Source organism: Oryza sativa, chromosome 1 (genome assembly GCF_034140825.1).
Source record: "Oryza sativa Japonica Group chromosome 1, ASM3414082v1".
Taxonomy (NCBI): domain Eukaryota; kingdom Viridiplantae; phylum Streptophyta; class Magnoliopsida; order Poales; family Poaceae; genus Oryza; species Oryza sativa.
In genome coordinates, this window is record NC_089035.1 from 11,894,449 (window position 1) to 11,966,079 (window position 71,631).

The following is a 71,631-nucleotide window of genomic DNA, read 5'->3' on the forward strand; positions in this document are numbered from 1 at the left end:
AGGCCGCCACCCACCCCTCAGCATCCCCTTGGGACCACCACTATTATTATTTTTATGTCATCAAAACTAGCCATCTATACTGCTGGGATGTAATTTAACCCGGTTTTGTAAGATGGGGTGGTGAAGATTTCTGATATTGCGGTTTAGGGATGTCAATTAAACTTGATGAAAAGATACGGGACGGCACGTGAACTTATTCCTCCGGCATATATTGGGCTCATCCTGTGTGGGCCTCAGCCCACGAGCCTCACACGTGCCATCGACGAGCCCCTGTGCCGTCTAACCGCCGCCGCCGGCCCAGCGCGCCGCCCTCCCCCTCCGGCCGGCCGCCCCACCGTCGGCGCAGCCGCGCTTTGCTCCGACGGCGCCCACCGCTTCCGTCGGAGCTGGCCGGTTCATGTGCAGAGCGACCGGCAGCAGTGGCCCCATCGGCTAAAGCGGTGGCGACTCCATCTGCGGCGACGAGCCCATCGACTAAGGCGGCGGCGGCGGTGCAACCATCAGCAGATCAGCTACGGAGGCGGTGGACTCCTTGGCCGTTGGGGGAAGCGGAAAGCTCGGCGGAGGTCCTTGGTCGTAGGCCGAGCCTCTGCCACAGGAAGGTCTGGTTACACATGAAGCATGGGAGTTCATCAATGGCAAGCTTGGCCTTCAATATCACTCCAGTCCAATCGCCAGAACAATCCGTGTGCTCACTATTGCTCCATTTCTTTAGTCTTGTTCTCTTATTTGCTCAGCCTGATTATTCCGTTATATTTTCTAATATGAATTTCTTATCGATAAGACGATAGTGCTCTATCTGAATTTCATTTGTTAATTTCTCTAGCTTCAGTTTCTGATTGATGGTCCGATCTGAAATTCAGAAGCAAGAAATGCGATACCCATGCTAAAATTCAGTGAACTTTTTATCTAATCCCAAACAGTTCTTTTAGGCTGTTTATGATTCACTGGTATTTTAGGTTGGCCAATAGGTATGTATGGCTGTATCATTATATCAAAAAAAAGATAAAATAGGTATGGCTGTATTTCCTTTACAAGTGAGAAAATCTGTTAGCTTCTTGGTAGGTTTCCTTATTGGCTATACTTGAATTTAGGCCAACTTACCTCAGTTCATCCACGGACCACGGTTCAGTTTCAAACTTGCTGTTATCTCTAGGGTGGTAAGATGGAGGAACTTCGAAAAGCTCTTATTACTCAGTGATCCATATGCATTGTCTATATTTGCACCATCAAATAGTACCTAAACATCGCGTTGAGTATAGCAACACTATCAATTTCAGGAATTAAGCCGGAGCTCCTCTGCATCAGTTATACGCGCACTAGCTAGATTTTGAAGTTAAAACCCACTGGAGCAGCCGTGGCCCATGGGTGCAGGTGCAAAGACACCCAATAAATTATGTTTTACATGAAAAGGATAGATTTGGAACCAATTGTTGCACCATTGTTTTAGCCAAAACCAACAACACGCTTGCTTTACCAAATTCAACTGACCTATTCAAGTAGCACACCAACCAAAGTGCACACTAGCGTGCAGCAATAATCAATTTTGGAATCTACCATATTTTATTTATTTAATTAATTTTTACACTAATTAGAGTTCTCCCATGATTACCCCACCTTAATTTAGGAAGCATTTTTTGGCTTTGTGAAGTTCCCCCAAAGTGCTACATTTTGGTTAAGAGACACTAAATGCTATTTCAAGTAGCCAAAACAAAGCATATGGATCAGCTAATGTCTTTAAACTATGGAAACATGATGCTAGTTTGTGAATAACAAGGTCTGCTATAACAATTGGGAATTAACAAAGCACAACTTGCTATAGTTCAACTGAACAAAATAATTTTCATAAAATGAGATCAACTTGGTGAAGGATGTGTAATTCTCCTGGAACTTGTCAAAATACTGTGAATATATATACTATTTTAGATGAATTTAGGAATGAGCGGATTTTGGTCAATAACCAGCTCCAGGAAGTTTTCGACTATAGAAAGCATTATTCACAAATTTCTAGGTTCTTTGCAATTATATTTGCAAAGAAAACAGGGATCAACAATTTTTGTATTGTGTGTCAAAAATCACAAGGTTTGAATTTTCAAATACATGTTTTCCTTATAAAAATCAACGGGAGAAATACTTGTCGTATATTGTGCTTAAAGTTTGTATTTTAAGGATTCAGGCTTGTAGTTTGACTTCAATTTTTAATTTTCACACTATAATTCAGTGACTTCTAAACATAAAACTTTGACTAATTCAAATTCATGTTAACTTGGAATTAGTATATTATCCTTTGTACCAATTCCATTTATGGGGATCCAATGGGGCCATGGATTAATCAGCTGGACAGCTGGTTGGCATAACTTCTCATTCTGTCCACGGGAAGATTAAGTTAAAAGTCATTGTGCCCACTGGAACATAAGTAGAACTCAAGAAATAGTACATAGTACATGATATTTTTGACCAGGAACCGAGTACATGATGTACATCCAATATTATTCGTCTACAATGTACACGATTTTTAAGGTGCCATGCATCGATAAAACAGAGACCGGCAAGAGTTGTGTATAAAAGGTAAATGAGCATGGCTCTTGTAATGATCTTCATCTATTTATATTCAGTAATTTCTTGCTCAATTGTTCTCTGTCCTCATAGACAAATTGCATATTGATTTCACTAATCCCATCCTCGCTCTAGGTGATTAGGTGTCAATTACCAACTGAGGCCATCGTGGTGAGTACTTCGGTGGGAGTGATGAACTCACTGCTTGTGAAGCTCACCTCCCTGCTGGGAGAGGAGTACAAACTGCTCAAAGGTGAGAAGGATGACATCAAATATCTCTGAGACGAGATGAGCAGCATGAATGCTCTGCTTGTGACGCTGACAAACATGGATGGGCTCAGCGATCAACAAAAGGAGTGGAGGAACAAGGTTCGCAAGCTCTCCTGCGACATGGAGGATTGTGTGGACCGTTTCATGCACAAAATCAGTGAGCACAATGGATTGGCTGGTGACATCGATATCTGACTTTATGGCTCGTGTCCAGGATGCAATTGAGCATCGTGACAGGTATAAGCTCAGTGAGTCTGTCCCCACGGCTACACCGACTCATGTTGTTGCCATTGATCCTCAGCATCTAGCACTGAATGAAGAGGAAGATGGACTTGTAGGCATTGAAGGTCCGAAGCAGAAAATCATAAGAATGTTAATGGATGAAGAGGAGGGATCACGGAAACTCAAGGTGATTTCCATCGTGGGCTCTGCTGGTATTGGCAAGACTACCCTTGCCAAGCAAGTGTACCTGGAAATCAAAGGCAGATTTGATTGTTCGGCTTTTGTGTCCTTGTCTCAAAATCCAAGCATGAATAAGATCTTCACACATATACTTTCACAGGTGGGGTTCAAAACCCGAAGACCTTTGCACCGTGAGTATGATCTCATCGATGAACTTAAACAATATCTCAGGGGAATGAGGTACGCTCATTTGTGCGTGCAAATGTTTTATTTTTCTTTTTCTATGAAAGGATTTCTTCCTGGACTATAGTTGTTGGGCTAAATGAAGGGATCAAACTAAGTGATACAGATTACAGAGTAACATTTCTGGTAAATTATAAAAAAAGATATATGATAAAATGGCAAAGTCACCTTTTTAATGACTACATCAGCATCAAATTACTGAGGTCAGGATGAATGGATGGTGGCCTTGTGATCCCATAGAAAATGCCTCTTTTGCGCCTTGTTTACAATAACTATAGGTCAAGACCGACAGAAACAAATACATGAAACAAAAAATTGCAGTAGCTAGAGCTTTTGTAATACTGTATGCTACTATGCTGCGTAGCACTGTAAATTTCAGCTAAGGGTTTTTTTTTGTTTTAGATTATTCAGATATATAGAATTTTATAAATAACAAAAAAATGAAAAAAATCACTATTTTATTTCTAAAGAAGAATGTTCAGAATTAAATAGTTCTCCTTCAGGATTATTTTTTTTTTTCAAAATATGTTCAACTTATGCTCTGTTTTTTTCCAACCAAAGTATACATTCTATACCATTTAGAACTCATATTTGTCGATGGTAATTTGTAGAATCAATCACTTGTCAGTGACAAAACATAGAATTTCTTAAGAAATAACCATCTTTATAAATTCTCTTGATAGGTACCTCATTGTGATCAATAATATTTGGAGTGAATCGGTATGGGATACGATCTGCTTGGCTTTTGCACTTCGTAAATGTGGTAGTAGGGTTATAATAACTACATGTATTGAGGATCTAGGGAGTGTATGCCGCCCAAACTTTTATGGGCACATCTACAAGGTTGAACCACTTAATGATTTTGACTCGAGAATGTTATTCTTCAGAAGAGTTTTTAGTAATGAGGATGCTTGTCCTGATCATTTAAGAAAAGTATCAGAGGAAATTTTAAGGATGTGTGGAGGTGTACCATTAGCAATAACTAGTGTTGCTAGCATATTGGCTGGTCAAGGTGACATGATGATCGAGAAATGGGAGAGGATACTAAGCTCTCGTGGTTATGAGTTGGAAACAGATCCTACTATAGGATGGATGAGACATGTTCTGAGCTTTAGCTACAGCAATCTTTGTCCTGAACTTAGGACTTGTCTATTATATCTTTCTACATTTCCAGAATATTGTTCGATTCGCAAGGATGATCTGATCAGACAATGGATAGCTGAGGGTCTAGTTAAGGAGAAATTTGGATGCGATCAGTATGAAATTGCAGAAATTTACTTCAATAATCTGATTAAAAGAAGTATAATCAACCCTGTTGATATCGATGATTGTGGAATGGTGATGTCTTGTCGAGTGCATGATCTGATGATTGATCTTATCATATCAAAGGCCATTGAAGAAAACTTTATTGCTATATTAGATGATCAGCATACTATGAGAGGATCTCATGAAGCACGTCGATTTACCCTTCACTTCAACCGAGACCTGGAAAATACAGAGCAGAACTTGGTGCTGACAAGATCAGTTCACCACCAAACTCGATCAATTAGCTTTTTGGGTCCTATTCAATGCATGCTTGTTATATCAGAGTTCAAGTACTTGCGACTCCTACAGATTGAAGTTTATTACTCAAACATTGACAGCTATGATTTAACTCATATGTGTGAATTTTTCCAATTAAGATACTTCAGAATCAGAGGTATCCTCTGCAAACTTCCAGAAAAGATTGGAGGACTCAAATATCTGGAGACATTCGATATAGATGATAACGTGAAAAATATTCCATCAGATGTTTGTAAGTTGTCATCAATGGCACATCTGACTTTACCAAAGCATGCAAAGATTCCCAGCGGCATTGATAAATTGGTAGCCCTCAGAACTCTGAAGGTCTCAACTAGCTATGATACATCAATAGAATTCTATGAGGGCTTTGGCTCTCTGAGAAAGCTAAGAGAGCTTGAGCTTGGTGCGACTAATTACATGTCAAGAGACAAGGTTGTTTCACTGGCTGCATCTCTCATGAAACTTGGAAGCTGCAGTCTTCGGTCCCTGATTCTTCGCAACGGTGACTTATCACTTGAGGCCGGTGACCGCCTGAATTTTTGGTCCCCTCCTCCGCTCCATCTTCGCAGGCTTCATGTTTTCGAGGTCGTCTTCTCATATGTTCCAGATTGGATCGCAAAACTTGATAAGCTCACAAGCATGGTTATTCGTATTCGCGAGATCTCGAAGGATGGGTTTGGTGTTCTTGCAAGGTTGCCTTGCCTCCTTTTCCTTAGATTGAGTGTTCATCGTGTCAAGGAAGAAGACGCCACCATTGTTGTCTGCAGTAGGACATTCCAACATCTGAAGGAATTTTGGTTCAGATATAAGGTGCCATGCCTGGTGTTTGAGCCATTGGCGATGCCCAGACTGCAGATCCTGAATATACAATTCGACGAAGAATGCCTGTATGGAAGGGATGATGGTGTACCATGTGAACCGGCTGGCATCGAGCACCTGACTAACCTTATGCAAATCTCTGCACATATTCATCTAGCTCACCATTGGATGTGGCAAACTCCGGCCTTGCCGCGAAGAAAGGTTAAGCATTTTAGTGAAAGACATGATGAGGATGGCCATGGCCAGGTTGAAGAAGAAGCTCCAGTGTACAAAAAGGCAGCGGAGGCCATGTTGACAAGAGCAACCAGCAAGCATCCTGGGATTCACTATGTTAATATTCAGTTTATACAGATGTAAATGATCATCCTTTTTTACAGAAGATTTGCTGCTAATGTGTATATGATGCTAGTGATTGCACATATTTCAGAATTGTACTTCCCACTGTTTATACCATATTGCACCAACTAGTTGATAACCTGTAGCTGACAAGTATTATTGTTTTTAGTTTTCCATGATGAAATAACTTCAGAGTCCAAGCTTTACTTAGGGGGTACTTGCACAAGGTATAACACTGAGTTCAGAATAGGATCAAAGAACATTCAAGAAAAGTCACCCATTTCATGTATAAGTATTACTAACATCTTTAGTGTAGGGCATCTATAAAAACATCTCTAGTGTAGTGAAATTCAATAGTACACCCAATAAGATGACTGCGCATGTGCAGACACATCCTAATTAGCAATAGAAGTGTTTGCTTTTGTATGACATGGATGAAAATGGAGGCTTGGAGAAATTGGGTTGATTAGACCCAAAGGGTTCGTATCTTCTGCCTTCGGTCTCAAACGCAAACTTTACCGTTGCTTCATCCTTTCGGCGATCAATAGCCGTATGCATTGGCCCGATTAAAGTGCTAATTGTCAAAGTACTTAATTAGCAGCTGCTCGTCTGTTTTCTTTTTCCAGGAAAAAAAATCCGGAGACACATCGTTCAGGAATAAAATGCCTAAGCGCTTAAAAACCACCTCATAACCCAAATGCCTAAAATTAGTGAATTTATTTTCCAAAAGCTTCAAGAAATTTATGTGAAATCAAAGATAGCCTTGATGTACTACTACTATGTGGAATCAAAGTGACAAGCACAGTAAGGTAAGAGATCAAACAAAGAGATGGAAGTTGCTTGCATCTCTAAACCAACTAAAATTGAGTATTATCAAAATTTTGTTAGGCAACAAAGTAAATACACTCTTACCTGGTATCCTACTAAAAGATATAAGAGAAGTTTTACTCTTATAAAAACATTACTGTATTAAAATTTAATATGGTTGAAAATCAAACTATGTAACAAACAAGTATTGAGCTAGAGCAGGGTTCAATATTTCGTTTTCGGTATTTGTATCGAGGTACCGATATAACGAAATTTTCGAAACGAAATTGTATGAATTTTTGAACAAAATTTGATCAAATTTGAACAAAACATTACCAAATTAAAAAAAATTAAAAATTTCGATCGAAATAATATCATATCGAGGGGGTCCGATAGAACCGAAATATCGTTCCGAAATTTAGAACCTGAGCTGGACTACAAATTTCAGAGCACTCCAAACAAAGGGGAAAGAGAAATGAGCAAACGTTCCTCGCAAGGAAAAAAAAAAGAAAGAAAGAAAGGAAAGGAAATTAAGAGAAAGAAAACGAAATGAGCACACGCGTATTTAATTTTCTCTGCAGACCCATTCCGGCGTCGGGCGCGTGTTCTCTCGGCTGTGCACTGCTACTGCTAGTGGTAGTGGACGAAGACTCGTCGTCGTCGACTATGGGTTGACTAGGAAGACGGACATGAGTTTCTCCACGTGATGTGTGGAGCCAATTTTCCAAAAGTACTAAATAGAAACAGGCCAGCACAGTTGTAAGCAATCTTGATTTTTGCTCTTACAGGTTATACGAGGTTATTTGGCAACCTAATAACGACTCTAGGTCTCTAGCGTATAAATGCATGAAAAAGTTCACTGAAAAGCTCAGTAGCTCACGACTCAAAATTGTGTTCTTGGAATAATTAGTTTTTAAATATATGACGCTGCTGAAATATGACCACTTTTCTAAAAATTTGAAGTAAATATAAAAAGTATAGGTAAAACACCTTTAATCACAAAATAATAAGTTACAATAAAATAAATAATATTTACAATTATTCCAAATTAGGGGATTCCTCGGTAGCCTTGCAGATTAGAAACTCTTGTTTATGTCAAGTCTTCGTTTATTTGTTCGGGAATTGGATTTTAACTAGCTCCATATATGGAATTCTTTCTATGCACTGTTCGGTATACACACCATATGCTATGAAAAAAACTAGAAAAATGTATATGTATATATGTAATTATAATTGTATTCCACCTTTAGATATGTAAAGTCTCATTTTAAAATGTATTATACAGAGAAAAAATAATGAAATTCTAATATATTTACTCTTAAAACTGTAGTTTTTCCTTTTTTTTTGTTACGGCTAAAAATATAATGGATTTAAAGTTGGGACTTTACCCATATGTGTGTATAACACTACTGAAAGTCACTACTAAAAAAATGACTTTCCTCAAACAATCAACACCAATTTTCACAAATGGCTGAGTGGCCCGGCTCCACCGAGATATCTGTAAAAATTGACATACAGGTGGCACACCCACGCACAACAAATCATTTTTCGTAGGCAATCGGTTATGTCGCCCATGAAAAGAAAAATCATGAAAAACCTAAAAATCCCAAAAATTGAAGCCCTAACCCTAGCTCCTATTGGTGGGCGTCGTTGTTGTCGTCGCTGAGGCCCAACAGCTCCTGATGCCGCCGCCAGCGACGCATCCACTCCTCCTAAGGTCGGCGCCATCATAGTCCGCCATGCATCGTTGTTTATCATTGTAACCATTGTTGGATCCGCCGTCCTTAGGCCACCATCGTCGTTGTAGCCCTAGTCACCGTCACCCCCTCCCAACTCCTCCACCGCCTACACACCCTTGCCATCAGGGCCTCCGCTGCTGATCCTCCCCCATCCCGATGCCAGTGATGGCAGATCCACCCTTTGCAGGGGCAGCGGCGGCAGATCCGTTCGTCACGGCGCCACCCGGTGGTGGCTCCCGTCACGACACTGCTTGCCTTACTAGTCCCTTTGCTGGAGGATCTCTCTCCAGAGGAGGAGTAGAGGAGACGAAGGGGGAAAAGTAGAGAAGCTAAGGGATAGAAGGGAACATGGAGGAGTTAAGAAGAAAAAGGAAAAGGTATAGATGGCCAAAAGGCCCGCCCGGCATGGCCCGGCCTAGGCACGGTGAGGCACGGCCCACCAGCTATCGGGCCGGCACGGCCCGATCGGCACTTCGTGCTGGGCCGTGTCGGCCCATGGGCTGCACCTTCTGCCTAGGCACGACCCACCAGCTGTCGGGCCATGCCGTGCCGGCCCGAAGGCACGGGCGGCCCATCGGGCCTTTTTTAGAATAAGTCTATTTTTCGTCCCTCCTCTTTGCGCGGTTACATGTGTATAGCTAAAATAAGTCTATTTTCCATCCCTCTTCTTTGGGCTGACATATGTATAGCTAAAATAAGTCTATTTTCCATACCTCCTCTTTGGGCTGACATATGTATAGATAAAATAAGTCTAATTTATATCCCTATCCTTTCGGTACATGGCATATAATATGTCTATTTTTACTCCCTAATTTATTTTTTGTGTATCGGGCCTGACTGCCGGCCCATCGTGCCGTGCCGGCCCGGTCGTGCTGGGCCGGCCCAACGTGCCGGTGGAGGGGCCCAGGAACGGCCCGGTGGTCGGGCCGTTCCGTGCTTGGGCCGGGCTAAAATGTCGTGCCATGGGCCGGGCCGTCAGGCCTCGGGCCTTTTGGCCATCTATAGGAAAAGGTGGTGGCCTGCAAAAGTTATTTTTACATGTGGACCTCTTGCCCGTCTAAAAAGTAAAGACGGACCACTTATGAGGTCCACTTGCCAAAGTGGATTTTTTAAACAAGTCTTAACTCGGGAATGCTCATTGCCGGGCGTCCGGCGCGGGGGGAGCCGGATCGGACGCTCCCCCCGCGCGCCCTCCCCCACGTGCGTACGGCCCACCCACTTCTCTCTCTTATTTTTTCAACAAAAGATGTTTCACCTAGTGTATTTACAATGTTTCACTATTTATAGATCCAATGTTGCAGTGAATTAAAATACTCTTTTGTAACAAAAAAACCCACATATTTTAGAAACTCTCTATCAAGGGAATTTAGTTTATTTTTTGTTCTACAAAAAATTTTTCACCTAGTGTACTCACAATGTTTCACTATGTATAAATCTAATGTTGCAGTGAACGAAACATTCCATTGCAACAAAAAAAATCCATATATTTTGGAAACCCCCTATTAAGGGAATTTGGTTTATTTTTTGTTCCACCGAAAAATGTTTCATCTAGTGTACTCACAATGTTTCACTATGTATAGATCTAATGTTGTAGTGAACTGAAACATTCTTTCGCTATTTGCTGAAACATTGTTTTTATATAAGGTGAAACAACACCTGATTTAAACGAGTGAAACATTTTCGATCTGCTTAGTGAAGCAATTCCGATATACCTGGTGGAACATCGTGCAACATTTAAAAATAATTCAATAATAAGCTAATTTTTTTCGTCGGAATATATCCATGTGTGGTCTTGTTTTGAAGATTTAATTGTAACGAATTTAATAGTGTAATCGGATCATGATTTGGATAAGTAATTTAAGAGAAAAATCAGTTTAAAGTAGTTTTGTACGTAAATCGGGCGCTGACGTCGTGCTGACGTCAGAGCCCGATTTTAACCTGTTTGCATGGGGCGCCCGAGCGGAAGGCGTTCCCATCTTAACTGGGTAGATTCTAAAAGAAGCGGTAGAATTTTTAAGTGCCATATATATATATATATATATATATATTAGTTGGACTATGCACCTGAATCTTGCATGCATAGAATACGTTCCCCCATATATAATAACATAGATGAGGAATTTGCCTTCTTATTGAAGTTGAACACCATTTCATGCCAATATATATATGTCCTCTGAAACTTTATGAGTTCTGCAGTATGAATGAAATACGCACGCATTATATATAGGCTCATGTTCTTATAATCCTCTATTAGTATTATTATCAATCTTCATACCATCTGAACAAAGGTAGCTCATTTCATATTAGAGAACACCGAGAAGACGAACCCAAAGAAGCAGTCGTCCTCAACGAAGCAACTCAAATTAGGCCTCACAAGCTCTCAAAAGGAGGCCAGCGACAGCGATCAACTAGGTAGCGCGCATCTCAAAGCAGAGTACATAGCTAGCCTCGACCGACCGATACGTCGACGATCTGTCTCAGTTGGCAGCCATCCTCTTGGAGTTGGAGAGCAGCTTGGCGCGCAGCTCCGCCGCGTCCACCTCCTTTGCGCCGCCGGCCGGCCGGTAGTACCCGGTCACCGGGTCCGGCACCCACGCCGTCTTCTCCTCGGCGGCCTTCGCCATCGTGCGCTTGGCCACCGCCGCCGCCACCTTCTTCTCGTCCGCCCTCCGGCCGGCTCCCTTCGCCACGGCCGCCGCCACCGAGTAACCCCTCCTGCAAATCATCATCACACATCACCCACGGATTAATTAATTGGCCATCAATACACAAAACAACACACTAACACAGCACTTGTAAAGAAAACAAACGATTTCATGGACAACTTGAATGCATGGAGAGCTAACCTTTGTGCCAGAAGGCTGAGACAGCTCGATGCAACCCTCTCCATGGATGATCAACTTTCTTTCTCTCTCTAAGTTTGAACTATATGTAAAAATGAGCTGGTAAATCAGGAATCTTGTTTGAGTTGTGAGGAAGGAGAGAGCAGCCGGTGGCTTGTTATATAGACATCGAGAGGAGCTGGAGGAAGAAGAAGAGAAGAGGAGGAGGCCAACGTACGAAGACGACGACGACCAAAAGGAAGGCTCTTGGAAGACGTCCAAGAGGCAAGGGGCATATGCATGACACAAAAGCCGAAAGGCTGTTTCGCCACGTGTGGAGCCAGTGAGCCGGAGCCGCACGGCTCGACGTGGCTGGCACGCGGGGCCGACCAGCTCTCGCTGAAAGACGCTGAATTTTAGGCTGTGCTCGGTCTACGTTAAAATTATAATTTTGGTTAAAATTAGAACGATGTGACGAAAAAATTAAAAGTTTACGTGAGTAGAAAAGTTTGATGTGATGGAAAAAGTTAGAAGTTTGAATAAAAAATTAGGATCTAAACACGGTGTTAGTTCGATTTGATATTGATTCCCCTCCCCTGAATTCGTGGTTGCGTTTAGCCGTCTTCTCGATTCGCTTCGGCCGCATGCGGTTTGAGTGGACTGCAATACAAAGGAGGCTTCTTTTCCCCGCGGCCGTAAGATATGATATGGATCCTCCCAGCTGGACCACGCTGTGTGGCCTGGTTTTTTCTTGCTTGGGGAAACCAAAGATAAAAAGACAACAAAAAAAATGCCAAATGAGAGGTGTTGTGTGGAGCTAAGCCCAAATGATTAGGACATGTCGTTGATACATGATCATGATGTGTGTTTCGCAGCCAAACATTTTATAATGATCACCTATATTAATTTATTCGAGATCGACGCGCGGCGACGATATATAGCTTGAGACTTAATTTGGTGAGCATTTGTTTATTCCATTATTACAGGAAAAGATGAGCAAAATATATGGATCGGACGACAAAATTACCAACCATGCCAAGTCATACATACTTGGAAGAAGGCAACAAATTAAAGAAACGTTACATGTAACTTTTTGTTTTCCTTTTACGTGTGAACTTCAGGCTAGCTTCAGTTATACACACAACACAAACTAGCTAGCGCATACAAAACCAAATTAGCAAACCACACAATATGATCCCTTGTAATTAAAGCAAATGGAGATGACATGGAATCCGTGGCCCCTTTTTTCCACAAAAGAAAGAGGAGAATCCGTGGCCGTCAAGTCGGCTAGCTAAGCTCGCCCCTGCAAGCTGGAGTCCATGCATTTTTGCATATGCGTTGTGTTGACTAGTTCCCTTCTTGGCACACAACACGTGGATGAGTAAAGCTTCTCCATGAATTAACTCTTCTTTTTCTCCACTAATTTAACTTCTTCCTCGCTTTGTACTCTCAATCGAACGACCTAATTTTTTTTTCACATGTGGCCAACGTTTCTCTCTGCGTACGCCAGCACGGATCGCATGAACACAACGCCGCTCGCGAAAGGGGGGAGCATGAGCCTGCAGGGTCCATTCGATCGCATATACGGCTCGAAAGGTTTGGCGAAAAAAAGATAAGGCAAAGATGTTTGTATATTTTGTTCATGGACATAATGATGAGGTCGAGTAGGATGAACGGGCTGCTTTAATTGAGAAAATATGTAGTGTAAATCACATACTCCCTCCGTACTCGTAAAGAAAGTTGTTTAGGACAGTGACACGGTCTCCAAAACACAACTTTGACTTCTTATTTCTATAAAAATATTTATTGAAAAGTGATATATATAGGGAAATTTTACGGTACAATATACTGCAAGTATATATGATCTAACGGTATAGATTGATTTCATTTTTTAGTTAATTAACTTGCAGTATAAAATTTGAAAGGGTAATTTTGTCTTTTCTTCGTTATTCTATTATCAAATCGTGCTATCTTCATGTGCTTTGTCATCGGATGGCGCTCAGGATGCTCCTCCCCTAGTGCACGATAAGATCCAGGACCGGGTACGTACTCCCAATTAGATTCAATCTGAACTAAAAATTACTAAAGTGTTATTTTATTTTCTATCGAATTCCTAATATACTCTTCTATATACTGTCAGTATATACTCGTAGTATATTGTACCGTAAAATTTCTCTGTATATATGCATACTTTTATGAAAGTATTTTTCAAGACAAATCTATTCATATAATTTTTACATTTTTAAACTCAACAACTTGAGAGTTATTCATGATTTATATTCCCAAGGTTTGACTTAAACATTGTCCTAAACGACTTTTTTTACGAGTACGGAGGGAGCATGTCATTAAAATTTAATAATTACCATTGAATCGATAAATAAACGTTTGATATTCGTACATGTCAATTTTTACCCATGAGTAAATATATGAGTAAAATTTTTTACTCATAATGACGTTGACGAATTACGTAGTGACGTTGACGAATTACGTATGTCCATTTTTCAATACAATGGTAGTTTTCATGTTTCTACCACGTATTTTCCTCAGTTTTGTTTCGTAAACATCATGATGACCATGATATATCGAATTTGTTACTGCAAATGGAAGGCTTGCGTGGCTAGCTCTTTCCCCTGCAGAAAGGTGAGTGCTACTGCTTATAATTACTACCCTAGTCACAAATAAATGTTATTTTCGACAACGACATAATAAAAACTTGAATCCAAAAATATATTCAAAATAAAGATATATTGACAGTCATAATTTAAACGTATTAATTGCATGTATTACAAGCATCACTTATTTTTATATTCTGATCAAGGGAGTAGAGTACTACTTAGCTACCCTGATCGAATCATAGGGGTTCGGATGTTCGATCGATCATTTGAGTTTTGGAAGAGATATATGCCAGCCTCTTGGTGTAAAAAAAAAATGTCTACTCCACATACATCTGACTCCCATATATATCAACAATAGGAGCAACGATGACACACTGTGAGTTTGCGGGAAGCACAAGTGGTATATGCTGGTGGAGTTATGGGTGCATTACTCCACCTACTATGATTCAAATCCTACTATCCACAAATACTACATATAGACATGAGCTTTCAACGTAAATTTAGTGAGATCATGGATGTGTCTCTAATTTTCGCCCCTTAAAGCATATGTTAGGGGTATATTCACGGGGTAAGTGTGATGTTGCGTATATAGTGATGTGTGCGCATGTAGGGATGGCAATTTCCCCCGCAAGGTCGGGTCCCCTGCGGGTACCCGCCCCTACGGGGCCGGGGTCGGGTGTACTTTCTACCCCGCGGGGAGTCGGGGCCGGGGCCCCGCAATTAGACGGGTGAGGGTACGGGGGAGGTATTCCACCCGCGGGTTACCCGAGGGGCCCCGGAGGAAGTATATTAGACTTATAAATATAGTGCCAATTCTAAATATAGCCCATTAGGCCCAATCCAACTTGATAAAAACCCTAACCCTACTACACCCCACCCCCACTCCCCCATGCACAAACTAACCCTCCTCACTCCTCAGCCGCCGCCGTCGGCACGCTAGTGCGCCCCTCCCCAGCGCCGGCGGCGCGCCCCTCCATCTCGCATTCTTCTCCGTCCCTCCAGTCCTCCCATCTCCCTCTCGCCTGTCTCCCAAGTCCCAACCCCTCCTGTCTTCACGCGGTGGTGGACGGGCGGTGGCCGAGCGGCATGGCGAGCAGCGCGTGAGCGGCGGACTGTCAGCGCGACGGGCGGCACGAGGACGGCACACGGGCACGGCGAGCCAGCGACTGGGCAGCACACGCAAGCCTCCTGCCACGCGCCCCTCTTCCTCCTTTCTCCACGCGGCGGCGAGCAGGGCAGCGATGCGCGGGCGTGGCGAGCCGGCGACCAGGCGGCGCACGTCCTCCTGCTACGCACCCCTCTCCCTCCTTTCTCCACGCGACGGCGAGCAGGGCAGCGGTGCGCGGGCGCAGCGAGCTAGCGGCGCACACCCTCCTGCCACGCGCTCCTCCCTCCCTTTCTCCACACAACGGCGAGCAGGGCAGCGGTGCACGGGTGTGGCGAGCTAGTGGCGCACGCGAGACTCTGCCTTCGCCGCGTCCGATTGCGGGGCCCCGGATGGGCCGGGGCTGGGGGTTGATTTGGCCCCGCAACTCCACTCGGGGCCGGGGCCGGGTGGAGAAGTCGGGGGTCGGGGACGGGGCCGTTCCAGCCCAACCTGTCCCCGACCCGCCCCGTTGCTATCCCTATGCGCATGTGTCTGCCGTATAATTAAAAAAATATATTTGTAAGTTTGCATGGATTGTATATATATGTGAATTTACAGCCTAAAAAAAAGATACGTGGATGGAGATATGTATGGATTTGATTGATTTACGCATTATCGATATATATCAATTATATATTCTGCGACATTATGCCACGTACAAGATCGAGATCCCTATATATCCTTAGATTTTTCATATAAAGTTGACAAATATGTCTGGATATTAACGGAGATGCTGTCGCATCCACAAACAAATTATGTACCACGCTAGCGCGCTGCTCTGTGAAGTTTTTTCAGGCAAATGTTCAATGAAAGTGACAGACTAACATAAGTGCAATGTCGTCTGCATGCACACTGGGGTCGAAATTATTTCACATTTGGCACGTCTTTTTTTTTTATCTATCCAAGCTATTTCTCCATCCCTAAAAACGTACTCCAGTTTTAACTAGTCAAAGCGAGATAAAGCAAGATATTAAAAGATAACTATGTCATTTAATTATTAAGACGGAGAGAAAACGAGAAGAGCCGAGTACTACTAGTTTTAAAACAAGAAAAAAAAATAAAGATGGAGTAGTTTTAATAAGTCTATTGAACCCCACTTTAAAAAATATATTCTTTGTGGTACAAATTTAAGTTAAAACTAAATTTTGTTGGAAACGGAGGAAGTAGTCAACTTGAATTAAAGTGTGCAATTTAACTCCAGAGAAAATTGAAGAGGGAAAAGAGAAAACAAAAATTAAATATTGTTGATGACACTATCGCTCATTTCTTCTCTTTTTGAACCATCCAAGTCACTCTGAATTAAAGCATGCTCTGAAGTCTAGAGAAAAATAAACGGGTTTACACACTAGAAGAATTCAAACATGCACGAAAGGTGACAAAAGAAACAGGGACGAAATTAAATGCGCTGAAACGATTTTAACGACTTCAAACTTTCAGCCGTTTACTATACGACTTAGTTTGTAGCGCCCGTTCCGTCGTGGCGCATAGCGGGAAAATTATCTCTTAAAAACCCTAATTGTGAAATTTGTTTCTTTGCTTATTGTCTAGTGTCCGTGCCATCTCAAGATCTCAATCCCCGATCTATCGTCGAGTTCATTTCCGAATCCAATTCCTTCCAAATCAAATTCCTCCGCAAAAGTCTATTTTGCCTCCCCCGAGGTCGATGGGCCGAATCTCTCTCGGCCCATCTTCCCCTCTTCCCCGGCCCATCTCTCCCTCTCCCCCCGGGCGCTCTCCCTCTCTCTCTCTCTCTCTCTCTCTCTTCCCCGCCCGCACGCTGCTCGCGCGTGCGAGAGCCGCCCCGAGCGCCTCTCTCCCCGCTCCCCCCTCCGCCCCGCCCGCGCACCGCGCGCGCGTGCGCGGGAGTCGCCCGCGCCGAGCGCCCCTCCCCTCGCGCGAGCTCCCCGCTCGCAAAGACGCTTCCCGCGCGCCGTGTTCGCGTGCGCGCGCCCGCGCGGACGCCGCCCGTTGTTTCCCGCGCGCGCGCGCCGAGTGGCCGACCGCCCGGTCGCCGCCGTCGTCAGCGTCTGCCGCGCCTGTCGCCAGTGTCGCCGCTCCGCTCCAAACCGCCCGCCGTCATCGCCGTCGTCACCGCCCGGCCCCCGCCACTCCGCGCGCAAGCCGCCAAGGGAAGGAGGCCGCGCCCCTCCTCTCTCTGACGCGTCGCCCCCACTCCCCTCCCCCTTTTTCCCGAATCGGCAAAGGGGCAAGCCCCCTTTCTCCCCCTCCTTTTCCCCTTTTTCCTCCTCGCCGGCGTCATCCTCCCTGTCGCCGCTTTGGCCGCGACCGCCGAGCGCCAGCTCGCGCCCTTGACCGCCCTAAGTCGGTTCCCAAACCGACATTGCCATCCTATAAACCCAAGCCTCCCCCTTTCCCTTCCTCTCCCATTCGCCTCCTCACCGTTGCCGCTGCCCCCGTGCTCTGTCTCGCCTCCGCCGTCCTTCGCCAAGCGCCGGGAGAGCCGGTGCGTTCGAGGACGCGGAAGGGGACTTCGGCCGCGCCCTCTCCTTCCTCTTCCCCGGCCCGAGGCCGGAGAGATTACTCCCGCGCCGCCGGCCTCTCGTCACAGCGCCCCTCCTCATCACGGTAGTGCCTCCCTCCGTTCTTCCTCCTCGCTCCATCTCCTCCCCCTAGCTTTCGGTAGTAGCTTGAGTAGACTCCCCGTAGTTAGCCGGCGCCGCCCCGACCGTTGCCGTCGCTCGCCGTGTGCTCGCCGCCGTCGCCGCCCGACCTCCGTAGCACCCGCTCGTCGCCGGCCTCGCTTGGCGTAGTTCCGCCCAATCCGACGCTAGCGTCGAGTTCCCGAAGCCGCGTAGATGCTCTCACCGCCGGGAATCGACCCCTCCTGGCCTCGCCGCCGTTTCCCTCTTCCCTCCCCGCCGGTTGTCGCCGCCACGATTCGCCGCCGTCAAGCTCCCTCCGGCGAATCCGAGCCGTTGGCTCGTCTTCCCTCATCACGTGCAACCACCCGGTGTGCTCGCTTTTGCCCGTATCGCCGTGGTTCGCTCCGCCGCTCGCCGCCGCCGCCCGTCGTCCATTCGTGGCCGGGTCGTCGTCTACCTCCCGCCAGCCCACGTGGCCGCCACGTAGGCGCCACGTCGGCGCCAGCTCAGCCTAGACCGGGTCGAGCCGACCCCGGTCAGTCCCTCCCCGTGCGCGCGTTCCACCGCGAGCCGTGAGGCTGCGCGTGGGCCCGCCGCATCCGCGTCCACCGCGAGCCGCGCGCGTGCACCGCGTCCCTCCCCCGCCCGCGCGCATAAGCCACGTACTCCCTCCGCACGGTGAGCCGAGCCGCTGACAAGCGGGTCCTACCCGGGACCGCGCGTGGTGAGCCCGGTCCACCGGCTCTCTCTCTCCTCCCTTCCGCGCGCGCGCGAGTTTGGGCCGCCTTGGGCCGGCCGGCCCATTTAGCTAGGCCGGACCGCTCCATTTCTCTTGGGCCGCGCCTTAGCCGTCCGAGAAAAGTCTATATTCCCTCCCTCCCTTCTTTTCTTTTTCTTTTCCAAAAAGGATTTAATTAAATCCTTTTCCTTTAGATCAAAAATTCAATAATCGTAGAAATTCAATATCTTCCCAACCGTAAATCCGTTTGACTCCGTTCAACTTCCAAAATTCCCCAAATCTCGAGATCTATCTAATGGCACGCTTAGAGGTCATTAATAGGGCTTTATTTTCGTCGTTTGTTGAGTTGTTCCGTTTCGCGTATAGTTTCAGAGCCCGAAGACCCGCAGTGCGAGGATTTCGAGGATCAAGCTCCAGATCTCGAGCAAGGCAAGCCACCTTTGAACATCTTGAGCCTATATTTGAAATTTAATTATATTGCTTGCAAAATATTATGCATTGATAGGATCGCACTTAATCTTTTGTCCCATCTGTAAGGCAGATTGGCGGACCTACCTGACTTGTTGCATTTGATCCTTCCATTGTTAATTGCTATACCATGTCCCCTTGTAACCACCCAGTTGCGCCTCGATATTCGTGCACTCTGTGCGAGTATCGACGGTCGCCTTCAAACTTAAAATCTGAGTAACCACTTGGGTAAAACTGGTGTTTTACAAAAGACTTGGAAAACCCGACACCTGGGTCGGTGCTTGCGAACTAAATGAATTTCCAAAAACGCGGACCGGGGAACGTACCGGGTGTACAGTTTTCCCCGCTCTTGTACTTAAGGACCGTTTCCTTGGAATTTCATCCGATCATAAGACAAGTACGACCACATGGGTGGAATGGGACACCCCTGGCTGAGTAACTAGCTTATCAGGGGAGCCTTGATGCCGAGAGACATGTGGATTCACCGGGGTGGTGTCGGGGAGGACCCCTGGGCTTCCTGGCACAGTAAGGTCTGGGACCTAACCTGTTGTTGGTCTAGGACCCCTCTCGTCGGCATATGGTAAACCTGTGTCGGCTTTCGAAATGCCTTGTCATGAAAGCTTGGAGGTCTCCCGACGTGGCTGATCCCCACGGGCTGGGTGATCCGGGTTAGTAATGTCGTGTGGGTAAAGTGTACCCCCTCTGCAGAGGTTAACAAACTGTTCGAACAGCCGTGCCCACGGTCATGGGTGGATGTGAGGTGATTCCTAGCGTAGTTTTGTTTGACTACTGCTTGTGAAATTGCTGTTGTGAAAATGGGTTCGATGTTTGAAAAATCAGCAGCTGACGGGATCAGCTAGGCCCGAGTGGCCGTTTGAAAAGTTGTTGGCCCGGGTGGCCGTTTGAAAAGCTGTTGGCCGGGTGCCAACCTTGTTTCAATTCTAAAGACTGATACATTGCACATACTCCGACCGGACAAGACGCACTGTCTCATCCGTGTCGTTTGAGAAGCACTCACCTAGTTGTTTTAGAAAAAGAGTTCAAATAAAATAAATTGCGAAAACAACAGCCTTTCCTTGAAGCCTGCATTAAACACTTATTTCCCCTGGCTTGCTGAGTACTCCCGTACTCACCCTTGCTCTATATAAATAATCCCTCCCCAGTTGCTGAAGAAGATGAAGTGGATCCTGCTGACGAGGAGTTCTTCCAGGAGCAAGTCGGCTACGATGAGTTTTAGGGTTTCGGCCTAGTTCCCAAGTCGCGCCTGTGATGATTGGTCCAAGTCCTGGCTTCCGCTTTCCTTTTGTAATGCAGTTGTGAGCTCGGGATCTGTCCGCAGCCCAACATGACTGTACTTCTACTCTATAATAAAGAGACCTCTGTTGCTGTGATACTCTGTCTCCCTGTGATACCAGCACTATTTCCTGGGACTGGTATCGATTAACAGGTTAATTTGGAGCGTCACGGGCTAGTTCCGGTCGGGACTAGTTCGGGGCGTGACATAGTTCTACGTCACCTACCCTACCCTCGGGGTATAAAGTTTTGCCGTGTCACATCGAATATAGAGACACGTATTTGTATTAAACATAGTTTAATAACAAAACAAACTACAGAATCCGCATATAAACTGCAAAATGAATTTATTAAGCCTAATTAATCCGTCATTAGCAAATATTTACTGTAGCACCACATTGTTAAATCATAGAATAATTAGGCTTAAAAGATTCATCTCACAAATTAGTCACAATCTATGCAATTAGTTTTATTTTTAGCATTTATTTAATACTACATACATGTGTTCAAATGTTTGATGTGATAGGGTGAAAAATTGTTGACTGCTTTCTATAGTTCTGCTAGCTAGTTAATTGCACGAATGCAGTTAGAACTAAAGGCTACTTATCTCACTACTGTGAAAACGATTTTCGCGGATGGACACATTCATCATAAATGGCCGCCTGGGAATATAATATATCTTTGTAGGTGGACGTCTTAAGAAATCTATCTAGGATAATTATTGTATATAGTCTTGTTTTTCTTCCCGAGCACTGTCTAGTTCACCTAGAGTTTCAATCTCCTAAAACAAGCAAAATATATAGGGGGATGTTTTGAACACAAAATATTCGATGGATTTTTCTATAGTTGTTAGATCCATACATTCCCTCTCTTGTAATTAGGAAGTCCTTTTTTTTAATTTTAGGTCTTAATTGTGATGGATCTATGTATGCAAAGATTGTTAAAGCACTACGTGTATACTTCTTCTTCTTTTTTTACTCTTTATGCTCATGTTGTCCTCTCATCCCCTAGTGGTTAAACGTGATGTTTTCATTGCTAAAAATATATGTTTTGCCCACTTCTAATTTCTAGATCTAGATATGAGAAAGAAAAAAATATGTATTTTGTTTATAAATTTATAGATCTAGCTAGTTACAAAGAGAAAAAGATAATACAGTGCCGATTTATTTTTAATCCTCATCCCCTAGTTATTTTTATTCATCTTTCCCATAGCGAGCAAAGTTATTTTTCTATAAATAGGTATTTTGTGCAATTTCAGTATGTACAGATTATTTTCTTTATTTAATTGTATATGAAATATTTTTCAGAGACATGAACACACAATGGATGTATCATACGTCGTCAAGATATATACTGTCATAAGGATGAAGTATCTAAATTATTGATATTGCCAAGACGCATGTTTGTAATAAGAATACAACAGAAATTCATTGTCCATGCACTGATTATAGGCATAAAAAAGTATGGGCAGATACAACGAGAATCATGAGCACTTAAGAACATCAAAATGATTTTGATGACATAGATGATGGATAGTTGTGGTAACAATATTATTGATTTAGAGAAAATGCTATGCCATACAGAATCTGAGGTGCTAATGGGTCGGATAGGGGTTTAGATAATTTTGAAGCTTTACAAAAAGCAGCAAAGGAACTTGTACTATGAATCAAACGGGGAGTTCTCAACATTATATTCAGTAGTAGTTTCCATAATCTACTAGAGCTTTTGAAATATCCTAGTTTTATAAATTTCGGTTCTAGATTCATAGTATTGAAATATGTCACAATTTATACTAGATTTATTTATTTTGAAATGAAAAGAGTACTTAAGATAAACCTAATTAATTAATTAATTAACCATTTTTGTTGAAAATCGATTTGATCCTTACCCGCAACAATAGACAACAAAAGTTCTCTCTATCCATAGACCAAAATTAGCAAATATTATACAAACCAATCCAAAAGGATTCGATAGAAAATTCAAATACTATGATGATATGAGTTGATCCTAGAAATCGGCAATAAGAAAAGGGGTTGTGTACGAGATCCAAAGTGGATGTGTAAAGAGACAAAGGTCTAAACAGGTTCAGGCCCTTTCGATGAGAGGTAATACCCTACTCCTAGTTTAGCAATTGTATCCGTCGGATGTTGTATTGATCTAACAATCTTGGTGTGATTATGTCCTTGGAGTGCTCCTTGCCCACCTTATATAGGTTGGGCGACAAGGTTACAAGGAGAAAAACCTAGTCAGATACGACATGGATTTCCTTACACAGTTATATAATCGTATAAGATTAAGACTACGGACTATGCCTTAGAACACAAGGCAATACAATGTCCAAAACCTAATCTATTTACATAACATACGGATCTGGCCTAGCTCCTATCTCCAATCGGATAAGCTGTCTATGTGATATATGGTACCCGTAATTTCCACAATATGCCTTAATGATTATTTAATGGTTTGTAAGCTATATAATCCTTTCTTCCTATATAGTTGATACCCACTGAAGCCATAATTGCTATGAAGCTTAAACTACAGTTCATCACGTCATCACTTCAGCTAGCCCGTTAGATTGATATAACCGTGGCTCATGCAAATGGGCCATATTATAGCCCAGTTAATCATTCCTCCGCATCACGGCCCTATCAACCCCTCACGCTCCCAACAAGCGCAAGTCGAATTGCCGCATCCCTCCCCTTCGATTGGTCCTTCCGCCTTCCTTGCCTGTTCGTTTTCCTCTTCAACGCAAATCAACAAAAAGAAACTGTTACGCCGGCAATTAGAAGATCAGGCGTCGTAATCAACCCCATTAATTCCCTTTGTAAGCTTCTTTCAAATTCTCCAATGTGAAGTGGCAGTGCCAGTTCGAGAGCTTAGAACCAAATGGCTCCCCTATATATATCAACTCTGATGCTTGATGGATTACTCATGGGTTTTGTTTTTTTCAGTCTCACTTGGAAACCATCGACCAGGAGCTCCTTCCTCTTCCCGAGTTCCTGCGTCTTTGGCTCCAACGCTGCCAAATTGAGTGGCAATCCCCATCGGCATTTGTTGTTAGTCAAGCCCTCACCCTGCCCTTCCGTGCTGCACATCTATGCACACTGGCCAATCACGCATACCATTTGTTCGATAAAATGCCTACATGGATAAATGCACCTATATATGTTTAGATAGTCATTGTTGTTACTTTCGAGCTTGTTCAGTAAAATGCTTAAATGCATGGTTCCATCTTTTTAGGTACTGTGCCAGTTGTGGTTGCTCGCATATTGGATCATCAAATATGTTGGATTTTGTGTTCATTTCTCCACAGGCGTATGAACTTATCCAATGTTTTCCACTGGAGCATCCTAAGGATGTTTCCAATATTTACGGTATGTATCATGCATATGCTTCCAACATTATGTTGTTCTCTCATGTCTGTTTATTGGTGTATCGTTATTTACTATTTTTTTACTGGATTGGCATAAGCCGAAGTATTTACACTATATATGTTCTTGAGTGGCATGCTGTTGGTCGATTATTGAATAATGTACTAAGCATCTATGTGTTCGCCTAATCCCTAAGCTTGACAAGTAAAGTTTATCAGCATGAAGAAGAAACATATAAGTTTGTCTACAGATTTCCTGTCCAAAACTCCAAATTGAACCATTTTAGTTAAAATTTATTTTACTAGAACCTAATATAATTTGATATATATTCTCAAAATGACCGAGTCAGTAAGTATGGTTTTTCATTTGCTCCATTTTCTCATCAACATTTTCACCACTGTCTAAGAATGTTTGTTGATTCCCAGTTTCCCACCTTCTCATGAGGTACAGAGATAGATGCTTTAAACCATGTTCTCGCAGTTAACTGGATAAGAGCTATGTAGATTATCTCATCTTCCCTTTTTAACACATGAATAAAAGGGCATCATATCTACAGTGTTCTTATTGTTAAGACAAATAAACTAATTTTGTGTAATTTCTTTTTTATTCCTTGGATACCTATCAAAGGGAATGCAACCCAAAGATTTTTGTTCCTTTATTCATTAGTAATAATACACATGGCTTTTTATCAGTTTTTTTGCTGCCTTCTACTTGGTGCACCTCAAATCTTTGCCACTTAACCTAATCTTTTTATCTGTAATATCTTACATTGTCTATCAAATTTATTTATGTCCACTAAAAACCTGATTTGGCAAATATGTTATATGATCTTATATTGTTTTCAGTAATCAATATTTTTTCTTGCTTGATTGTTCACATAGAGTTTCACACTAAAAAAATTATTAGTAGTTCCCGCAGCAAAGCGCAGGGTGTCACCTAGTTATTATAATCACACCAACCATTTGCAACTTATAGCCATCTTCGGCGGCTATGCCAATCATGCCTCTATGCACCTGGCACTACACCACAGATATAAGCACTTGATCTATCTAGATAAACAGCTATTAGTTGCTATTAGCATAGCCAGAAATTTTCCGATGGATAGTTCTACTTCACAAGTTCATATCATATATCATTTTTTTTAAAACCGCATAGTTAAAAGGTAAGATAAATATAGAATGTCTCGTAACATCAATACTAGACTATTTTAACAAGCAAGTTTAAAATGTACAAATATTATAATATGTTCAAATGTACCAATATTATAATATGTTCAAAATAGTTTTGGAATATCGATACAATATCCTCATTCCTCTTCATTTACTCAATAGCCTAATAATATCCTACAATAACAACAGCAATTTATTCACATTCAGTCATAGAAATCATAAATTGGTAGCCTGAGCTATGAGCAAATTAATTAGCTTCTCTCCCACGCACATAAAACGGAATGGCTTATTAGCATATGATTATTTAAGTAGTAATTTTAAAATTTAGAAAAATAGATTAATATGATTTTTTAAGTAATTAACCTTTTCTTTAGATTATTTTAAAAACACACCATTTACCAATTTAGGAAGCGTCCGCGTAGAAAATAAGAGAGTAGAAGTTAGAAAAATGTAGTTGACACCATATCGTAACACTACGAGCAACAAGGCAACCTAACGAAGCTATTGAGTCACTGACCCAGTGACCTTCAATGTTCAATGACCAACCGGAGTTGAAGCCCCAGTCCTCGGAGGTAGAGCGCCAGCACCAGAGTGGGGAGCTAGAGGCCAAAGCACGAAAATGTAGAGGCTAAGAGGGGTAGGAGGCCAGGCGACGGCGGCCAGCGAATGGCTGGCTCAGCGTCCTTGTGCAATATGCCTGTCGATCAGAGCCATCGATGAGGCGTCCGACAGGGTGCAAGAGGTGGGCCAGGTGCCCAGCAATGGAGGCACATAAAGTGGGACAAAGAGGAGAGAGCATCTGCAAAGGAGAGAGACGGTGGTCGTGAGTCTCGTGCCATGTGCCACTACCACTTCCCTAGCACTACTTCCCCTAATACTCCTAACAGGCTGTTTGGGCCTTGAGGGGTGGTTTCGGTGGGCCAAAATCAAGGTAGTCTCAAGCCCACATGGACTATCCCCTAGCTACGCCTTGCAAACTTTTGCTGGCACACAGTTTCTAATGAATGTTTGCTAAAGGTTCAGTTGTCGAGAAAAAAAATACTTAGCGATATATTACTTTTTTAGCAACAGCATGCCCGTTGGTGACCCAATATTTACCTTTACCGATACACAACTACCTCCTTGTAGGTTTTGTGGAGCAATGTGGCCACCGCTACGGACTATTGACCCTGCCACCTCTTCATTTTCCCCCTTCCTCCTCGTTGAGTTCTTCCTTTCCAAAACCCCAACCACCACCTCCTCAAGCATAGGGTACAATATAGGCTATAGTGGAGGCTGATCTTGGAATGGTTCAACCGTGCGGCAGTAGGTTAAGGTGGTTGGATCTAAGATATTGCTAACTGGGTTGTGCCATAAGTCAGGAGGAGATGCTCAGCTACAGTGGGCTTAGACACGTGTGCGAAGCTCATGATGGTTGTGGTTCGAGCAGATTCACATCCTCTAACATTCACTACTACAATAATGATTTTCTTGTACGGGTGTAATCGGTTTTCGCGTGTGGAGCTTCCACCTGTCTGGAATGAGCTGTCTGTGAAAATCCGATTTTTTTCGTACGGGTGACGAACCTGCACGCAAAAATGGAGATTTTTGTGTGCGGGCGCTTAAGCCGCCCGCACGGGAAAATAAAAAACCGAAAAAAAAATCAAAATCCACCCGCAAACCCTAATCTAGCTGCCGTCAACACTGTCTCGTTGCCGGCGTGGAGCCGCTCGAACGCCATCAGGTTGTCGCTGCCACCACAGTCGTCGTCGCCAGCGTGGAGCCACTTGAACGCCTTCAGGTTGTCACCGCCACCACCGTCGTCATCGCCGGCGTGGAGCCGCTCGAACGCCATTAGGTCATTGCCGTCGTCGTCGCAGGCGACGGATCCGGCCTCCCCGCGGCGGCTGACGACGGATCCAGCCGGCCGCCACACTCGCCGATGTCGCCGCCGCACCCACCGATGCTGCCGCCCTAGCCGAGGGCGCCGCCGTCACCGAGGAGGAGAGGGATGTTATGTATATCTATATATCAAGGCCCAGCCCATATATTAGGCCCATATAGTCCATGAGGACTCTATATATATTGTCATCTAGAGAGAGAAGATCTGTATTGATTCTAATCATCTCCTACCCACGATCCATCCTGCTCATCCACGTGACGACAGTCTCGTAGTCGTCGCTGCTCTTCACGTCGCCCGTCGCGGTGCCCTTCCATGCCGCCAGTTGCGGTGCCTATCCCGCAGCCGTCGCTGCGCCTCACGCTGCCAAGTCGCGACGTCTATTCACGCCGCCGATCGCGGCGACCATCCCGCCGCAAATCACAGCGCCATCTCACCACTGTCAAGCCTCCTTCCGGTCATCATCAAGGCTAGCATTCTCTGCATCATCCTCACGTTTGGGAGCCCAACCTCTGGTCTTCATCTAGGAACACGCTCTGCAATCTGCTCTGGACTGAGGACTGCTCTAGTTTGGATTTGATTGGTAACTGGTCTCTTTCTTGTTTGGCTGCTGTGGAAAATATTAGTACTAGTTTACAGCATGTCACAGAAAAAATGCAATTTCCATCAATATCATCCTTGATGGTCAAAACTATAGGGAGTGGGCTTTTTGTGTAGAGACTGCTTTGAGGGGTCATGGTTTAGCTTTTCATTTCACCGACGATCCACCTATGCCTAAAACTGGTGATAAAACTAATGATACTAATGCATCTGAAATTAAAAGTTGGAAAATTAATGATGGTAAAGTGATGGCTGCCATTGTTAATAGTGTTAAGCACTCCTTGATTGTGAGTCTGTCCAAGTTTCAAACAGCCAAGGCTATATGGGGTTCTCTGAAGCAACGTTATGTTCAAGATAGTGGTGCTCTTTTGCATACTCTCATGCAGCAGACTCATGCCATTGAGCAAAATGATATGTCCATTGATGAGTACTACTCTGCATTTGATCGTCTTATGGGATCATTGACTTCAATGGTGCCTGCCTGTACAACTGCTGCATGTCCAGCACACCAATTTCTTGAAAAGTTTCTTACATATCGCTTTGTTATGGGAGTAAGAGAAGATTTTGACTCTATCCGTACTCGGCTGCTTCACAGTTCCTCTACTCTAACCATGGCACTAGCATTGTCTGATTTACTTGCTGAGGAGACACGCCTCAAATCTCTACCTGCACCAGCTGTATGAGTATCTCATGGTGTGTTAGCAGCTTCTCAGAGGTTTGGCACATCCAGAGGTACCTCTTCAGTGCCTTGTAAGCATTGTGGAAAGACAGGACATAGTGCAGAGAATTGTTTTGCTCAACATCCAGAGAAGTTGGCTGAGTATTGTGCCCATCGTGCTTCTCGTGGTCGCGGTGCAGGCTCTTCCCCTCTTGCATGGAAATCCAAGAAGCAGGCGGCTGTATCTCACTCTAGTAGGCTGTATCTCGCTTTAGTACAGAGACGGAACTTCGAGCCCTTGCCACTACCACGTCTGAAATTGTATGGCTTCGATGGTTGTTAGCTGACTTTGGTATTGTCTCTGATGCCCCCACACCTCTTCTTTGTGATAACACTGGATCCATACAGATTGCTAATGATCTGTGAAGCATGAACTTACAAAGCATATTGGTGTTGATGCATCCTTCACCCGATCTCATTGTCATCAGAAAACAATTGCTCTCCAGTATGTGTCCTCAGAACTGAAAGTCGCAGACTTTTTCACTAAAGCACAAACTCGTGAGCAGCATCGTTTCACTTGCTCAAACTCAGTGCTTCAGATCCTCCACTTCTGCCTTGAGTTTGAAGAGGGGTGTTATGTATATCTATATCAAGGCCTAGCCCATATAGTCCATGAGGATTCTATATATATTGTCATCCAAAGAGAGAAGATTTGTATTGATTCTAATCCAAGGTACGTAATAATTGAGACGGAGATGGGAGGAGGGGAGGAGGAGAGGGACAGGGAGATAAGTGTGGGAGGATGGGGGAGGAGGGAGAATGGAGGATGGCAAGGAAGCAAGCGTGGGATCGAGGAGGACAGTGCGGGCAGCGCGTGATGGGATTAAAAGTAGTGGGCTTTTTTTCGTGTGCGGATCACTTAATAGGCCCACACGCGAAAATAGACTTATTTTCGCAGGCCTATTTTCGCGTGCAGGCCTGTTAAGTGATCCGCGCACGAAAATTGATTTTCCTATTTGGGCGACGGCCCGGCGCCGGTCCCCCTATTTTCCCGTGTGGTTCCACTTACGGATCGCATGGAAACAAAAGAGGGCGGTGTCCAGGAAAATCTATCACGCAGTAGTGATTGTGAAGTGTTATTTGCTACTCCCTCCGTTTCAAAATGTTTGACACCGTTGACTTTTTAGCACATGTTTAACCGTTCGTTTTATTCAAAAAAAATTGTGAAATATTTAAAACTACATGTGTACATGAAAGTATATTTAACAATGAATCAAATGATATAAAAAGAATAAATAATTACTTAATTTTTTTTAATAAGACGAATGGTCAAACACGTACTTAAAAAATCAACGGTGTCAAACATTTTGAAACGGAAGGAGTAGCAAATAACTGTAGCGAAAGTGGTTATTAAAATCATTTTTAAAATCACTGTATTACATAGATCTAAAGCCGACCATTTCTAAACGGACGGCTGATATTCATCTAATGTCACAGCACTGTTCACTTCATGCCATTACTGTTTGATGCTAGAGCATATGAACCCAGTTCGAGCTTGGCGGGATGACAGCCAACTCGAGAAGATATGAGATGGAGAACTAGATAGAGGAGTGAGGAGGAGAGCATGACTCTTGGCCCATAGTTTATTTTATTTTATTTTATTTTTATTTTCTGACTCAACTATCATATATGCATTTCGTACTCATGTTGCAAAAAAATACTTTAACTTAAAACATAAGGGTTAAATAAGCACTTTTAATAGTTGAGGTGGCTTTACCAAATTTTGAGTTGAGAGGTAGGAGTATCTTTTAAGCGCAATAGTTAAGGGGATTAAATATACTATATCCATTTCAAGCCTAGTCCAAAACTAAAATACTAGTATTTTCCCTGTACAGCGCATGTTTAATATATATATATATATATATATATATATATATATATATATATATATATATATATATATATATATATATTAAAAAGAAAAAAAGTACGAATTATCCTCTCGAACTATCGCGGTCGACCGAATTACCCCCTAAACCCGAAAACCAGACATTTCTCACCCTGAACTTTCAATACCGGATGAATTACCCCCCTCGATCAAAACCAGAGCGGTTTTATTCTACGTGGCGTATACGTGGCAATCCAGTCAGCATTTTCTCATTTTTTAATGGTGGGGCCACATATCATATATACCCTCTCATCTCCTTCTCCTCTTCCCCTCTTTCACTCTCTCCCTCTCTCGGCGAGCAGGGCAGCTCACGGCGGCGGGTGGTCGGCGCGCGGCGGCGGAGCTGGACCTGGCAGCTACAGCCCACGACCTGGGATGCGGAGGCGGCGGCAGCGTGGGTCCCACGGAGAACACGCGCAGAAGCAACGTCCTCTCCTTCGGCGACGGCGCTAGCTCGTCTTCTCCGGACGACGACTCCAGTATGAGCAAATCTAGCGTCGGCGTACGTCCAACCACGCCACAAGCCAGCCGTCGTGTCTGCGAGACGGCCGGGTCGAAGGCGATGAACGCGCCGTCGTGTCTGCGGGGCCACGGGGTCGCCGGCTGCATCAGGGAGGCCCATCGCCTTGTCGCTGGGTTGCACACGTACGCCCCGATGGTGTCGCTGTCCCGGTCGACCTGGAAGCAGAGCAGGAGGCCTCAAGGCCGGCACCGCCTGCGCCGTCCGCATCGGCGACGGCGATGTGATGCGGAGGAATCACATTTTAGATAGTGATATGATGGTGTTGAACATGCGCGCACGCACACACTTGTCCTTGGAAGGCAATGGGAATTCTGGTTGAAGTTACAGATCGAGACGAACACCGCATGGCTTGGAGAATGTGTTCATATGGACCAGAACAAGTAAACGTTCATGCTCATTTTCCTTGGTGGTCAAGTTGCAATTCCAGCCGAAGCAAATGGTGATTAACACACGATTTGATCGATAAAGCACACCCAACGTTTCGTCAATCACAGCAGTTGCGGAGGCGGCGGCGGTGCGGGATGCGAAGGCGGCGGCGGCGGCACTGGATGCGGAGGCGGCGGCGGCGGCGTGGACCGGTTCACCCTCCCAGCCACCTAGCCACGGCAGCTGCTGCTCGGACCTGGATACCCGACCGGCAGGCGCGCTGCTCCGCCGACGCCCTGGACACCGGCGCGACGAGAAACGACTCCATCGCTGTGCGCGGGTTGTACGGCGTCTCGGCGTCGGCGATGTTGGTGGCGAGCACCACCTTGCGCGCGCCCGCCGGCGCTGGCTCGAAGATCTTGGCCTGCAGCTCGGCGGGGAGGTTGGCGTAGATGGGGCAGATCACCAGCTCCGCCACCTTGCCGTTGGCTCTGTGTCCCACGATGCCGCCGCCTCCGCATCCCAGGTGGTGGGCTGTAGCTATCCAGGTCGGGCTCCGCTGCCGCGCGCCGCCGACTGCCTGCCTCCGCGCGCGCTGACCACCCGCCGTCGCGAGCTGCCCCTGCTTGCAGAGAGAGAGAGAGAGAGAGAGTAAAAGAGGGGTTGTGGAGAAGGAGATGAGAGGGTATATATGACAGGTGGGCCCCACCATTAAAAAAAAGAGAAAATACTGACTGGATTGCCACGCATGAGCCACGTAGGACAAAACCGCTCTGGTTTGGGTCGAGGGGGGTAAATCGTCCGGTATTGAAAGTTCAGGGTGAGAAATGTCTGGTTTTCGGGTTTAGGGGGGTAATTCGGTCAACCGCGATAGTTCACGGGGGTAATTCATACTTTTTCCAATTAAAAATACATAAGGCTTCCGCCCTCCCTTTTGTCCGTCCATCCGCCCCTACCCCCTCCCTCCCACGCCGCCTCCCTTCCCCCGCATCTCCGCTTCCGCCTCTCTCCCTCCCCCCGGCGCCCAATCTCTCCCCCCAGCCCCTCTTCTCTCTAGCGCATCTTCTCTCCCGCCTCCCTCATTGACTCCTCCCCTCCCGGCACGCCCCTCCCCCGGCCACATCTCTCCCTCGCTGCACACTCCCCCTCGTCTTTTCCCTAGCGTCCCTCCTCTCTCCTGCGTTCCCTCCCTCTTGTGCATTCAAGAAAAACGGAACCTTCTTATTCGGGAACACGTTTTGACGTACTCACTCGGCCGTGTTTAGCACAAGAGCTCACCGTTGCAGTTTCTCTCTATCGGGACCATGTTGTTGTTGCCGCGTTTCCATTGTTCTTGTTTTCTTCATTGCCAACCACCACCATCAATGGATGAGTCACATTGCAGAACACGTCCGGCCACCTTACTCACCACCGTTTGGTCGCTGGAGCACTGTCGCCCATCTTTTCTCATCTTATGTTTCTTGTGTTGGCTAGGGAAGGCGATGAATAGTATTAGTTGGTTTTTCTTGCGTGTTTAAGGAAAACAGAATCCTCTCTCCCGGGAATGTGTTTTGACACACCTGCATCCAGTCGTGTTCACCACTAGAATTCTTTTTTTGTCGTTTCTCTCTCTATCGGGACCACCTACATGTCCTACCACGTTCCTCACCGTCGTTTGGTCGCTGGAGCACTTGCATCCATCTTCTCTTCTCTTTTGTTTCTCGCCTTGAGTTAGGGAAGACTATGAACAATGTCTGTTGGGCATTATTCCTTCTTGGTGTAGCCTAACCATGCTACTAGACCACTCACATAATAATAAGACCATAGGAGAATGAATTGAACATGAAAATTCTAATTTATATCAACTAAACATACACCGGTTCAGAACTAATGAATCATATTTTTTCATATACTAGAAAAATTGCCTGTGCGTTACAACGGGTGAAGGCTATTTTAATCTTGTTATTGTTCACTGTGAGAATTCGTTTGGATATATATTTTTCTATAAAATCATGTCAAGTTAGCATGCGAGCTTTTTTAAAAAGAGATTTCTTATACGCTCTTTATGTATTTCCAAAAGCGAAGAAACTTAAAACCCGACTCAAATACTGATATGTATTTCTCTAAAAGCAAACGAATTTAAAAACCGACTGTGGATATTATGGGTACCCCATACCCACACGGCATGGTTATCCGACTAGTTATAGGGGATAACTTATATCTATGTAATATGTAACCGATCATGACTTGGGTATTACGTTTCCTTTTATATTATGGAGCGGCCTAAAGTCCTGATTCGATTATATTGTAAAATAGATTTAGGAAACCGATACCGTATTGGTTAAGGTTTCTATCTTGTAATCCTGCCCCCCATCCTATATAAGGTGGGCAGGAGGCCCTCTAGGGGGCATGAGACAACCTGATCGTCAGATCTATACTACACCCGGCGGATTCAAATCCCCAAACAGGAGTAGGGTATTACCTCTCATTGAGAGGGCCTGAACCTGTCTAAATCCTTTGTCTCTGCATCCATCCACTTTTAGGTCTCGTGCGCTACCCCCTTTTATTATTGCCGAAATCATGTTTCGACAGTTGGCGCGCCAGGTAGGGGTTGCGTCGAGTTTCCTATCAACAAGCGCGATGGAATCAATTTCATGAGTCGCCGACTTCGTTTTCGCTTTGGGAGTTTTCACTTCCTTTCCGTCGACCACTTCTTCAAGCTCCTCTTCTCTGACTTGATCCAAATCAGTCAGGGGGAAACTCAATCTGATTTTTATCATTATTTATCGTATTGATTTTTAATCCCAGATTAATCTCTTGCTATTTTTTGTTGTTGTTCGCATATAATTACGCGGCACTATTGAGGCGATTGATGCTGGTCATGGACTTGAGGCGTCTCAGCTTTCCGGTCGATCGGCCGCGAGTCCACTCTGCCGGCTTGTCTTCGCCACCGCCATTGCTGATAACAACAACGACTTCACCGCCGGCCTGCCTCCGTCGCCGCCGATTGGTGCCTCCGCCTACACGGCTGGCCTATTATGCCGCCGCTGTTGGGCGTCTACGACTTCACCGCCGGCCTGCCTCCGTCGCCGCCGAGTGGTGCCTCCGCCTACACGGCTGGCCTATTATGCCGCCGCTGTTGGGCGTCTACGACTTCACCGCCGGCCTGCCTCCGTCGCCGCCGACTGGTGTCCTCGCCTATACGGTTGGTTGGTCACACCACCGTTCATGGGCGTCCATGTCTTCACCGACCGGCTTGCCTTCGCCGCCGCCGACTGGTGTTTCTGCCTACACGGCTGGCCTATTTATGCCGCCGCTGTTGGGCGTCTACGACTTCACCGCCGGCCTGCCTCCGTCGCCGCCGACTGGTGTCCTCGCCTATACGGTTGGTTGGTCACACCACCGTTCATGGGCGTCCATGCCTCCGCCTACACGGCTGGCCTATTATGCCGCCGCTGTTGGGCGTCTACGACTTCACCACCGGCCTGCCTCCGTCGCCGCCGACTGGTGTCCCCGCCTATACGGTCGGTTGGTCACACCACCGTTGATGGGCATCGTCATCTTCACCGCCGGCCTGCCTCCGTCACCGCTGACTGGTGCCTCCGCCTACACGGCTGGCCTATTACGCCGCCGCTGTTGGGCGTCTACGACTTCACCACCGGCCTGCCTCCGTCGCCGCCGACTGGTGTCCCCGCCTATACGGTCGGTTGGTCACACCACCGTTGATGGGCATCGTCATCTTCACCGCCGGCCTGCCTCCGTCGCCGCCGACTGGTGCCTCCGCCTACACGGCTGGCCTATTATGCCACCGCTGTTGGGCGTCTCTGCTTTCACCGTCGACCGCCTTCGTCGCCGCCGACTGGTGTCTTCATTGTTATTGATGGACGACTTTGTTCCCACATTGGCCACTTCTGCCATCACCAAGGGGAATATTACAAAGCTAAGTCATCATTTATTTTATTCTTTATATGATATTTTTCCTTTTCCTCTGCCTCACTACACCAATTGGTCTTCCATTGAGTAGTGAGTCGGGGGCTACAGATGTTATATCATATTTTTTATAATATTTATCTTGATTGCTTGCGACATAATCTGAGTACAAAAGTACCTATCGAGTTATGGAGTTCTATCTTCCTATGCTTTCCGTTTGGTTTGCCAATGGATGGTTGCCTTTGGGCCGATTCCTAGCACCCGGGGGCTCGTTGGATGGACCGAGTAACGCAAGGTGCTAAGTATTATTCGGAATAAATCAAAAGCATAGAGATGAGATAAATTTATTTTCTGCTCTTAATAATTGCAAAAGTACCTGAGTAGTAAATTCTGATCCGTGAAACTTTGTTCCATTAATGACGAACTCATGTCACTCATATGCATGTTTGGGAAATGCCTAGGCCGACTCCCGATGCTTGGGGGCTATGACTAGTCGGACAGAGTGTTTAAACGTACAGAGTCATCTGCTCGGGGAAATCAAAATTGACAAGAGGAGAAATACATATTTATAAATATTTTAAAATACTTGATTTTTTCTCGAGTATTATATTTATATCAGATACTACTCATCCTATATGTTTGTTCTGCAGGATCCAGATCCAGATATGCATAAAAGGGATTCATGGCTTTAAGCTTATCTCTTACGCTCCAGGAATGGATCAGTCAGAACATCACCACCGGCTCGCCTCGACCGCCGCCGACTGGTGTTTCCGCCTGCACGGTTGGCCTATTATGCCGCCGTTGTTGGGCGTCTACGTCGTCACCGACCGGCTTGCCTTCGCCGCTGCCGACTGGTGTTTCCGCCTGCACGGCTGGCCTTTATGCCGCCGTTGTTGGGCGTCTACGTCTTCACCGACCGGCTTGCCTTCGCCGCTGCTGACTGGTGTTTCCGCCTGCACGGCTGGCCTTTATGCCGCCGTTGTTGGGCGTCTACGTCTTCACCGACCGGCCGCCTCGTCCGCCGCCGACTGGTGCTTCCGCCTGCACGGCTGGCCTATTATGCCGCCGTTGTTGGGCGTCTACGTCTTCACCGACCGGCTTGCCTTCGCCGCTGCCGACTGGTGTTTCTGCCTGCACGGCTGGCCTTTATGCCGCCGTTGTTGGGCGTCTACGTCTTCACCGACCGGCTTGCCTTCGCCGCTGCTGACTGGTGTTTCCGCCTGCACGGCTGGCCTTTATGCCGCCGTTGTTGGGCGTCTACGTCTTCACCGACCGGCTTGCCTTCGCCGCTGCCGACTGGTGTTTCCGCCTGCACGGCTGGCTTTTATGCCGCCGTTGTTGGGCGTCTACGTCGTCACCGACCGGCTTGCCTTCGCCGCTGCCGACTGGTGTTTCCGCCTGCACGGCTGGCCTATTATGCCGCCGTTGTTGGGCGTCTACGTCTTCACCGACCGGCTTGCCTTCGCCGCTGCCGACTGGTGTTTCCGCCTGCACGGCTGGCCTTTATGCCGCCGTTGTTGGGCGTCTACGTCTTCACCAACCGGCCGCCGCATCCGCCACTGCCGACTGGTGTTTCCGCCTGCACGGCTGGCCTTTATGCCGCCGTTGTTGGGCGTCTACGTCTTCACCGACCGGCTTGCCTTCGCCGCTGCTGACTGGTGTTTCCGCCTGCACGGCTGGCCTTTATGCCGCCGTTGTTGGGCGTCTACGTCTTCACCGACCGGCCGCCTCGTCCGCCGCCGACTGGTGCTTCCGCCTGCACGGCTGGCCTATTATGCCGCCGTTGTTGGGCGTCTACGTCTTCACCGACCGGCTTGCCTTCGCCGCTGCCGACTGGTGTTTCCGCCTGCACGGCTGGCCTTTATGCCGCCGTTGTTGGGCGTCTACGTCTTCACCGACCGGCTTGCCTTCGCCGCTGCCGACTGGTGTTTCCGCCTGCACGGCTGGCCTTTATGCCGCCGTTGTTGGGCGTCTACGTCGTCACCGACCGGCCGCCTCGTCCGCCGCCGACTGGTGCTTCCGCCTACACGGCTGGCCTATTGTGCTGCCGTTGTTGGGCGTCTACGTCTTCACCGACCGGCCGCCTCGTCCGCTGCCGACTGGTGTTTCCGCCTGCACGGCTGGCCTTTATGCCGCCGTTGTTGGGCGTCTACGTCTTCACCGACCGGCCGCCTCGACCGCCGCCGACTGGTGTTTCCGCCTGCACGGCTGGCCTATTATGCTGCCGTTGTTGGGCGTCTACGTCTTCACCGACCGGCCGCCGTATCCGCCGCTGACTGGTGTCACCGCCTGCACGGCTGGCCCGTTATAACGCCAACTGATGCTATCTTCTTCACGGCTGGCTACATCGCTGTCACTACTAATAGGCATCAGTATCTTCAGCACAAGCTGCCTACGTTTGTCATGGCTGCCGACTGGTTTCTTCACTTCCATGGCTGCATGATTCTGCCAGTGTTGATTGGCCTTACCATCTTCATCGCTGGTCGTCTCGTCTGCTGCTGACTAGTGCCCTCGCCTCTACGTCTGGTTTATACAGCTACCACTACTGATGGACATCATCATCTTCCGTCGCCGACTGATTATGCCGCCGCCGACTGGTGCTTTTATCTTCACAACTGCGCGTCTTCACTACCGCTACCACTACTGATGGACATCATCATCTTCCGTCGCCGACTGATTATGCCGCCGCCGACTGGTGCTTTTATCTTCACAACTGCGCGTCTCCACTACCGGTTTGCTTCTGTTGCCGCCGACTTGTGTTCACTTCATTACGGCAATACAACTTTGTCATCATGGTGGAGCGACTTCATCTTTATTATCTTCGGCACCGGCAAACTCTATTGTTGCTACTTCGCAAGTTCTACTACTTCACCACCCACGACGTCTTTGTGAACCTCGACATCTCGGCATGCAATGCCATGTTATTTTACTACAACAAGTGGCTCTCCAATATTCAGGATTTCTACTTGGACATCTTCAACACATATCTTCAATCAAGTGATGACTACTCGACAACAAGAAGCTATAATTCTCGACTCTATGTTCAGTTGTTTCCCAACTAATCAAAGAGTCGGGGGCTACACAAATACATGGCTCAAAATTTGACAAGCTTTATGTCAAGATGAAGCAATCAATTAATCAGCCAACAAGTCAACTCTGGGAGTCATCAATTTTGTCTTCGCTTCAGAGCAGTAGGTCAAGATTAAATTTACATGTCTGGGAGTTTGGAGTCATCAACCAATCAACTCATATCAGATTCAATGAGTTGAACAACAGCATATACTTTCCTCCAAGTGAAGCATCTACAACAGTTTGATGGATTATTGTCACTGACATCATCACCAGCACATCTGCTTCATCAGCTCTGACATTCCGCCGTTGCTAATGGATGACTAAGACCTTGCCAACTTGCTATTCCGCCTTCACGGTTGACCTACTATGCAAACGCTGATGAGCGTCTTCGTCATTATCATCGGCTATTACACCGCTATTGACTGGATCACCGACATCGTCATCTTCATCAACATCTTGTCAAGCCTCATCAACATAGCCTACTCTGCAGCCGTTGATGGGAAACTTCATCATCATAGTCGGCTATCTCTGTTGCCGCTAATTATCATTACCTTCGGATGCGTTTGTCGCCGCCGATTATTTTCTTCATCTTCATGATTGGTGGATTTCGCCATCACCGTTGATGCGCGTCTACGTCTTCATCGTCGGTTTGCTTTTGTCACCACCGACTGTTCTTTCGTTGTTGTTGGGCGCCTACATCTTCACTGCTAGCTGACCTGACTGTTGCCGACTGGTTTCTTCGCCTCCATGGTTATGCAACTTTATTACATTTGATTGGTGGCATCTTTACTACCACTGACATCTTCCGTTACTTCTGATGAGCAATTTCGTCTTCATGTTGGTCATTTCATCTCCATGCCGACTGCGTCAGCTATTGCCAATAGACAATTTTGACTATGACAGAAGGACAAGCTATATGCTCAGGGGCTCATCAACTCAAGCGTGAGGATTATATCTCCAATTTGGACTTGTTCCGGATACATTCCACATGGATTCATAGTCATGAGTCTATTTTCTATGCTCAAAGACTGGACTATTTATTATTCCCCGTAAAGGTTATCAACCGAATACTTGCGCCAGTCGGGATTCAATTTTTATATCTATTTTGGAGTATCCCATAAGGGATAATCACTCAGATCACATAGTCTATATCACCCGGGAGCATGTTACATGCGTCATCCTTTAAAGGGTATCGAAGGCATATTTTTTGGCCTAGGCCTAATATGTCTGCAGCCCATATTTTCAGGTGTGGCCTGTCACGTTCTTTTAGGGACTTAGGCACTTTTTGCTTAGGCCAAAGTGCGCGTGATCAAGTGCCCAATACCTTAAAATCCTTTTATACCGCAGTTACTTAACTTTTTAGGAGTTGGTACAATGCATCTTAAAAGGTGTCAAACAGTAAAGCTTTATATAGCTGTCCCGCTGACTTTTTTATATATAAGTCAAGGTGCTGTTTGGGTTTTTAAGCAATTGATTGGATATAATATCATTGCTTTTCGCCACGTAAGTGTGCATTTTTATTGACCAATATTATGGCTTAGGCTGATTATATATTGTGGTCATTTTCTAGGCGGTTGGTAAATCCTTTATGAGTTTATTTACTCGGATTTTACACCACATATGCCATATATTTCCAGGTGTGGTGAAACCATGTGTCTTCTAGGGACTTAAGCACATATGTTAAAGCAGTGTGCGCATGGCGTATGCCCAATACTTTGGAAATTTCTTTATTCACAATATACAAGCTTCTTTATAGCTATTTTGCTATATCACTCATCATATTTTACAAAGCAGTTGGTATATCACTCGGATCATGTTATTTGGAGGATTCACACCGCATATGCTATATATTGATATCAAGTCACTTGGTTGATTACGATTATCAAAACCACTCGGTTGGTTGGATTATTTATTCCTTGACTATATGCTTGGTTTGTTCAATTAACCACATTGTCGGGGGCTACACCTATTAGGTGCATCTGGTCGGTGCACCTGACTTTATTTTCCAGCCCTCCACAGTCTTCAGATTTGGTAAAAGTACTCGGGAGACCATGACGAAGATGATTGAAGCACTCGGCTTTGGAGTAATCTGGTTCGAGAGAAGATTATCTTTTCGACTGCGAAGGTCTCAGGGGCTACTGTGGATATTATGGGTACCCCATACCCACACGGCATGGTTATCCGACTAGTTATAGGGGATAACTTATATCTATGTAATATGTAACCGATCATGACTTGGGTATTACGTTTCCTTTTATATTATGGAGCGGCCTAAAGTCCTGATTCGATTATATTGTAAAATAGATTTAGGAAACCGATACCGTATTGGTTAAGGTTTCTATCTTGTAATCCTGCCCCCCATCCTATATAAGGTGGGCAGGAGGCCCTCTAGGGGGCATGAGACAACCTGATCGTCAGATCTATACTACACCCGGCGGATTCAAATCCCCAAACAGGAGTAGGGTATTACCTCTCATTGAGAGGGCCTGAACCTGTCTAAATCCTTTGTCTCTGCATCCATCCACTTTTAGGTCTCGTGCGCTACCCCCTTTTATTATTGCCGAAATCATGTTTCGACACCGACTCATATAAATTCCATGCATTCTATGGTGAGCCACAAATAATGTTAATCTTTCCTTAAGAAAATCCCAATATCCCAGACGGCAAACTTCAGCAGGAAATGGGCGTTCAATATGAATAACTGATGGAACCATGCCATTTTATTTTCTCACCCCCCAAATTTGGTCCAGCCTATGTTGAGCAATATTTTAGCTGAGAAATGGGCCAATACTAGGCAAATCTAAATTAATAATGGGCCGATTAGTACAAAGTAAACACATTAACAACGATATGATGGCGATGGCGCTCTTTCTCGGAATAAGTTCAATTTAGGTTCCTCAATTTGTTGCCCAGTCTGATTGTTGTCCTTGAACCACAAAACCGGATACAACGCAACCCCCCAACTTACAAAACCAATGCACATAAGGTCCTAAGGCGGTTTGGATAGCGGTTTTGGCTGACGTGGCGCCTACGTGACTGGTTTGACTAGGTCTCCGTCCCACCTGGTAGTGACGTGGCGCTTACGTGGCAATCATATCTCGGAAAAATAATAAAAACCATGGGCCCACATGTCAACTACACAAAAAAATAATTTAAAAATGGTGGGGCCCACGTGGGCCCACATGTCAGCTACAAAACAAAATAAATATGGTGGCGCCCACCTAGTCCCCACATGTCATTCCCTCTCCCCTGTCGGCTCTCCCTCCTCTTTCTCATCGCGCCACGGTGCCGCCTCACAGCCGTTGCCGCCGCCATTGGGCGTCGGCTTGGATCTGCGTGGAAAGGAAGGGCGGGCGGCGAGGAGAACGACGGAGCAAGCGAGCGAGGCGGGCAGTGGGCAGAGCGAACCGACGGCGGGTGGCGACCTTGGTGAGACGGACAGTGGGAGGAGCGAACTGATGGCGGACGGCAACCTTTGTGAGGTGGGGAGGAGGCGGAGGGGAGCGTGGAGAAGTCGATAGTGACGGCCGGCAGGAAGAAGGCAAGTGTGCTGGAGATCGAGCAGAGGAAATCCGCGGTAGGTCCATCGTGAAAGACGACAACGACAAGGACATCGGTGGCTTGGAGGGCCACGTCAGTGGCGAGGACGGGCGCCACCGAGGCCAGCCTCTCACCTGCGGCACCGGCGTTGTTGTCATCGTCCTCTGCAGCCTTACCCCTCGTTTGTGCCGTGGTCGCCGCCTGCTAGAGATGCGTGTGGAGCTCAGCCTTGCCCCTCGCTTGCTCCGGCCGCCACCGCTCCGCCGGCCTGCTTCGGCCACGGCCCGCCCCACCCCTCGCCTACTCTGGCCGGGAGAGAGAGGAATTATTTTGTGTGTAGCTGACATATGGGTTCCACGATTTTTATTATTTTTTGGGATAAAATTGCCACGTAAGTGCCACGTGGAACAAAGATCTAGTCAAAGGAGTCACGTAGGCGCCACGTCGGCTAAAACCGCCCTCCATACTGCCGAGGGACCTCGTTTGCCTGGTTTTCGTAAGTTGGGGATAGGTCGTACTCGGTTTTACGGTTAAGGAACGAAAATCGGACTAGCCGACTAATAGAGCTACCTTAAGTGAACTTATTCCCTCTTTCTCCCATATAACATTCAAGTTATTTGTCCTACGGCCCACGGCCACGAGAGAAGGATGACGCAAACGCAAAGCATATCGTTTCCGAAACTCCTAGTTGGCGATTGATCGCCAGGAGTGATCGGTTTCCCCCCTTTCTCCACGTGGTTTCCTTTTTTTTTTTGTCACCGCATTACTTTCCTATTTTAGTAAATTTATGCATCTAAAGTTTATACATCTCAAGTTTACACATCTAAAGTTTACAGACCCAAAGTTTATAAATCAAAAGTTTATATATTCGATTCAAATTTGAATTTGAATTCAAGTATTTTTAATATATAATATTTCTATATATCTAAAGTTTATGCACCTAAAGTTTATAGACCTAAAGTTTATAAGTCAAAAGTTTATATACCCGATTCAAATTTGAATTTGAATTCAAATATTTTTTATATATAGTATTCCTATACATCTAAAGTTTAAAGTTTATAAACCTAAAGTTTATAGACCCAAAGTTTATAAGTCAAAAGTTTACATACCCGATTTAAATTTGAATTTAAATTATATCCGATTTAAATTTGAATTTGAATTCAAATATTTTTTATATATAGTATTTCTATACATCTAAAGTTTATAAACCTAAAGTTTATAGACCCAAAGTTTATAAGTCCAAAGTTAACATACCCCTTTCAAATTTAAATTTGAATTCAAATATTTTTTATATATAGTATTTCTATACATAAATTTTTTTAACTTTGTTTTTTTATTTTTTTAAAAATTTATAGTGTAGTAGGAAGAGAAGAAGTGGAGGAGAGGAGCGCGCGCGTGTACAGAGGGGCATAGGGATCAATCGATCGGACGCCCATTAGCCACACCCTATGGTTTCCGTTGCTTTGGTTGCTATGACCGTCGTTAATCTTAGTTTAGATCACCATTTCTTTTTAACGAAAAAAAAAGAATCACCATTTCTTAATTCTTTCGGCTGTGATATTACCAATCTGGTTTACACCGTAGGAGGACTTTCCGGTAACAGCCTTAAAAATAAGTTACCACTTGTTTGAATTGGGTTTTAATGCACAGCTTAATATTCCCGTCACTTAAAACCTTTTTTTCTTAACACTAGCAATATGTTCGTGCTTTTGTAACTGATCATACCTATATAATTAGTGATTAACTAGGTGGGTGGATTGAGTATAAATCATGAGCTAGACCCATATAATTAAGAATTGGCTATGTTTGTGGATTGAGGAGAAAGTAGTTAACGACGGTGTGGTTAATTCGCACATACGAAAGAGCACACGACCTCTTGCATTCAGTGAGAAGGAGACGTAAGGACGGCAACTATGTTTTTGAAGCAGTAGAGATATAAACACAAATTAACTCTTAAACTTAGAGCGATTAGAATATTATATACATATAATTAAACATATATCCGTATTTGATATTATTCAACTATTATATGGGATACTTGTTTTCGTTTCTAAATCCAAGAAAAATATGAAAGAAAACATAGTAAAAAAATATTCTCATTTTTGTGCCATTTTTCACCTAGTAGGTCAAAGTCCGGCCAAGGTTACGTTATGTTCGTTTCAGCTAACGGCTGATGAATTTTGTGTACTGATTATTGTACCATGTTTATAGAAATATGATTATTGAAAACTTTATATATCAGCAGTACTGAAACCTAACTTGTTCTAAACTATTTATTAGCATTATAGGGACAAGCAATTTGTCAATAATCTGGCCAATCATTTCATTTCAAACGCTCCCAAACTAGTTTTGCTTCCGCCTTACAAGGTTTCCGCCATGTAATACGAGCATTTGTGGTATTTGAAAATTTATCTACAAATATAAATATTTTAAACCACTCACTTCGTATCAATTTACTTGTCATTCTTGTACTCAATTTTTTTTCAAAATACTTGTTGTCCTCTCCTCACATCCAAGTAATTTTAGAGATGCATTTCCTTCGTACCTTTCATCAATACAGCTATACTAGTACTCCTCACAAAGAATTTTAAGGCTTGATTTAGGAAAGATGATTAGGATTTAATTAATGAGAGTAGTAATATAATTTGATACACATTCTAGTTTTACGTGAGATTAGCTAGAACGATAGATAAACTAAAACGGACAGAGTACTACTCTTTCCCTATCCATCATACAACTACATTTATCTTTCTCAATCAAGTAATCTCTCATGTGGGTATTAAAAGTACTTTTATCTCTACCTAATTTCTGCTAAAACCCCTAAAAAATACTTATATTTGTCGATGTAAAGAATATTTCCATGTAAACGAGTAAATGCTGCTGGCATTATTCTATCGTACCAAGATGCCAAGTACATAGTCTTTTCGTCCCAAAATATAAGCCGTTTTTAACAGAGATTAAATAGAGATGAAGTTAAACTAGCTAGAGATTATTGGGATTGGTTGAGAAAATAAAACAGATATATAAGTTTATCATATTTTACAATAAATTTTGAACTCTTAAGAAATTGCATATTGGAACGGAGGGAGTGGTAATTATAAACAGACAAACAGTAGAGCTCACAACTTACCCCGTCCGTGCGTACGTAGCAGCACTGCAGCTGTGAAGCAGAGCATAAATCCGATACCAACTCTGCCGCACAAGCTGGAACCGAACTAAAAGCATCCATCCGATCCGGATCCAAACGTAGTACGCGACTCCGACCTCTGCTCTCTTCCTTTTACACCCCATATCCATCGTCCCGCCTTTCTTTCCCTTCTTTCTTTCTATCTTTTCCACGACCGTGCCACGGCGTCAGCCAGCAAACTAATACTAACTACACAAGCCTCCTCCGTTCCTCCTCTTCTTCTTCCTCATTCTCCTCCTCCTCTCGAGGCCGGCCGAGATATCAATGGAAGTCGAATACCACGAGGTGAGCCGCGCTTCGCATTGCATCTGTTCTATCGTTTTCCCATTTTCTCGCGTACTGAACCTGACATGCATTCTTCCGGGCGCCATGGATGGATGGGGGGAGCAGGAGTACGTGCGGAACTCGAGAGGGGTGCAGCTCTTCACCTGCGGCTGGCTGCCCGCCAAAACGTCGCCCAAGGCCCTCGTCTTCCTCTGCCACGGTACGTATGTAGTACTAGATTCAAAGCTCGATAGCTAGCTGCATATGCATTGAGCAAAAGAACCAACCGAGAATGAACTTTGTCTTTGTTTCTCTCTGAAATTTTTAGACGGAAACGAGATTGTTCTCATGTTTCGAGGCTAATTGATTCTTGTTGTTTTGTTTCTGTGTGTTGTTCATCAGGCTATGCCATGGAGTGCAGCGGCTACATGAGAGGTATGAACCTGGCACACATTTGGCTTGTCTGTTTTTTTCCCCTTTTCTTTTGCTTGTTTAGCTTTTGCTTGCCTCAGACAGAGTAGAGCATGCATGCACAGAGAAATCTTTTTTTTTTCTGTGACTTTTTTTTTTGGTTGGACCTCTCCATTTGTTCTGCTGCCACCTGGGCACGTAGCGATTAGGAACCCAGCAAATAAGAACAAAGAAAAGAAATTTTTTAGGTGGGGTTTCACGAGTTAGATGTTGGTAGGCGTGGATATCACAACTCTGCTTCTAGATGCATTGATGGATTCACATGCAGCTTTATTCAGGCTGTGTAATTGTTGGTCATTATACAGTGCTTCTAGATGCTTTTGGCACTGAAAAATTCTCATACAGTCCTGGCCACCAATCTGCTGTAGGCAGTAAATGGTGGAGGATCTCAGTAAATATATATACTGTCTTAATACTATTGCCATATGTTTGATATACTACCAAATTAACATGAAGAACCCAAAAACGTATTAGCGGTTAGTGCTATACCATTTATACAAGATGGTAGATAGTTAATACTCCACTTGCATAATTCTGGTGGGTGCCCATATAGTTTGCTCAACAACACTAACTCTTCTGCATGCTACAAATTCAGTTAAGATAACTTTAAAATATATTCAGTTCAGAGAACCTTAACAAAATTTCAGTTCAGAGAACCTTTCCAATTCTGTCTGCACTGCGATGTAGTACTAGACTACTAGTGTATAGTGCTCGATCTGTCATTAACCTAGATCATGAACTCAGAGAAAAGGGAGGGTTATATTCGCAGTAATAGTGTTCTTCTGTCTCAAGAGGATGCAGCATGCAAGCATCGATCACATCGACATGGATATTGATCAATGTGGACACACACTGCAGTAGCAGCGGTAGGAGTAGCTGCTGCGATTTACTGGCCGATCGACGCATTTAAAAGCCGTCCTGGGCAGGTCGATCTCGATCGAACGATCGATCGATCGATCGATTTCGATCGGTTCAATTCAAGGCAGCAGGCAGGCAGGCAGTGATGCATGCACCTCCCAAAATTAAATTAACTGCTCCCCATCAATCATTCATATGCTTCTGACCTTGAAAACTACCTCCTGTCTCCTCCTCTTTTGGCTGTCACCAGTGGTAACCCTGTTGCCACATCTGCGAGCTCATTGACCTCCATAGTTAATCGACTGTAGAGTGGTCTAGCGATTAGCACGACCATTAGTCGATTTGCACGTGTTGTACAATGTAGAACTTGAGCAAGGGTGATGCATCATTGTTCCTACGAAAAGCATCTCTCACCTTACATTCTATATAGTCACTATGTGTCTGTCATCTTTGTAGCATGTTTTTCTGTTTTAGGACTACTTTGAAATAGAAAAATTTCGTGAGAAGAAATTATCGGGTTTACACTAGTTTTCCTCCGAAAATTCTGTAAAATTCTTACATTTCAAAGCAACCCTAAGATTTAGTTAGGCTTTTCCAAGTCATTTGGTAGTTGCTGATCGATGAGCTAGACACATTGGTAGCCACCAACTAATGCTGCTATTATTGAAGTACTTGATACGTCCTTGAGCCGGAGGCTAGCCAGGTTTTAAGCATAAGCCTGCATAATCTGTTCTGACGGTCCCTTTCAAGCATCTTCTGCAGGCCATAGTTGTCAACAATGCAACGAGTCCCTTCCATCCATGCATGATGCATCCATTAATTTCTGATTTCCATCCATTTATATGAGATCGCGAGAAGGAAATTAGAGAAAAAAAATAAGAAGGGAGGTTGCAGTACAGGTGAGCGGCCTGACCTGCCGGCCCTGACCATTAAGTTAAGCACCAACCACACCGCCAACTCTTTTCCTTAATCTAACCACCATATTTAACACTAATCACACACGATTTAAGCAGACGACACTTAATGAGTTGCTTTAGCATCATTGTTATTGTTGCGTTTAATTTAGCTGAGAGATGGCGAGGCATAATTTGCCACTTGTCGAATCGCCTCAATCTCTATTAAACCATCTCCTTCGTTGTTTGTATGCCACGTTAGTAATTATAAATTAATTAAAATTTTGAGTTTTTTAAATGTTTGAAAAGAAATAAAAATTGGGTTGGGTGGGTGTGGGTGTGGGTGGTTGCAACGCTGCGTCAGCTTGGCTGATCCGGGCTATTTGGCAACCGATCGAAGGAGTGTTGATGAGCATTGGGCACACGACGAGAAGGATGGCCTACGTACGTGCCTGCAATGCAATGGCTGGGTGTGGTTGAGCTGCCATTAAAATTCCTTAATGGAGTAGAGGTTGCAGATCGATCTAGCTAGGCCACCAAGTACTACTACTGTAGCCGTAATGCTTGGGTTCATTCAATACTGCGACTTGACGAATTCATTTCCTGACAATCTTGGCTGTGTACAGTATGAGTAGTACTGTGTGGTAGCAAATTAAGTATTGTGTATTTGTGTTTGTGTAGTGCCAGTTTTACAGTATTATACTCCCAACTGCATGCGTGCACAATACTGTACCCTGAACTTACACTGTGCTGTATTACACCCCTGCAGAATTGGCCCCGTTGATCTGTTAAAAGAGATATAGAAAACTTGTAGGAGTTAAATTCTATATGAAAATTGTCTATTTGGTTCTTTAAATCAAACGATTGAGACTCCAATAATAGTTCTATAAAATTCATATAAAGTGGTTCAAGAAAAGGAGAGTTTGCTGGAAATTTAGCATAAGGTCGAATCACATGGAAACTTTTCCTTCATGCCTCTGCGTTGCTGTAGCCAAGGCAGCAGATCAACCGCTTATTTTTCATATGTTTTTCAACCATGTGCTTTACACTCGTATTTCCATTAAAAAAAACCTTACATTTTTTATAGTTCTGTGTGTTTTTCGATTTCTTGTTTTAAAGGCTTAATTTATTAGCTAGATGAAGTGAGTATGTGACAATATCTGAATCTTTTTTTTATATGAGAAATGGGTTCCTGGATATGTGGAAGAGTAACATTTGGGATTGGATGGATATGGGATGCAGAGTGTGGGATGCGGCTGGCGGCGGCGGGGTACGGGGTGTTCGGCATGGACTACGAGGGGCACGGCAAGTCGATGGGCGCCCGCTGCTACATCCGCAGCTTCCGCCGTCTCGTCGACGACTGCCACCGCTTCTTCAAGTCCATCTGCGGTAAACAACAAAATCTCTACCCTTTCTTCATTACTTCCCTCTTCAACCTCTCTGCTTACTTTACATTCAGCTACACAATTTCAGTACACTATCAAGCCAGGCTCTGTCTGTGTGTAGCTATGCAATGTTTCAACTTAGCTGCCGTTTACTGTACGTCCGTTTTAGCATTAGTGATGACATGATAATTCAGGCACCAACTAGCTTTTAATCCTTGTCGTTGCCCGCTTAGGCTAAATACCTGAATCCAACATATGGTAGCTAGCCAGCTACTTGTCATTTGTCCCCCACCTAATGATGAAGGGGGACGTACGTACGGAGTTTGGCACGCATTGAATCGATCTTGGTTCATCATCGGCAATGGAGGGCTCGATCGGTAGGCCATTGAGCATTAATCATATATATATGATCGTCATCGGTGATGGTACTATAGTAGGGTACCCACTGTTCAGCGATCACCACTACCCGGCAATCACCAGTGCTTGGTCGGTCCTGTGGCAACATTAATTATTATCGGTTTGTTTGGATTGAAGCCAATTTTACTCTACTAAAATCTTAGTAATTTCAATAGCGTCATTTGCATGTTTGGTTTGGTATCAATTTTTTTCACGCTAGTTCAGATTTTATACTACTAAAATTGGTAGTATTAAAATTTGGCCCATGTGGCTGGTTACTCGAGAGGCGTCCGTTCCTGGTTGCTGTTGTATACTGAAGCCTGATATATCGCAGTAAGCTACATTCTCCGTTTTATATTATAGGCCGTTTTGATTATTTTAAAATCGAACTTCTTAAAAATTTGATCAAGTTAATAACAACGTTTATAGCACCAAATTAGTTTTATATTAAATCTAACATTGAATATATTTTGATAGTTTCTTTGTTTTATGTTAAAAATATTGCTATATCTTTTTCATAAATTTAGTTAAAAATAAAGAAATTTGATTTAGAAAAATATCAAAACGACTTATAATATAAATTATAAAACTAAGGTAGTGATTTCACAGTATAACATATTAGTGCTACAGTTACATGCCTATGCATTCTTTCGTGCTGAATAGCTGAATGATTTGTGATATTTATTGGATGGTATAAACGAATGAATTAGCTGTTATAAAGTTTCAAAATACGCTTAAAACAGCGTTCTGAAAAATTCATATGTACAAAGTTTTTGCAAAACAAGAAAAAGAAAAAAAAAATCGCACCATTTAGGCATTTACTAGTTCGGAAAGCAAATCCATGGTTTTTGTTCATTAATTCGTTAAGTGCAGAAAAAAAATATACTCCCTCCGTTTCAGCTTATAAGACTTTCTAACATTGTCAACATTTATCTATCTATTATATACTAAAAGTCCATGAAACATGCTACAAACGCTCTCAAGCCGCCACATGGCGCTCTAATAAAATAGAGAAAATCCTAGAAATTCTAAGAAAAAAGCAAAACATCTATCTCTTGATTTTCACTTAAATTAGTGGGTCCAATATACACCGTTAGATAAAATTGATCTTAAAACAAACTAAATACCATGGGTCCCACCTATCCTCTCCTCCCGCGCATTGGCAGGTGGAGTATATACGTACGTACATGGTACGTACGCTACCTCCCCCCCTTTTTTTTTCCTTTTTTCTTCTTTTTTTCATTTATATATATAATGGATATATTTTTTAAATAATCATAATTTTATAAACAAAGAATCTACCATCATATAACTTAAGCCGGTGTACTCTGTACTATTATTTTCAAATAACGCACTATTTTAAAATAAGTTTTACATAATTATATCGTGTACCTATCAAATAAACAATATCTATATTAACTAATTTATACGGGTACTTAAACTGATGGCTCCATTATATAAATCATTAGATCTACTTTTTATTACATTGGTCTATTATTATCAAGTAATGCACTGTTTCAAAATAATGCCTACACCATTATATTGTTTACCCATTAAATTAACAATGTAAAATCTATATTAACTAATTTACACTTACACTAGAACTGGTGGACCTATTATTATAATCATCGGATCTATTATTTGTTAATAAATAAAGCGTCCAAAATTCTCTTTTTGCCCGCTGCATAATGCAACGTCTGCACTTTTGCCTTTCGCATGTGTGACAAAGCATAGTGTTTGAGACATCTAAAGTGATCACAACCGCTATAGCGCTACCGCTTTGCCACATATCAAATCATATATGGATATGATTAATTTTGTTAATAACATGAAAAGAAAATTAAAGGTGTGATGCAGCGAGAGAATAATTAAGAACCATGGGTTGTGTTTTTCTCAACACTAATTAGCTCTGTTTAAGTTGAAACCGAGAGTTGATTACATAACAATTATAATATATTTGTGTTATGTCGTATTTGGATTTTGTACTATTTGTTCGTACATGTGAAAGGATTCATTACGTTATAAATGTGAGCGCAATATTAACGAATATCAATAGAACTCTTACTACGACAAGGGTGATAAAAGGGAGTTTAAGGCCTTCTCTTTTTTTTCCCGATTCCATATTTTGGATTTTTGTTTGCACGCTTTCCAAGTTTCTAAATGGTGTCTTCTTTAAATAACATTCTAACTTTTTAGGAGTCATGTCATTTATTTATACCCTCAAATAGCTATCACATAAATTATATAATTCATCAATTTCAACTATCCTAAACCTTAAGTACTACATATTTTTTTTCATGCGAGCCATGGTGATCAGGAAATTGGTGATCAACGGATCATCAAAGTCGTAAGATGAATATATAAGAGTTACTCTTAACAATTGTAAATAGGTGTCAAAATTAGTTGCTATTAATTAGACATCTAATGGCTTGCTAGCCACAAAATTAATTTCTCTCTACATGTATATAAACATGGACGAAGTTGGAACAAATATTACCATATGTCCCATACATATATATTGCGCAGTTAATATTCTAATTAGTCATTTAAAATTCCTTAAAATACTCTCAAGCTGTCACGTGGTGCTATAATAAATTAGGGCAAATATTATAAATTCTCAGAAAAAAATCAAAGTATCTATTATTTGATTTTCACTTAAATCGGTATGTCCAATATTCCGTTAGATTAAATTGATCTTAAAACAACCTAAATACTACGAGGTCCCACCTCGTCATAGGTACGCACCTACATACGCGGGTACGTACGCCTCCCCTCCCTTTTTTTCATTTTTCTCTTTCTTCTTTTTTTCCTATGTATATGTTTCCCTCCCTTTATTACTATATCATGCGCCTTCATGAGACGATTTAATCAAAAGAATTTTGAGTACCTTGCACTCACATTTTTAATTTGCGGCCATAATACACGGTATGTATATACATGGACTGTATGATAATTAACTATCAATAGTTTCTAATTTACTCGAGAAAAAAACATGATTCAAAAATCATAATTACTTAATCCATCTCCTACTCAAAAGTTTGTGAATGGTTTTCTAAGATACCTTAAGAAAAATAGAACCCTTAAATTATTATAAAATAATATTATCCAAACTTTAGTTTGCCCTAAATCTATGAGACAAAATTTCTGAACAAACAATAATTTTACCTTTCAATAATATAGTGCCCGCGCATACGCGCGGGCCACCTTCCTAGTTCATATAGATGCTAATAAATCTAAGCACATATATTTGTCTAAATTCATTAACATATATATAAATGTGGACAATGCTAGAAAGTCTTATAATATGAAACGGAGAAATTACTTCTCTGACTTCTACCAGAAAACCACAGCAGGCCAAACAATAATCTTACCTTTCAATAATATAGTGCCCGCGTATACGCGCGGGCCACCTTCCTAGTTCATATAGATGCTAATAAATCTAGGCACACATATATGTCTAAATTCATTAACATATATATATATATATATATATATATATATATATATATATATATATATATATATATATATATATATATATATATATATATATATATATATATATGAATGTGGACAATGCTAGAAAGTCTTATAATAAGAAATCTGACTTCTACCAGAAAACCACAGCAGGCCATTTTAAAAAGACGTGGATATTAGGGAATGACCTAATATGAAATAATTAGAAAGGGTGAGACGTCGAACCCAGGTCGTCTAGCCCACCACCTCGTGGAGCTAGCTGCAAGAGCGCTGCGCTTTTCTCACTTCAGGCCATTTTCCCAGGTCTTGCATGGATGCCTGCCTCACTGTGACTGATGCTGCTCGCATTGCAAAATTTGCAGACATGGAGGAGTACAGGAGCAAGAGCCGGTTCCTGTACGGCGAGTCCATGGGCGGCGCGGTGGCGCTGCTGCTGCACATGAAGGACCCAACGTTCTGGGACGGCGCCATCCTCGTCGCGCCAATGTGCAAGGTAGCTCGCTGCATGCGCGTGCAGAAATATTCTTCTGAATAATTTGATCTGAGAAAAATTAAGACTGAAACTTGGTGCGTTTCCTTCCGATTTGCTGGTGTTCAGATATCGGAGAAGGTGAAGCCGCACCCGGTGGTGATCTCTCTCCTGACGCAGGTAGAGGACGTCATCCCCAGGTGGAAGATTGTTCCCACCAAGGACGTCATCGACGCCGCCTTCAAGGACCCTGCCAAGCGCGAAAAGGTCCGTGCAAAAACATTTGCAGTTTTTTTATTTCTGTTTTGTGTTATCAAGTCAGTTTCAGTAACATTTGCTTCAGTTAACATTGGTAGTAGCCCTATGTTAACTGTTAAGTTTGCTAGAGAAACCCACATGATGAGTTAGTTCAACATGATTTCTGAACATTTGATACAGTGGTCCAACAGATTTGTTGTCGTTGAGCATATAAACTCAGTTTGGTGTGTTCTTTGCCATGCCATGCCAAATTTAACAGATCAGGAAGAACAAGCTGATATACCAGGACAAGCCGAGGCTCAAGACCGCACTTGAGATGCTCAGGACCAGCATGTACGTAGAGGACAGCTTGTCCAAGGTATGTACCCCTCGTCTTCAAATCAACTCAATATATGCACCAATTAGTTCTCACATCTTTAGGATGGCACTAAGATCACTTGAGTATGATCTTGGCCATGTAAGATGACAGTAAGATTATTTGAATTTGATCCTGACAATGTAATGTTTTTTTTGGCAGGTGAAGCTGCCGTTCTTCGTGCTGCACGGCGACGCCGACACGGTGACGGACCCGGAGGTGAGCCGGGCGCTGTACGAGCGCGCCGCCAGCGCCGACAAGGCCATCAAGCTCTACGCCGGGATGTGGCACGGCCTCACCGCCGGCGAGCCCGACCACAACGTCGACGCCATCTTCTCCGACATCGTCGCCTGGCTCAACGGGCGCAGCCGCACCTGGACGGTGGAGGACCGCCTGATGAAGATGATGGCGTCGCCGGACAGGTTCATCCGCGGCGAGAGGGGCGGCGCCGCTGACGTCGACGGTGACGCCAAGCGCGGCCCTCCACGGCGGCGCGGCGGCTGCTTCTCCGGGCTCGCCGGCCGAACGCATCACCACTCGGAAATGTAGCTTTGTAACAATGTAAAGATTAGAGGCTCCAGCCTGCCTAGAATGGTCAATAAGTGGCACAGTGTGCATGACTTCGTGTATTATAGAGGTGTTAAGAGTCAAGACATATGCCAACTTGCCAAGTAATGTAATGTATCACAAACCATTCCTTTTCCTCCAATCCAGTGCAAATTTGGTCAAAAAAAAGTTTAAAAAGATGCTTCATGTAAGCAAGTGGAATGTTCTGTTCATACTGAAACATATATCGAGTTTCCAATAAAGATTACATGTATAACACCATATGGCTTCTATGAGCAAGACCAAAAAAGACAGTAGCTTACAGTAGTGCCTATGATAGATTGATAGTATTAGTAGCATCCCCATGTGTCCAAAGAACTAGCTATGTATTCAGCCATGGCCATTTTGTCCGTGAGGTATGAAGCAACCAAAGAACCAAGGCACCAATTTCCTTTCCAAGTATTTCTACCCGATTTAACTTCTCCACATGTAGTTACTATAAAGTACAAGTTATAGGATTTTAATGAGTTGTGTGCCGTTGTCATGTTGAAATTTAATACATGCCACCAGCTGCTGCAGATTAGGCTTCCTGGTCGCCAAAGATGCGTTTGCGGAAGTCGGTAACCATGAGGGGAAGGCCCTCACGCAGGGGAACCTTGGGCTCCCAGCCCAGGAGCTCTTTCGCACGGGTGATGTCAGGCTTGCGCTTGTGTGGATCATCCGCAGTGTTCGGACGGAACTCAATGCGAGCATTCGGATCAATGGTGTCCTGGACAACCTTAGCCAGCTCCAGCATGGTGAACTCACCCGGATTACCCAGGTTAAATGGTCCTATGTGCTCCCCTTCCATCAAGCTCATCAACCCTTCCACCTGAAAGAATCATCACATTAGCAGCTTGATACACGCATTATCAATAAAATTAGATGGCAGATCTAAATATTGGTTTATAATTAAAGAGGGGATTGCTCCTTGTATATAAACAAAAAAAGATGTGAGATGATCTAATCACCATAAACCCTCACCGTCAATCAAAGTTACTGGATACCTAAATATATACTGCAAGAAGTCAACATTCTGCTCTTCAGCAGATCATAAATGTGTACTCAGAGTATTATGCAGAGGACATCAAGTATATTAGTCATTTCGGTGATGCTACTTTCATGTATGAGACAACAAAACACAATTATATGCTCAGGGAATGTATGCAAATAAGGTAACAGGCAGATATCAGGTCATTGATATTGTTCAGGTGTCTCATCATGTTATAGATATACCCACCAAATCAGAGACATATTGAAAGCTCCTAGTCTGCTTGCCATCACCATAGACAGTCAAAGGTTCCTTCCTCAGTGCCTGAAAACCATAATTGCAGAAACAAGATGTCAGTATCAAAGGAACAATCAAACCATCTGTAAATTCGGGAGCCAAAAGAGGAAGATGCAAGTGACGGCTACCTGAGCAACAAAGTTGCTGACAACACGGCCATCATCAATGCACATGCGAGGACCATATGTGTTAAAAATCCGAGCAATCCTCACCTAAATACAACACAATATCATAAATTAACATAATTTCCAAAAGAAGAAAGTAGCCTGAATGCTATCCATCACAAATAACCTAAACAGCATAAACCTCAAGGTTGGCACCACGGTGGTAATCCATGGTCAACGTTTCAGCTGTGCGCTTGCCCTCATCATAGCAGCTTCTAACACCTATTATCGAATAAATAATTTTCATTAAAAATCTCTTGTGGAACAAGCAAAACATTGCTTAAATGAAACCACACAGTATATGCCAAAATATAAGGACTGCTTTTTGGAAAGGGTTAGCTGTTGCAGTGTTGCTGTCAAATGTCAAGTTGAAGAAAATACTCCTTTCTCTACTGTTGTTTGATTCTTCTCTAATGCTCTATTGCTGTCACTATTTTGGAAAAAACTATGCTGACTTGGTGTAGTTTTTATCCTACTCTTCCCTTGTTAGCGAGGTATCCAACAAGTGGCTGACCCTCTCGGAGCTACTTCTACCAAGCAAAAGTGTAATCTTCTAAACGAAAGATTCAAAGCATGGGTGCCCTAAAAATTAGGACAGCCCAGCCACAATCCCCAGCATTTGGAATTCCAGCCAGTAGCCCTCCTTTAAAAAAAAAAAAAACAAACATCTATATTCTCAACGGTTCATATTAGCAGTGGCTCCATAGTACTATAGCCTTTTCAAATCACAGGGTAATCCAATAATAGCTTATTTTTCTGTCAGTATTTTGATTCTTAGAAAAAATTTCTAGAACAAATAAACATAATTTTGTTGGTTTCTGTCCTACAGTAAAATTATAAGAAATTAATACGGAGTATTGACAGCATAGGTGTTCCCATACTCTTATCTGTTATCCAACAAACAACTCAGTCCAAACATGAAAGGTAACTATTAAGTTAATTTGTCAGTTAAATGCTGAGACATTAAATAATATGGCAAACAAAATATTGGCAGAGAATTATTACCAATGGGGTTGACATTGCCCCAGTAAGTCTCCACCTGAGGGTGCTGGAGGGGATCTCCATATACCTCACTGGTGCTGGTGAGGAGAAATTTTGCCCCAATCCTCTTGGCCAATCCAAGCATGTTCAGTGTCCCAACCACGTTGGTCTTGTGTCATCTCAAATGTTAAGGCTCACAGTAACCATTTGTAGAAACTAAAAGAAACCGCTCATCAACAAATCAAAACACTTGCTTGTTTGACCTTTCGGGACAGACATTCCGATTAACAAATCGGCACGAAATCCACTAAACTAGATCTAGTTGTTGGAAAAAACTGTATGCAATCTTGACTTGGTTTCTTCCACTAAAAATCGTTTTTTTTTCACAGTTACTTACCACAAAAAATAAATAGAAAGCATAATTTTGATATTCAATCCTTTTTGGAGTTAAAACAACATTAAGCAAACTTCGTTTCCATCAGTTCATGAAGTTTAAAGCAACTAGAGATGCGGGTTGCAGAACGCCAGATCCAAAGATCTTTAATTAGAGCAATCCAGATATGCCAGTTTATGTATCAGAAAGCAAGCCCTGACTTCATGTTCAGATGGAGTATAAAGTATGCAATGAATTTGGCCAAAAATAAATGAGAAAGGTTGACCAGACAATCAAGATGAACACCTCAGCTCCAGAATTACAGCTGAAATCTATTCACACTCTATTTGTTATCGGAAAAGGCTATACGTACTAACTTTTTCTTACTAAATTCTTACTAACACGGATATGTCATGCTATGAGTATATCTAGATTTTTTATAACGTCCATCTACCTAAATCAAGCAGTTGAATATATATGCTTAAAAGAAGGAATTTCCCCATCCAAAACTAACCGAATCCAGCAAATTCACCTAAAATCGACAAAATTTAACTAGAAATGGGAAAGTAAATTAAACAACCCAGCTATCAGTTAGCACCAAAACTTAGATGAGCATCGAGAAAGAGTAATTGATGAGCAAGGATATGATGGTCTTGATGGGGTTGTACTTGTAGTGCACGGGGCTAGCGGGGCAGGCGAGGTGGTAGATCTGGTCGACCTCGAGCAGGATGGGCTCGACGACGTCGTGGCGGATCACCTCGAATCGCGGGTTGGCGAGGTGGTGCGCCACGTTGTCCTTGCGCCCCGTGAAGAAGTTGTCGACGACGATCACGCTGTCGCCGCGCTCCACCAGGCGGTCCACGAGGTGGCTCCCGACGAACCCGGCGCCGCCCGTGACGAGCACCCGCAGCGCGCGGCGGCGGAGGCCCAGCGGCACCTTCCCCCCGGCGGACTCGTGCAGCGACGCCGCCGACGACGACGGGAGCGAGGAGAGGTGGCTGAAGGTGGTGGTGGTGGTGGTGGCGGCGGAGGATGAGGCGTCGGAGGAAGGGGCGTAGAGGGAGAAGAGGGCGGCGGCGAGGAGCATCCCGGCGAGGGCGAAGGCGGGGCGGTGCTCGGCGGCGGCGTAGCGGGCGGCGCGGGTGAGCCAGGAGAGCGGCTTGGAGGGCTTGGGGGAGTACTCCCCGCCGTCGGAGGCGGAGCCCGGGGCCCCCGCGCCGCCGCGGTACGTGAGCTCCGACGCCATCTCCGGCGAACGTCTCAGATGTAGAAAAAAAAAGCTTCTCTCTCTCTCACTGAGACGTGGGACCCACGCCCCTATAATTGCGTGTAAGGACCAAGGACGGGAGGTTGGAGAGTCAGATTTCTCTCCGCGCCGTCGGCGAGGTTTATCGCGGCGAGGGAAAGGAAGGGGAGAGGTGTGTTTAATACGACAGCCACGCTGCGGGGTGGTGTGGGTTGATCTGGTGCGTTGGATTTGAGATGGACGGTAAAATTCGGGGAGTTTAGATTTTTTTTTTCCGCGAGCAGAAAAGAAGAAATGGACTTGGCTGTATATTGCGATTGACTTATCAGCACAATTTAATAAATTTTCAAATTTAATTTGATTTTGAGATTTTTTGTCGCAGTTTTTCTTTTATCCCTACTTTTAGATAGTTTAAAACATGTATATAAAAGTTTTATTTATAAATTACCTTTTATTTGCAAATATGTGCTTTTGTTTTTTCCTCCATTATGCAAAATGATGGGGCTACTACCTTGGGGTAATTCTTCACGTTTCAACGTTTGGGGGAATACTTATGTTGCGAACAATAAAATTGCGCTAAAAAATGTGAAACATTTCGAAGAGGCATACAGATGGATAACAATATTTTATTCAACCATAATTTGATCCGTAAAACAAACTGAAATAATTATATATTCGTATCTAAAATTTATCTCCACGCCAAATCAATTATTACAAAGATAAACAAGTGAAGCAACCAGAAATTAAAACTTAATTGTACTACTTGTTTATTATTCTGCTTAGAAGGTGTTTTTACAACTGCAGCTTATAATGGAAAAACCAAGTAATACAAATAATTTTAGAATAGAACTTCTATAATTCTACTCTTGACAGTACAAAAGTCAAAACTGAAAAAATTAAAGTGATGGAAAAAGAAAAAAAAACCTAGACTAAGTTCTGATTTTCAAATTTGGTTATGACTTTCACACCTCAAACAAACATGCTCATTAATTATTTACAAAGTATGATTCAAGAGAACGTAGCTTAAATTCCACGTGTAAAAATTAACTACATATTCCCACGCATCCTTAGTGCAGTGTTGATTCTCTCGAACATGCTGACAAATAAGGTATGGAGACTCGGATGAATGTGTTGGTTGATATCCGACTCATTTTTTCGGAGCTGCTGATCATGAATATAAGATGTGCATGTATACATTCAAAAGGGTGAGTGTTTACTTGTTGTGATCGTCTATATTTGTAACTTGTGAGCACCCCTTTGCCCCGTGAGCCACCTCCGTCGGTTGTGGGCAGCACACAAATTAATCGAATAAACTCCCTACTATTTTGCTGAGTGTAGATATATAATTTATTTTATTAAGAAACACACTACAATGCAGACACTTACAACGCGTACAAACTCACTCTTATAAACATGTGCATACATTCTATTTCTATGAAGACTAAAAAACAATATGTATAAACGTACACACACATTCTACCTCTTTAATCACCTTCGAAAACACCATGCTATGTCGCAGCAGATCGCGAAGAGAAACAACGACAATAGGGCTAATAACACGTACTCGTACTACTTTGGACCTGGAGATATAATATATCGTAGTCGACCTTATCCTCGTTAATTAGTCACCGTTCTTCTATTTGCTACAAGATGACACCTAATCCGCTCTAGCCAATTGCCACCTCCGCTTGCTAACTACTCATTTGGATAGTTGCAAAATGAAATGGGCGTTTGTAACTCCCTTAAATTTATACTATCTATGTAGTACTACATGCCAAGGATGTATGACTGTTTACTACGTGTAAAAGATAAGGAGATCTGAAATATATTTAGTGAGTGCATTTTTCAATCTCTCTCTCAACACTGATTAATTAAGAAGAGGTAGAAACCGTAGAAAGCCAGCAAATTGCTGCAAATGTGGAATGTACTATTGCACCTTACTCTTTCATGTTGAACTTTCAGCGTTTGGACGCATGAGCTCGCTTTACGCGCCTCCAGATGACCTTAATTACAAAACCGCACCTTCCTGAATTCTTTTCACATCATCAGAAGGAAAACAGAAAACATGGCAATCCAAGAGCGGCTGCCTAAATTGTGTATCTGTTTTTTTCTTTTCCTTCTCCTCACAAGAAAATAAGTCTTGCATGCCCAAATTTGCCAAACTTCGTTTGGTTCAGCAGAGAAGAAACTTTGATTTCAATTGTTCCATCAACATCAAGTAGGCATAGTACCATCATCAAACTTGGACTAGCTGGATGCATGGTTTGAGTGTCTCTGCATCTGTACCGGAAATAGATGAGGTGCAGTGCAAGTCACTGTTTGGAGTGTGTTTTTGCATTTTTGGAGGGCCAAAATCGGGATTGCTATATAGTATTCGAATAAAATTTGGGGATGAAATCTTACAGATTTTGGACCATTGGATCCATGTTAAGATTCGTGCATCGGCCTCTCTCCTCTAACTCCGGCGGGCTCCCCTTCTTCTCCGGCGCCAGCGACACCCCAACTCCGGCGGGTTAGGGTTTGAGGTTGGGGTGAGGGTAGGCGGGGGTTGGGGGAGGGGGAAGAGAGGGGTTTCCTCGGAGCTTAGAGGGATGGCCGTGGGCGGCGGAGGACCGGCGATGGGCGGTGGACTCCGGCGGGCGGCGAGGCGGCGGTGGCGCCGCCGAAGCTGCGGGGATGGAGGAGGGCGGTAGGCCGGCGTCGGCGGCGGGGGCAAATCAAGCGTAAGATTAGGAGGAGGCGGCCGGTGGTGGTGAATCCTGCGGCGGGGAGCCGCCGGAGACGGAGAAGACGGCGGGGCGGGGGCACCTCGTCGTCACCGCTGTGAGGAGAAAGAGGGGGGGGGAGGGGGATGGGAGGGGGCTCGCCGGGAGGGTCTCGCCGGCGCCGTTGACTCTTTCCGGCCAGCCGGCGAGGCGGGCGGCGGCGCGGTGGGGCGGTGGTGGCGGGGAATCGCGGGAGAGGATAGGAGGAGGAGTGGTGGCGGCGACTCAGTCACGGGGAGAAGGAGGAGTTAGGGTTAAGGGGCTGCACGAATCTCAAAGCATATCTAATGGTCTAAAATTCGAATGATAGGAGGTGGGATTTTCTGTCACATGATATATAGACAGCGCCAGGGGCGGATCAAGAAACAAAAAGTTGGGGGGACTCAACATACCAAGTACACCGATATAAACACATAATCTCAGTACTAAACTATGCTAAAATGCTATTATAAGACCTTTAGCACCTCCTATCTTATCAACTATGATGAAAAAATTGAAGTGGGGGCTTAGGGGGGTATCCATAGGTTTTGTGGGTGCAGGGGCACGTTGGATCCGCCCCTGGACAGCACCACTAAAACAATAGTGCATATCTGTGCGTTGAAATGATGTGTTGTACTAATTCGAAATCGGGCCTTACATGTTAAAAATTTAGAAATATACGTATTTTCTGTAGAATTTGCAAGAAAATATCGAACGCGTGAAGATTTGCAAAAATATACCGCCATCGTGGTTTCGTTGAGCGAGATCGTGGTCTCGCACGATCGAGGCGCGAGAACGAGAGCGGTATCGCTCGTTCGGTCAGCGAGGACAGAGCGCACACGGTGGCCTAGGCGGTGCGATTAGCGAGAGCACACGGTGTCGCACTCTAAAAGTGCGAGAGCGAGCCGGTGGGCCCCGCAACTGCTGCGATGCGCGATCTAGCATGAGAGGAAAGCGAGAGTGCCGGTGGGCGCGGTCTCGCGCAAGAGAGATGCGAGAGCGCTGGGGCCGCGACTGCGATCCACGCAGTCTCGCGCTACAGGAACACGAGAGCGGTAATTAGTGATTAATTACCATAATTAGTGATTATTTAATGATAAATAATGATCAATTAGTTGCTAATCAATGTGATTAAGACATTAATCATTGGCCCCACAGCAGCCCATGCGGTCTCGCACATTGGTTGTGCGACACCGTACGCTCTCGCAAAACCAACACGCGAGACCGCGGGCCCTCCACGCGCCATATCGCACTCCCACTGTGCGATACCGTGGCTGCCCGATCTTCCAACTAAAAAGTCCCGCTATCGCGCTCTAAAAGAGCGATACTGATGCCGCTCTCGCGATTCGGGCATGCGAGACCGCATGCCCGCGCTCTCGCGCGTCTAAACCCGATAGCGACCCCGTTCTCGCGCTGCCAATAAGCGAGACCGATGGCGCCACGTGGCACTCTCGCTCGGTGGAAACACGAAACCGCATCGATATTGCATAACAAACAAGTGACACCGCCAGCTCAAATCTCCTCGCCAATTCGACGCGCGAGACCGTCAAGCTCTCGCACATTGGTAATGCGATACCGTGGCGATCTCACGCTTTTCCGTAGCGAATCTCGGTATCGTGTTTTCTATCCGTGATTTCGATGGTATATTTATGCTAATCAAACCACATCCGGTATATTTCTGAAAGAAAGATCGATGAACAGTATTTTTCAAATTTTTTTCTTACATGTTCTTCCAAATATTTGGCTGTGTTCGGGAGCTCAGTTTGGAAACTTCTCCTTCCGCACATGTAGAAACGATGTCTCATTATCGTATGATTATTATTAGCTAAAAAACTTAAAAGAGTAAAGTTCATCACCGGTCCATATAAACTTGTACCGCTGTGTCATCCTGGTCCCTAAACTAGCAAATCGACCGTTTAGATCCTTAAACTTGTTCGACTGTGTCATCCCAGTCCCTAAACTTGCAGATGACTCGTTTAGGTTCTCCAACTTATTCAGTTGTGTCACCCAGGTCTCTAAACTTGGATTTGAATATCATCTGGGTCAAATAGGACGGTCTAAAGACTTTATATTTAAAAATAATTCATAACTTTTTCACGTGAACTCTAATGAAGACAAACTTTATATCAAACTTGTAGCCCTCGACGCGATCTACAACTTTGTAGTTGATTTTTTTATTTTAAGTCATTTTTTGTCCCAAAATGTAATTTTTAAATTAAAATTTCAAAATCTATAAACATGCAACAATATTTTGGGACCCTAAACAGTTTTAATTCAAAAACTTTTCAACTACAAAGTTGTAGGTCGCGTCGAGGGCTATAATTTTAATGTAAAGTTTGTCTTTGTTAGAGTTCACATGAAAAAGTTATGAATTATTTTTTATATAAAGTTTTTAGACCGTCCTGTTTAGGGACCGGGGTGACACAACTGAACAAGTTGGATGACCAAAACAAGTGATCTGCAAGTTTAAGGACCGGGATGACACAGTCGAACAAGTTTGAGGACCTGAACGGTCGATTTGCGAGTTTAGTGACCGAGATGACACAGCGGTACAAGTTTAGAGATCGGTGATGGACTTTACTCAACTTAAAATATAGATTAATATAATTTTTAAAGCAACTTCCTTTTTTTAAAAAAATGCACCACTTAGCAATTCGAGATGTGCGTAAAGGACTAGTAAAGGACTAGTGTGTAGATCTCAAGAACTTTGCACATTCGAACACAGCCAAGCATAGTTGGCTCAATTTTTTGTCCATAAGGCTCTAGGTATGGATGGGAATGATTTAGGAGTGAAGTACGAGTACTTAATACTTAAAAAGTATTACGTACAATATGCATGCCGTACAGCACTTAGGGCTATTTAGGGGCTGTTTGGTTGTTGCCACTTTAAACCTTAGGCCTGTCATAATTTATTAGGTTAGTGTTTGGTTGAGTGCCACAGTTAAGTCAAGTCACACTTTGTTAGTATACTGGCCACACATCATACTTTTATTTTCTAGCTAAAATTTGTCATAGCTATGGCTAATAAATTATTGGCCACATTTGTGTCTCTTGTCACTGTTATAACAAAATGGAGTTGTAACAAAGTCATCGAAGTCCCACACCGGCAACGTACGCCATACATGCCATTCTTGAGATGGTTAAGCCTTTGCTCATTTCATATTCACGACGAATATTTGATCAAACTTTCAAAAAATTAATCATCAATATGTTTTTAAATTCTTACCTTTAAAAATTGTATGCGTAGATTTACCTTTAGAAGACACTATCGTACTGTTATATACTTATCAGATTTTATATATTACATCGATGGTCAAATTATCAAAAGATTGACTATATATTTATATGATCGGAGAGAATACAAAACAAAGCTTTTTTTATGTGACTGCGAGAAAACTTATGTTTTGTCACTCTGAGAATTGCCCCTTCAATTATGTTACTACTATCTAACAAGGAATAAGTTCATTTTATGACCCTTAAAAGTGATCGAAATCTAATCTATAACCCTAAACTACAAAACCAATATCTCGACCCCCAAACTCCTAAAACCGGTACAATTTGACTCCTTGGACGGTTTTGGGAGGCGGTTTTGCTGACGTGGCGCCACGTGGCGCCTACATGGCAATATTGACCGAGTCTTCGACCCACGTGGTGTTGACATGGCATTAGAATTAAAAATATGTGTGGGACCCGTTTGTCATTCACACAAATAAAAAAAATTGTGGGGCCCACTGACATGTGGACCCTACATGTCATCCTTCTTCCTTCTTCCTCCTCCCTCTCTCCCCTTCTTCCCCTTCGGCTGGCTGCGGCAGCTAGAGCTAGCTGGAGCGGCGGCGGTGGCGGGTGGGCGGCTCGGCCCTGCTCTAGCTCGGAGGGCCGAAACTTGTGGCCGCCGCCGCCGTCCTGCTCGTCTCGCAACGGCCCCAAGTGGCCGCCTCCCTCTTCCACGTCGGCACGGCTGCGCCGCCGCCTTCGACTGCGTGGACCGCCGTCTTCAACCTCCGCCTCTGTCCTCAGCCATCGACAACGCCAAGTGCGACCCCCCCTGGTCGACTTCCTCCACGACGCCGACCCCATCTCGCCGAGTGTTAGCCTTGCCATCGTCGACTCCTCCACTCCGGGGACCGCCGCCACCGTCGGAGGGGGGCGACCGCCTCTTTGTCGCGCCGAGGTCCGTCGCCGTCGACCCGGGGGATGAGCTCCTTGCGCCACCTCCGTCCACCATGCCGGCGGTGCTCCAGAACCCACTCCAGCTAGCTTCCGCTGCCGCCGCCGCTTCAGCTCCCGCCGGCGGCCACCACACCGCGGCCCATGCCCCACTGCTGGTCGAGGGTGAACAAGGGGAGAGAGAGAAAGAAGGGAGAGAGGGAGGAGGAAGAAGGAAGGAGGATGACATGTGGGGCCCACATGTCGGTGGGCCCCACAATTTTTTTATGTGTAAATGACAAACGGGTCCCACAATTGTAATGCCACATAAGTACCACGTCAACGCCACGTGGATCGAAGACTTAGTCAATATTGCCACGTAGGCGCCACGTCAGCAAAATCACCTCCCAAAACCGCCCAGGGAGTCAAATTGCACCGGTTCTAGGAGTTTGGGGTTAAGATATCCGGTTTTATAGTTTAGGGCCATGGATTAGATTTCGATCACTTTTGAGGGTTATGAAGTGAACTTATTCCATCTAACAATGACATGTGTGAAATCATCTTGGTAAACAATTTGTGGGCCAAGAGCCCAAGAGGAAAAATAACGAAGGCCATTTTGTAAAGTAGCTAAATACTGCTACTTAGTCCCATAATAATATTAAATAGTCTTTGGCCTTGTACATCCATGCGAACTTGCTAATGGCGCGACAAACCGCGCGGCGAGACACGTGACGCGCGCGGAGAGGGCCGCGGCGGCAGCGCGTGCGCAGTGGGCCCGGGCGTTTTTTTTCTTTCCTGTTTGGTTTTTTCTTTCCGTTTTTTTTCTGGTTTTTTCTTCTTTTTTTCTTTTCGTTTTTTTAAACATATACTTATACAAACTTTTTATACGTACTTATATAAACTTTGTGTATGTGTATATAAAGTTTGTATACATATATACAAACTTTGTATATGTCATATATAAAGTTTGTGTACGCGTATACAAACTTTGTATCTCGTACGTATACAAACCTTATATTGTGGCCAATTTTTGTTTCTGCCTTTGTTTCTGATTTTTTTTTTCGATTATTTCCTTGTAGGTTTTTTTGGTTTTTCGTTTTTTATACGTATGGAATACAAAGTTTCTATACACGTATACAAAGTTTATATACGCATATACAAACTTTGTATCCCGTACGTATCCAAAATTTATATGTGTACAAACTTTATTGACGTGATGTATTTTTTATTTTTGTTCGATTTTTTAATATATACATATATAAAGTATGTATGCGTTGTATATAAACTTTGTATACGTATACAGAAGTTTATATACATGTGTGTGTCTATGTATGTGTGTATATATATATATATATATATATATATATATATATATATATATATATATATATATATATATATAACTACTATACAGCACCCTAAGGCGCTACTTATTAAACAACACCTGATATAGCCTTCAGCCCCACCAACCCACGCTCCCTACCAGGTCCATAATACGTAGTTAAAATTTAACTCACCGACGACCAATCTCCAATCCACCCCTAGCCGTAGTAGTAATTTTTTTACTTGCATTTTGCACCACCTATATATGTATTTGTATCCAGCAATAAGCCCGTGACCATTCAAACCTCCAATTCCCGAAATTTTTGGATCCATCCACCCAGCACCCAGCCGTAGAATGCCCTACCGGCACCTCACCACCACGCCGTCGTGATCGTCGTGTTCGCGGTGGGATCCGCAGTAGGCAACGTGCGACGAGATCCAAGCCGTGAGCGGTGATAAGTGGCGAGACTTGGTGGCGGATCGGTACCCGGCTCTACCCGTCGGCATCGCCGGTGTCAAATTGAATTGGTGTGGCGCCGGCAACAATGTTTTCCCAAGCGCTTGCCTCGATGGCGGGCCTACGGCGGCGGCCATAGGGATGGAGGCGGTTCAGGTTAGGAGGACAATCCCAGAAACGAGCACCGGCATCAGGACTCGGGAGAATAGATGTGCCTCATCCTTCATCTTGGATCTGTGCAGCAGTTGCGCGTACATGCATGGTCGGGCATGCTGAGGGTGCCATGCATATGGATCCCGGTGCTGAGGGGCGTGGCGGCGAGCGCTGGCGTTGTCTGTGAGTAGGCCGGGCTCTACGGCCGGATATGGCTTTTTTTTACGAAGCGACTAGCGAACGGTGCAGTCGACAATAGAACTGCACAGCCCCTGCCATCACTGGATGTCGCTCCCTAGGAGCGTGCCATGGAACTTCCATGAGCAGGAGGAAGAAGAGCATCAGCCTTGGTGCCATGCCGGCCAGCCCCCTACCTCGTGCTTCCCTGACCCATCCTCCATGACATCGACGGTGCCCCCGCGGGCCACGTGGCCTCATTGCCTGCTGCAATGGTTCCATGGATACCGGTGGTGGAGGCTGCTCCCTCGCCGGTGGTGGTAGTACATTTTAGGCTTGACGTGGGGGAGCATGGATCCGACGGTCAGGGATGAGGAGGTCGTCGCTACCTTCAGAGGTTCATACCGCGCTAGTTGCAGAACATTGCTGTGGAGGAGAGAGGAGGACGCTCCTCCAGGCTCCAGGACCACCATGTCTCCTCGGCGACTCTGCCTGACGAATGCCTATGTCCTGTAATCCAGCGTTGTTTAGTTGTTTTTATCCAATGATATTTTTTTACCCTAAGTTGGTCTCAACTCCCATTTGTAATTTTTTTAACTCAGGGAGTTAAATGTTTATACGATCGTATTAAACACAGTGCCGTCAGTCAGTGAGTAATAAAATATTTATTAACTATAACTAGGAAGGTGGCCCGCGCGTATGCGCGGGCACTTATATTATTGAAAGGTAAGATTATTGTTTGTTCAGAAATTTTGTCTCATAGATTTATGGCAAACTAAAGTTTCGATAATGTTATTTTATAATAATTTAAGGGTTCTATTTTTCTTAAGGTTTCTTAGAAAACCATTCACAAACAAACTTTTGAGTAGGAGATGGATTAAGTACTTACGAATCATGTTTTTTTTCTCGAGTAAATTAGAAACTATTGATAGTTAATTATCATACAGTCCATGTATATACATACCGTGTAGTATGGCCACAAATTAAAAATGCGAGTGCAAAATACTCAAAATTCTTTTGATTAAATCGTCTCGTGAAGACGCATGATATAGTAATAAAGAGAGGGAAGCATATGCATGGGAAAAAAAGAAGAAAGAGAAAAATGAAAAAAAGGGAGGGGAGGCGTACTTACCCGCGCATGTAGGTACGTGCCTATGTCGAGATGGGACCTCATAGTATTTAGTTTGTTTTAAAATCAATTTAATCTAACGGTTTATAATATTGGACCTACCGATTTAAGTGAAAATCAAATAATAGATACTTTGATTTTTTTTTCTAAGAATTTCTAATATTTGCCCTAATTTATTATAGCACCACGTGGCAGCTTGAGAGTATTTTAAGGAATTTTAAATGACTAATTAGAATATTAACTGCGCAATATATATGTATGGGACATATGGTAATATTTATTCCAGCTTCGTCCTTGTTTATATACATGTAGAGAGAAATTAATTTTGTGGCTAGCAAGCCATTAGATGTCTAATTAATAGCAACTAATTTTGACACCTATTTACAATTGTTAAGAGTAACTCTTATATATTCATCTTACGACTTTGATGATCCGTTGATCACCAATTTCCTGATCACCATGGCTCGCATGAAAAAAAATATGTAGTAATTAAGGTTTAGGATAGTTGAAATTGATGAATTATATAATTTATGTGATAGCTATTTGAGGGTATAAATGAATGAACTGACTTCTAAAAAGTTAGAATGTTATTTAAAGAAGACACCATTTAGAAACTTGGAAAGCGTGCAGACAAAAATCCAAAATATGGAATCGGGAAAAAAAAGAGAGGGCCTTAAACTCCCTTTATCACCCTTGTCGTAGTAAGAGTTCTAATGATATTCGTTAATATTGCGCTCATATTTATAACATAATGATTCCTTTCACCTGTACGAACAAATAGTACAAAATCCAAATACGACATAACACAAAAACATTATAATTGTTATGTAATCAACTCTCGGTTTCAACTTAAACAGAGCTAATTAGTGTTGAGAAAAACACAACCCATGGTGCTTAATTATTCTCTCGCTGCATCACACCTTTAATTTTCTTTTCATGTTATTAACAAAATTAATCATCTCCATATAGATTTGATATGTGGCAAAGTGGTAGCGCTATAGCGGTTGTGATCACCTTAGATGTCTAACACTATGCTTTGTCACACGTGCGAAAGGCAAAAGTGCAGACGTGCATTATGCAGCAGGCAAAAAGAGAATTTTGGACGCTTTATTATTTGCAAATAATAGATCCGATGATTATAATAATAGGTCCACCAGTTCTAGTGTAAGTGTAAATTAGTTAATATAGATTTTAGATTGTTAATTTAATGGGTACACAATATAATGGTGTAGGCCTTATTTTGAAATAGTGCATTACTTGAGAATAATAGACCAATGTAATAAAAAGTAGATCCGATGATTTATATAATGGAGCCATTAGTTTAAGTGCCCGTATAAATTAGTTAATATAGATGTTGTTTATTTGATAGGTACATGATATAATTGTGTAAAACTTATTTTAAAATAGTGCATTATTTGAAAATAATAGTTCAAAGTAAAGAGTACACCGGCTTAAGTTATATGATGGTAGATTATTTATTTGTAAAATTATGATTATTTAAAAAATATATCCATTATATATATAAATGGAAAAAGAAGAAAAAGGGAAAAAAGGGGGGGAGGAAGCGTACGTACCTTGTATGTACGTATATACTCCACCTGCCAATGCACGGGAGGAGAGGATAGGTGGGACCCATGGTATTTAGTTTGTTTTAAGATCAATTTTATCTAACGGTGTATAATATTAAACCCACCAATTTAAGTGAAAATCAAGGCATAGATGTTTTGCTTTTTTTCTTAGAATTTCTAGGATTTTCTCTATTTTATTAGAGTGCCACGTGGCGGATTGAGAGCGTTTGTAGGAAGTTTCATGGACTTTTAGTATAATTAATGGTATAAAATATAGTTGTGTAACCTTTATTTTAAACCGCGTGTTTTTTAAAATAATGGTTCTAAATAAAATTATATTATATTGTTAATATAATGGGTAAAATAATAGAATCCTAAAAATTTTATTTTCAAAGATTATGGATCTAATTTATTTACGTATATATTGTGATATATATAATCTATGTTTATAAAGTTATAGTTCTTTAAAATTTAATATCACTAATTATAGTTACGATCTCATCAGAGAAAAGAGGGGAGGAGATGGAAGCGGATGTAATTTTTAATGATATATGCAATATATATTTATTTGTTTTTAATTGTACGTTGCTGCGTTACAGTTGTATATGTATTTTTTTGGTTTTTTTATGAGCAGTATGTAAGTACCTTTTTCTCATCGGTGTGCTGAGAGAGATTAGGTGTGAGGTTATTAATAGATTTAATTTAATGATCTGAGATAACATATCTACTAATTTCAATGAAAATCGATTACTAGATGTTTTACATTTTTCCTCAGATTTGCTTGAATTTTTTTCTAATCTATTAAAGTGCATTTTAGAACTTAAAATATTAGCAGTTAATATGTGTATTAAATTATTAATTTGGTTTTCTATCTCATCTAACTAAGAAGAAGGGAAAAAGGAAAAAAAAGAGAGTACGTATGTATGTACGTGCACGTATGTGGAACAGTGGAACTTTTTTTTTTACGTGCAAATCTTTCACAGCTAAACATAGTTAGAAAATCTGCAGATAGATATAGGTGTTAACTAAAAAATAGGAGCAGTTACCGAGAAAAGAGGAGAGAAAGAGAGAGACCGGAGGGAGGGAGGTATAGCACGTTCCTGCACATGCCGCATATATGCACGATGGGGATGAGGGCTACCAGATTTTTGTTTCTTGCGTCGTACGCCAAGTTTGAGGTATTTATAAAAGCGAGATATTAACCAGAGAACATCTATCACGATTTCTCCATAAATTCTTTTTGTCAGTATTAATTAATTGTTTAATAATATTTTAACCTATTAGCTTCATATTGTATCATATATAAGTAATATCTATAAGCAATCATTTATAATCTTCTTCATTTGAAAAGAAGGTAGATTTATTTTCTTTAGAAAACATGTCAACGAAAGTAAAGCAAGTGTAAAATAGAAGCAAGGTGTTTTTTTAATTGTATAATATATTATCATAATATGTTAAAAGATAAATTGGGTGGGACATGAAGCTCCACGAAATACATGGGTTTATATAGCCTAATATTATTGATATATTTTGAGAGGTGATATATTTATGAACATTTCATGTAGAGTGGATGAGAGACTCCACGCAACCTAGTAGGAATACGATAACGACGAAGTATCATTGCACAGTAATATTTTTAAAATGTCATGTACCATGAATAAACACTTTTTTATATATAAGATAGATCTAACGGTTAGAAATACTGGTTCTACCGGTTTAAGAGGCATAGGAGTATTTTAAAAATGTAGCTTAAAAATTATGGTTGTTTTTATATCTAACTAATAAAGTGAGCGTAGTTCAACTAGTTAGGTTTCTTGTTGTGAA

General features: G+C 43.6%; 4 protein-coding genes and 1 long non-coding RNA gene across 6 annotated transcripts; 3 read left to right on the forward strand and 2 right to left on the reverse strand.

Moving 5' to 3' along the window:
• The first annotated feature begins 235 nt into the window (after positions 1-235).
• LOC107278711 (disease resistance protein RGA5-like) lies at positions 236-6,393 on the forward strand. The gene is made up of 3 exons (XM_066306970.1): positions 236-2,568; positions 2,692-3,468; positions 4,155-6,393. Exons 2-3 carry the CDS (start codon positions 2,888-2,890, stop codon positions 6,208-6,210), a joined length of 2,637 nt encoding a protein of 878 aa, XP_066163067.1. The 5' UTR covers positions 236-2,568; positions 2,692-2,887; the 3' UTR covers positions 6,211-6,393.
• Positions 6,394-10,969: 4,576 nt separating this feature from the next.
• Positions 10,970-11,707, reverse strand: LOC4327292 (protein SENESCENCE-ASSOCIATED GENE 21, mitochondrial). Its single transcript, XM_015769215.3, has 2 exons — positions 11,582-11,707; positions 10,970-11,450 (listed from the first exon to the last, which is right to left on the reverse strand). Exons 1-2 carry the CDS (start codon positions 11,623-11,625, stop codon positions 11,213-11,215), a joined length of 282 nt encoding a protein of 93 aa, XP_015624701.1. The 5' UTR covers positions 11,626-11,707; the 3' UTR covers positions 10,970-11,212.
• An 11,418-nt stretch (positions 11,708-23,125) lies between these two features.
• Positions 23,126-23,981, forward strand: LOC107281705 (uncharacterized). The gene is made up of 3 exons (XR_001547469.3): positions 23,126-23,246; positions 23,374-23,478; positions 23,663-23,981. It is a non-coding gene; the product is annotated as an uncharacterized lncRNA (long non-coding RNA).
• A 20,693-nt stretch (positions 23,982-44,674) lies between these two features.
• On the forward strand, positions 44,675-54,179 carry LOC4327293 (caffeoylshikimate esterase). The gene is made up of 8 exons (XM_015765413.3): positions 44,675-44,929; positions 45,035-45,128; positions 45,311-45,343; positions 48,373-48,519; positions 52,751-52,881; positions 52,987-53,124; positions 53,375-53,473; positions 53,633-54,179. The coding sequence occupies exons 1-8, from the start codon at positions 44,909-44,911 to the stop codon at positions 54,017-54,019; spliced, it is 1,050 nt and encodes a 349-aa protein (XP_015620899.1). The 5' UTR covers positions 44,675-44,908; the 3' UTR covers positions 54,020-54,179.
• Positions 54,180-54,225: 46 nt separating this feature from the next.
• Positions 54,226-58,256, reverse strand: LOC4327295 (UDP-glucuronic acid decarboxylase 4). Of its 2 annotated transcripts, none has more exons than XM_015765412.3 (6): positions 57,508-58,256; positions 56,513-56,660; positions 55,650-55,729; positions 55,472-55,555; positions 55,296-55,370; positions 54,226-54,887 (listed from the first exon to the last, which is right to left on the reverse strand). In XM_015765412.3, exons 1-6 carry the CDS (start codon positions 58,105-58,107, stop codon positions 54,597-54,599), a joined length of 1,278 nt encoding a protein of 425 aa, XP_015620898.1. In that variant the 5' UTR covers positions 58,108-58,256; the 3' UTR covers positions 54,226-54,596. The 2 variants fall into 2 exon arrangements, with proteins under 2 accessions (XP_015620898.1, XP_066166138.1); XM_066310041.1 differs by having other exon boundaries at positions 56,513-56,655; positions 57,503-58,256.
• Positions 58,257-71,631: the final 13,375 nt, after the last annotated feature.

Excerpts from the sequence above, each read along its gene's own strand:
- LOC4327295 (XM_015765412.3), bottom strand. The coding sequence starts at position 58,107 with ATGGCGTCGGAGCTCACGTACCGCGGCGGCGCGGGGGCCCCGGGCTCC. Across the intron at positions 55,556-55,649 it reads ACCGTGGTGCCAACCTTGAG|GTGAGGATTGCTCGGATTTT; the intron begins GTTTATGCTGTT and ends TGTTGTATTTAG. Across the intron at positions 55,371-55,471 it reads TCAGCAACTTTGTTGCTCAG|GCACTGAGGAAGGAACCTTT; the intron begins GTAGCCGTCACT and ends TATGGTTTTCAG.
- LOC4327293 (XM_015765413.3), top strand. The coding sequence starts at position 44,909 with ATGGAAGTCGAATACCACGAG. Across the intron at positions 44,930-45,034 it reads TGGAAGTCGAATACCACGAG|GAGTACGTGCGGAACTCGAG; the intron begins GTGAGCCGCGCT and ends TGGGGGGAGCAG. Across the intron at positions 53,125-53,374 it reads ACCCTGCCAAGCGCGAAAAG|ATCAGGAAGAACAAGCTGAT; the intron begins GTCCGTGCAAAA and ends CAAATTTAACAG.
- LOC107278711 (XM_066306970.1), top strand. The coding sequence starts at position 2,888 with ATGGGCTCAGCGATCAACAAAAGGAGTGGAGGAACAAGGTTCGCAAGC. Across the intron at positions 3,469-4,154 it reads CAATATCTCAGGGGAATGAG|GTACCTCATTGTGATCAATA; the intron begins GTACGCTCATTT and ends TTCTCTTGATAG.
- LOC4327292 (XM_015769215.3), bottom strand. The coding sequence starts at position 11,625 with ATGGAGAGGGTTGCATCGAGCTGTCTCAGCCTTCTGGCACAAAG. Across the intron at positions 11,451-11,581 it reads CTCAGCCTTCTGGCACAAAG|GAGGGGTTACTCGGTGGCGG; the intron begins GTTAGCTCTCCA and ends GATGATTTGCAG.